The 72089-nt window shown below is 40.5% G+C and overlaps 1 protein-coding gene and 1 long non-coding RNA gene across 2 annotated transcripts; both read right to left on the bottom strand.

Annotated features, from left to right (window-relative positions):
* Positions 1–12717: 12717 nt before the first annotated feature.
* On the bottom strand, positions 12718–30196 carry LOC112216407 (NLR family CARD domain-containing protein 3-like). Its single transcript, XM_042315523.1, is given in 11 exon segments — positions 12718–13583; positions 14023–14069; positions 14259–14432; positions 18999–19172; positions 19447–21238; positions 21683–21911; positions 22041–22125; positions 22368–22484; positions 25255–25344; positions 27463–27579; positions 30171–30196. Coding segments are annotated over 10 exon segments (3330 nt in total). The 5' UTR covers positions 27531–27579; positions 30171–30196; the 3' UTR covers positions 12718–13029.
* A 2297-nt stretch (positions 30197–32493) lies between these two features.
* On the bottom strand, positions 32494–41965 carry LOC121844965. The gene is made up of 3 exons (XR_006082250.1): positions 41382–41965; positions 34511–34578; positions 32494–32551 (listed from the first exon to the last, which is right to left on the bottom strand). It is a non-coding gene; the product is annotated as an uncharacterized LOC121844965 (long non-coding RNA).
* Positions 41966–72089: the final 30124 nt, after the last annotated feature.

Genomic DNA, 72089 nt, shown 5'->3' on the forward strand with positions numbered 1-72089 from the left:
TTCTTCAATGTTTCTGATTAGATCTTTTACTCCTATTTAGTATTAATAAATTGGAGATGTTTGGTCTAGTTGGGTTTTCTTCAATGTTTCTGATTAGATCTTTTACTCCTATTTAGTATTAATAAATTGGAGATCTAGTTAGGTTTTCTTCAAGATTAACTTTTACTCTAGTATTAAAAATTGAGATGTTTGGTCTAGTTAGGTTTTCTTCAATGTTTCTGATTAGATCTTTTACTCCTATTTAGTATTAATAAATTGGAGATGTTTTCTAATGTCTAATTGGGTTTTGTAAGTCTTTTATGTTTCAAATAGGATCTGGAGATGTTTGGTGATTTGTAAGTTTTATTTTTGTTAATCAACTGTTGGTATTATGCTCCATATGTCCTTTTAGTTTTTGGTGCTTAATAAGCACCAGAGGAGGGTTATATGGGAGAATGATGTACATATATGGAGGAACAATATATTGTAACACAAGAGAGAGATACATTTATAGAGTGCATTTGCCATTCTGGTAAAATGCATTGTCTATTGTATAGGACAGGAAGCCAGAGTAAGGCCATGAGAGAAGGTGACACATAGGCGCCAGGACAGCTGGAAACACTAAAACTAGAGGAAACACACAGTCTGCTGATCTGAGATAAAGACACACATACAAAGGAACACATTGAGCTAAATGCAGGGACAAAGCAAGCCTATAAAATAGAGGAATGTATAGTATTTTTAGTATAGCTGAGCATGCTAAAAACAGAGGAGACCATAGTCTGCTGACCCTAGATAACACACATGCAAAGGAACGCATTAAGCTGAGTGAAGGGACAAAGCAAGGATCTTGTCACCATTATAATTTAACGGAAAGCAGATGTGGATGTTATCTGCTGAACAAGCAGGATGCACAAATTGGGATATAATGGTGGCAGATGGACTGAGGGAGGTAACTTCATTTGCATGTAGGATGGACTCATATGTTGTATGTGTATAAATCAGAGCCAGAAACTCTCTGAAAAAGTGTGTGTTCCGCAGACCACTCCGGCTTGCGATACTCTTGTATTTAAAGTCTATTGAATTCACAGGTTCTATGCAAGTGTCATATTTTGAAATGATTAGCCACGGGTCACTATAGCAATGTAGTGTTGTGATGCAGGGTCACTATAGCAACAGAGTTCTCTGCTCTCTCTCTCTCTCTCTGTTCTCTGCTGCCTCTTTGTTCTCTCTGCTTCCTGCTCTGTGCTCTCTACCCTCTCTCTCTGCCCTTTGTTCTCTCTGCTCTGCCCTTTACCCTCTCTCTCTCTTTGTTCTCTCTGCTCTGCTGCTCTCTCTACCCTCTCTCTCTGCCCTTTGTTCTCTCTGCTCTGCTGTTCTCTACCCTACCCTGCCCTCTCTCTGCTCTGCTCTCTCTGCTCTCTGCTCTGCTCTCTCAGCCTGCACTCTGCTTTCTGCTCTCTCAGCTCTCTCTACTATCTGCTCTCTCTCCTTTCTCTGCTCTCTTCTTTCTTCTCTCTTTCTTTTCTCTCTCTCTGCTCCCTCTCTCCCTCTGCTCTCTCTCTCCCACTCTGCTCTCTCTCTGCTCTCTCTCTCTTAACAGTGATGCAGTTTGGACAATCACCACTTGATGTCAGTGTTAAACCAGAAGTGATGAAAACATCACTGCATCGAGAGAGTCTAATATACAGATATACAGCAACATTCAGAAAGTATTCAGACCCCTTGACTTTTTACACATTTTGTCACGTTACAGCCTTATTCTAAAATGTATTAAATGTGTTTTTCCCCTCATCAATCTACACACAATAACCCAGGATTACAAAGCAAAAACTGTTTATTTTATGTGTGAACATGTTTATTAAAAAAAACGTAGATATCACATTTACATAAGTATTCAGACCCTTTTCTCAGTACTTTGTTGAAGCACCTTTGGCACCGATTACAACCTTGAGTCATATTGGGTATGAGGCTACAAGCTTGGCACACCTGTATTTGGGGAGTTTCTCCCATTATTTTCTGCAGATCCTCTCAAGCTCTGTCAGGTTGGATGGGGAGCGTCACTGCACAGCTATTTTCAGGTCTGTCCAGAGATGATCGATTGGATTCAAGTCCAGGCTTAGGATCATTGTCCTGTTGTCCAATCTGTGTATACTATACTGGGAGGGTAGAGAGTCAGAACAGATAGAGGATCTGGAGCCCTGAGGGGGAGAGAGAGGGAGGGTAGAGAGTCGGAACAGAGGGAAAGAGAGAGAGATGAGAGTCAGAACAGAGGGAGAGAGGGAGGGTAGAGAGTCAGAACAGAGGGAGAGAGAGGGAAAAGAGAGAGAGAGGGAGGGAGGGTAGAGAGTCAGAACAGAGGGAGAGAGAGGGAAAGAGAGAGAGAGAGGGAGGGAGGGTAGAGAGTCAGAACAGAGGGAAAGGGAGAGAGTGATGGTAGAGAGTTAGAACAGAGGGAAAGAGAGTGAGAAGGATGGAGACAGAGGATGTGTGGAAGTTGCTTTATATTTGGTAATTGGGGGCCTTTGAGCCCTGATGGGCTGGGTGACATCAGTGAAACTCTGAGAGATATGAGTTGCTGTGGAGGGAGAGCAGAGAGAGAGGGAGGGAGAGAGAGAGAGGGAGTTGGAGGGAGAGAGAGGGAGGGAGAGAGAGAGAGGGAGAGAGGTGGGAGAGGAGAGAGAGGGAGAGAGAGGGGGAGAGAGGTGGAGAGGGAGAGGTGGAGAGGGAGAGAGAGAGGTGGAGAGGGAGAGAGAAATAGAGAGGGGAGAGAGAGGGTGGAGAGGTGGAGAGGAGGGAGAGAGGTGGAGAGGAGGGAGAGAGAGAGGTGGGGTGGGAGAGGGAGAAATATAGAGGGAGGGAGAGAGAGGGAGGGGGAGAGAGGGGTGGAGAGGGGAGAGAGAGGCGTGGAGAGGGAGAGAGAGGCGTGGAGAGGGATTGAGAGAAATAGAGAGGGAGGGAGAGAGAGAAATAGAGAGGGAGAGAAAGAGAGAGGAGGTGGAGAGGGGAGAGAGAGAGGTGGAAAGGGAGAGAGGTGGAGAGAGGTGGAGAGAGAGAAAGGGAGTGATTCTGAACTGCTTCAATGTCTGAAGTTGGTCATGATGTTTCTCTGAAACACAGAACACTAAAGTTGGTCATGATGTTTCTCTGAAACAGTAAAGACTAAAGTTGGTCATGATGTTTCTCTGAAACAGTACAGACTGAATTTGGTCATGATGTTTCTCTAAAACACAGAACACTAAAGTTGGTCATGATGTTTCTCTGAAACACAGAACACTAAAGTTGGTCATGATGTTTCTCTGAAACAGTAAAGACTAAAGTTGGTCATGATGTTTCTCTGAAACACAGAACACTAAAGTTGGTCATGATGTTTCTCTAAAACACAGAACACTAAAGTTGGTCATGATGTTTCTCTGAAACAGTAAAGACTAAAGTTGGTCATGATGTTTCTCTGAAACACAGAACACTAAAGTTGGTCATGATGTTTCTCTAAAACAGTAAAGACTAAAGTTGGTCATGATGTTTCTCTAAAACACAGAACACTAAAGTTGGTCATTAAGCAGAGGTCTAGCAGAGCCAAAGTACAGTTGTGTATTTCAACAAGCTGTTCCTCTGTCACATACCGAATAGCCGATACCATGAATGTCCTTTTCCAAAAAAGACTCAGCTACATAGATGCTGCCACTGGCATGATGAAGATGTTGGACCATATTGCAGATGTTCTCTTTGCACAAAGGATGCTAAACAATGGAGAGCTGGAAAGCATCCAGTCTATAGGAGGTATTCGTGACAAGGCCCGGGCCCTGATAGACACTGCCAGAAGGATGCTAAACAATGGAGAGCTGGAAAGTATCCAGTCTATAGGAGGTACTCGTGACAAGGCCCGGGCCCTGATAGACACTGCCAGAAGGATGCTAAACAATGGAGAGCTGGAAAGCATCCAGCCTATAGGAGGTACTCATGACAAGGCCCGGGCCCTGATAGACACTGCCAGAAGGATGCTAAACAATGGAGAGCTGGAAAGCATCCAGTCTATAGGAGGTATTCGTGACAAGGCCCGGGCCCTGATAGACACTGCCAGAAGTATGTTAAACAATGGAGAGCTGGAAAGCATCCAGTCTATAGGAGGTACTCGTGATAAGGCCCGGGCCCTGATTGACACTGCCAGAAGTAAGGGAGATGTTACCAGTAATAGCTTGATGGCAACATGGGACAATCACCCTGGATCATCCTCAGTAGTTAATGGTAATGTTATGTCACCTAAGGAAATAGTCTCCATCACCCTGGATCATCCTCAGTAGGTGGTAATGTTATGTCACCTAAGGAAATAGTCTCAATCACCCTGGATCATCCTCAGTAGTTAATGGTAATGTTATGTCACCTAAGGAAATAGTCTCCATCACCCTGGATCACCCTCAGTAGGTGATAATGTTATGTCACCTAAGGAAATAGTCTCCATCACCCTGGATCATCCTCAGTAGGTGGTAATGTTACGTCACCTAAGGAAATAGTCTCCATCACCCTGGGTCATCCTCAGTAGGTGGTAATGTTATGTCAGGAAATAGTCTCCATCACCCTGGATCATCCTCAGTAGGTGGTAATGTTATGTCACCTAAGGAAATAGTCTCCATCACCCTGGATCATCCTCAGTAGGTGGTAATGTTATGTCACCTAAGGAAATAGTCTCCATCACCCTGGATCATCCTCAGTAGGTGGTAATGTTATGTCACCTAAGGAAATAGTCTCCATCACCCTGGATCATCCTCAGTAGTTAATGGTAATGTTATGTCACCTAAGGAAATAGTCTCTATCACCCTGGATCATCCTCAGTAGTTAATGGTAATGTTATGTCACCTAAGGAAATAGTCTCCATCACCCTGGATCATCCTCAGTAGTTAATGGTAATGTTATGTCACCTAAGGAAATAGTCTCCATCACCCTGGATCATCCTCAGTAGGTGGTGGTAATGTTATGTCACCTAAGGAAATAGTCTCCATCACCCTGGATCATCCTCAGTAGTTAATGGTAATGTTATGTCACCTAAGGAAATAGTCTCTATCACCCTGGATCATCCTCAGTAGGTGGTGGTAATGTTATGTCACCTAAGGAAATAGTCTCCATCACCCTGGATCATCCTCAGTAGGTGGTAATGTTATGTCACCTAAGGAAATAGTCTCCATCACCCTGGATCACCCTCAGTAGTTAATGGTAATGTTATGTCACCTAAGGAAATAGTCTCCATCACCCTGGATCATCCTCAGTAGGTGGTAATGTTATGTCACCTAAGGAAATAGTCTCCATCACCCTGGATCACCCTCAGTAGTTAATGGTAATGTTATGTCACCTAAGGAAATAGTCTCCATCACCCTGGATCATCCTCAGTAGTTAATGGTAATCCGTGCATCAGTGACAGTAGTAGGATTATGGTGTTATTCCTGGTTGTTTCAGTTACTCAGTGACAGTAGTAGGATTATGGTGTTATTCCTGGTTGTTTCAGTTACTCAGTGGCAGTAGTAGGATTATGGTGTTATTCCTGGTTGTTTCAGTTACTCAGTGGCAGTAGTAGGATTATGGTGTTATTCCTGGTTGTTTCAGTTACTCAGTGGCAGTAGCAGGATTATGGTGTTATTCCTGGTTGTTTCAGTTACTCAGTGACAGTAGTAGGATTATGGTGTTATTCCTGGTTGTTTCAGTTACTCAGTGACAGTAGTAGGATTATGGTGTTATTCCTGGTTGTTTCAGTTACTCAGTGGCAGTAGTAGGATTATTTTGTTATTCCTGGTTGTTTCAGTTACTCAGTGACAGTAGTAGGATTATTTTGTTATTCCTGGTTGTTTCAGTTACTCAGTGACAGTAGTAGGATTATGGTGTTATTCCTGGTTGTTTCAGTTACTCAGTGGCAGTAGTAGGATTATGGTGTTATTCCTGGTTGTTTCAGTTACTCAGTGACAGTAGTAGGATTATGGTGTTATTCCTGGTTGTTTCAGTTACTCAGTGGCAGTAGTAGGATTATGGTGTTATTCCTGGTTGTTTCAGTTACTCAGTGGCAGTAGTAGGATTATGGTGTTATTCCTGGTTGTTTCAGTTACTCAGTGGCAGTAGTAGGATTATGGTGTTATTCCTGGTTGTTTCAGTTACTCAGTGACAGTAGTAGGATTATGGTGTTATTCCTGGTTGTTTCAGTTACTCAGTGGCAGTAGTAGGATTATGGTCTTATTCCTGGTTGTTTCAGTTACTCAGTGACAGTAGTAGGATTATGGTGTTATTCCTGGTTGTTTCAGTTACTCAGTGACAGTAGTAGGATTATGGTGTTATTCCTGGTTGTTTCAGTTACTCAGTGACAGTAGTAGGATTATGGTGTTATTCCTGGTTGTTTCAGTTACTCAGTGACAGTAGTAGGATTATGGTGTTATTCCTGGTTGTTTCAGTTACTCAGTGACAGTAGTAGGATTATGGTGTTATTCCTGGTTGTTTCAGTTACTCAGTGGCAGTAGTAGGATTATGTTGTTATTCCTGGTTGTTTCAGTTACTCAGTGACAGTAGTAGGATTATGGTGTTATTCCTGGTTGTTTCAGTTACTCAGTGGCAGTAGTAGGATTATGGTGTTATTCCTGGTTGTTTCAGTTACTCAGTGACAGTAGTAGGATTATGGTGTTATTCCTGGTTGTTTCAGTTACTCAGTGACAGTAGTAGGATTATGGTGTTATTGCTGCACTTTCCTGATATCTTCATACTGTTTTAATAGACCTGGGACCATTTATTTGTCAGAGTCATCATTATCACTTACCATCATTTAAATGTGTAACCGGTAGACACTGTCCAATGTCCCCATGCAGGTCGCCTTCATTGTATCTGTTCACACCGAAAATGTGCTGGATGAACAACCATGCCATATATAAGGTTACCTTGTTTACACCAGATCGTGTTTGGTTACCACGGCAACAGGGCCAAAGACAATGGGTTACTAACAGCTCCCACCTTAGACTCTCAGAAAGAAAAGCTTGTTATTCTGTAGTTGACATAGCTAATAGAATGACCTATCTGGTGGATGTTTGATCACCATGGAGATAGCAGTGGTTGACATAGCTAATAGAATGACCTATCTGGTGTGGATGTTTGCTCACCATGGAGATAGCAGTAGTTGACATAGCTAATAGAATGACCTATCAGGTGTGGATGTTTGATCACCATGGAGATAGCAGTAGTTGACATAGCTAATAGAATGACCTATCAGGTGTGGATGTTTGCTCACCATGGAGATAGCAGTAGCTGGGTGAATCATTCACACTTGGACAGTCGGAGCTTCATTGACATAACATTGGAACTCCCCAGGCGTTGGATGTTCCCAGCCCCATATACATAACAGCTGTTGGAACCCCCCAGGCGTTGGATGTTCCGAGCCCCATATACATAACAGCTGTTGGAACCGCCCAGGCGTTGGATGTTCTGAGCCCCATATACATAACAGCTGTTGGATGTTCCGAGCCCCATATACATAACAGCTGTTGGAACCGCCCAGGCGTTGGATGTTCTGAGCCCCATATACATAACAGCTGTTGGATGTTCTGAGCCCCATATACATAACAGCTGTTGGATGTTCTGAGCCCCATATACATAACAGCTGTTGGAACCCCCCAGGCGTTGGATGTTCCGAGCCCCATGGAGATTAGGTGGGTGAGTCATCTGTACTTGGAAAGTGTGAGTTTCGTCTGCATAACAGCGGATGGAAGACCCAGCTGCGGCCGGAGGTGTCAGCTCTGTTTGGATTCTATGAGCAATGTTAGATGAACAGTGATTGGACGACTCAGGAGTTATTGGACGATTCAAGGTTATGTGCATAACATCGGAATGGACAATTCAGCAGTGGTTGGATACATCGGAAGCACGTAGAAACAGTAGTGGTTGGACCTATCGGAAGCCCATAGAAACAGCAGTGGTTGGACCTATCGGAAGCCCATAGAAACAGCAGTGGTTGGACCTATCGGAAGCCTGTAGAAACAGTAGTGGTTGGACCTATCGGAAGCCCATAGAAACAGCAGTGGTTGGACCTATCGGAAGCCCATAGAAACAGCAGTGGTTGGACCTATCGGAAGCCCGTACAAACAGTAGTGGTTGGACCTATCGGAAGCACATAGAAACAGTAGTGGTTGGACCTATCGGAAGCCCATAGAAACAGTAGTGGTTGGACCTATCGGAAGCCCATAGAAAGAGCAGTGGTTGGACCTATCGGAAGCCCGTAGAAACGGCAGTGGTTGGACCTATCGGAAGCCCGTAGAAACGGCAGTGGTTGGACCTATCGGAAGCCCGTAGAAACAGCAGTGGTTGGACACATCGGAAGCCCGTAGAAACAGCAGTGGTTGGACCTATCGGAAGCCCGTAGAAACAGCAGTGGTTGGACCTATCGGAAGCCCGTACAAATAGTAGTGGTTGGACCTATCGGAAGCCCGTACAAACAGTAGTGGTTGGACCTATCGGAAGCCCATAGAAACAGTAGTGGTTGGACCTATCGGAAGCCCATAGAAACAGCAGTGGTTGGATATATCGGAAGCCCATAGAAACATTAGTGGTTAGATACACAACCCACAGTGAGACATTGAAACTAGGTCACCTCAGGTTGACACCTAAGCAGTGAAACAAGAAAGATACATATCGTCTACCTGATGACACATTGTGGTGATTACTTCAAACGGCCTTGAAGCTTTTAGGAGGAGCCTCAGCCACTATATAAGATTAGTTACACAGACAGTGCTAATTTCAGTGTAAATTTGCAGCTGAACCATGAAGATGGTCCAGTGGTAATGTAAAGTGCTTTACAAAACAACAAGAATTAGAAACAAAAGATAGAATGTCACATGACGTTTATTCAACATACAATAACAGAGGCGAATGGTACTACCAACATCACAATATGGGCCTAAGAGTTTAGGAATATACACAGTTGAGGGGATCTACACCCTCTCCCTTGCGCAACATACAGCAGAGAAGGTGGCATGAAAGAGCCTCTAATGACAGGCTGTATAACACAGAGGACTGCAACACATATCAACACGACCTTCTGGTTCCACACAATGTACCTGTGTACCCTAGACACCCCCAACCCTTTGACTTAAGGGGTAGGTCTGACAAAAACAGGTTACAACAAGTTAGTCATTACATAGGACTGTCACCGAAGACCAAGGGTTACAATGGACCACCAACTCGGTACAACAAACGGCCACAAAATGTTTGTCATGCTCCTACTACAGCAAAGGTGAAACGCTGTATACCTCCAGAATGGATACTGCAAACCAGCGAAGGACAACCTGCTAAAAAACAATGCAAGACTGGTGAGAGACACTGACATCATGACAATGTCAGCAGCCGGTCCCAGCCCACCGGGGGCAGCAGTTGGTCCCAGCCCACCAGGGGCAGCAGTCGGTCCCAGCCCACCAGGGGCAGCAGTCGGTCCCAGCCCACCAGGGGCAGCAGTCGGTCCCAGCCCACCAGGGGCAGCAGCCGGTCCCAGCCCACCAGGGGCAGCAGTCGGTCCCAGCCCACCAGGGGCAGCAGTTGGTCCCAGCCCACCAGGGGCAGCAGTCGGTCCCAGCCCACCAGGGGCAGCAGTCGGTCCCAGCCCACCAGGGGCAGCAGTCGGTCCCAGCCCACCAGGGGCAGCAGCCGGTCCCACCCCCCAAGGGACAGCATCAGGGCCCAGTCTCCCAGGGACCACAGCCGAGCTCACACCCCCAGCCGCAGCAGAGACATGACCCATAGTTCTGTCAACCGTAGGCGAAGCAAAGAACCCAATACAGGCCTTAATGCTCAAAGGTTGTGTCCCGAAGTCTCCTGTAGCAGCGGCCGCAATGGTGGTCTTGGTAGCAGCGTCACATCAGCAATGATTGGCAGATATGAAAACAGGTTTGTTTCACAAAGCCACAGCATGCCTAGATCACATAGACCGTCCACTGGCACACATCAGAAACCTTTGACTGTGGACATTATTAAGAAGAGATCGGTCGACATGTCCTACAATCAGCCTGGTTCTCAGTCAAGCGTTAAAAGTGGTTGCAGAAAGAGGGCCTGGATGTTCAACGGGAGACGATAGCAGAAGTAGACAATAGCACATCAGCGGTTCTACACCATGTCACGGGTACCAATGAGGAGGCTAACCTACCTAGAGAACCCTGTACAGATGATAGCGGAGATGATAGCGGAGATGAAAGTGATGACTCCAGCAGTGGAATCGGGGATAAAGTTCCTAGAGAACCCTGTACAGATGATAGCGGAGATGATAGCAGAGATGATAGCGGAGATGATGTGGGAGAAATTATATACATGATTTGGTAAACACAAGAGAAAGATACACTTATGGGTTCATTTCCTGTTCTGGTAAAATGCATTGTCTATTGTATATGGCAGGAAGCAGATAAAGGCCGTGGGGGTATGGGACAGCTGGGAAGCACTACGCCTAGACCAGATGGACATGCAGGGATCGGGGGGATGGACAGGAGAGGGGGTCAGCCAGGGGACCGGCTGATGGATTGCAGGCATCAATCACATCACAGGGGAGACACAAGTCTGTTTGATCTTAGATAAAAGGGACACATGGAGTTAATTACAGGGTCGCCACACAGGCCACAGGAAAGAGGGACGTATATTATCTTTAGGTCAAAGCAAGGGTCTTGTCATCATTATAATCTGACGGAAAGCAGATGTGGGCGTTACTGGGCTGAACAAGCAGGATGCACAGATTGGGTTGTAACTTAATTTGCATATGGGAGGGACTTATGTGATATGTGTATAACTCAGAGCGAGTGCTCTGAAAAAGTGTGTGTGTTCCGCGGACCGCTCCGGCTTATGATACTGCTGTATTAAAAGTCTATATTGATTTTCACAAAGTTCTTGGTTGTGTCATATTTGAACCGATTTGCCACTACACAGTCTAACATAGAAACATAACCAGTACTGACTGATGGGAGATAACAACAGAGTCTCTAACATAGAAACATAACCAGTACTGACTGATGGGAGATAACAGTCTAACATAGAAACATAACCAGTACTGACTGATGGGAGATAACAACAGTCTAACATAGAAACATAACCAGTACTGACTGATGGAAGATAACAGTCTAACATAGAAACATAACCAGTACTGACTGATGGGAGATAATAACAGTCTAACATAGAAACATAACCAGTACTGACTGATGGGAGATAACAACAGTCGAACATAGAAACATAACCAGTACTGACTGATGGGAGATAACAGTCTAACATAGAAACATAACCAGTACTGACTGATGGGAGATAACAACAGTCTAACATAGAAACATAACCAGTACTGACTGATGGGAGATAACAACAGTCTAACATAGAAACATAACCAGTACTGACTGATGGGAGATAACAACAGCCTAACATAGAAACATAACCAGTACTGACTGATGGGAGATAACAACAGAGTCTCTAACATAGAAACATAACCAGTACTGACTGATGGGAGATAACAGTCTAACATAGAAACATAACCAGTACTGACTGATGGGAGATAACAACAGTCTAACATAGAAACATAACCAGTACTGACTGATGGGAGATAACAGTCTAACATAGAAACATAACCAGTACTGACTGATGGGAGATAATAACAGTCTAACATAGAAACATAACCAGTACTGACTGATGGGAGATAATAACAGTCTAACATAGAAACATAACCAATACTGACTGATGGGAGATAACAACAGTCTAACATAGAAACATAACCAGTACTGACTGATGGGAGATAACAGTCTAACATAGAAACATAACCAGTACTGACTGATGGGAGATAACAACAGTCTAACATAGAAACATAACCAGTACTGACTGATGGGAGATAACAACAGAGTTCAATATAAAGAGGAATAAATCAGAGAGGGGATGAAGTCCAGGTGTGTCTGATGATGAGGAGCAGGTGTGAGTAATGAAGGTTGCCAGGTGTGTCTGATGATGAGGAGCAGGTGTGAGTAATGAAGGTTGCCAGGTGTGTGTAATGATGAGGAGCAGGTGTGATTAATGAAGGTTGCTAGGTGTGTCTGATGATGAGGAGCAGGTGTGAGTAATGAAGGTTGCCAGGTGTGTGTAATGATGAAGAGCAGGTGTGAGTAATGAAGGTTGCCAGGTGTGTCTGATGATGAGGAGTAGGTGTGTGTAATGAAGGTTGCCAGGTGTGTCTGATGATGAGGAGTAGGTGTGTGTAATGCAGGTTGCCAGGTGTGTCTGATGATGAGGAGCAGGTGTGAGTAATGAAGGTTGCCAGGTATGTGTAATGATGAGGAGCAGATGCGAGTAATGAAGGTTGCCAGGTGTGTGTAATGATGAGGAGCAGGTGTGAGTAATGAAGGATGCCAGGTGTGTGTGATGACGAGGAGTCGGTGTGTGTAATGATGAGGAGCAGCTGTGTGTAATGATGAGGAGCAGGTGTGAGTAATGAAGGTTGCCAGGACCGGCGACGTCGAGCACCAGAGAGGGAGAGTAGAAGTGACATAAAGACTTCCTCTTCAACTAAATACAACCCATTTCTGTACTGAACACAACCCCTGTTACTGTACTGTCACATTCTGATCAATATTAAAACATTTCCACCTCTCCTTCTTCCATCTATTACTGTACTGTCATATTGTGATCAATATTAAAACATTTCCACCTCTCTTCTTCCATCTATTACTGTACTGTCACATTCTGATCAATATTAAAACATTTCCACATCTCTTCTTCCATCTTGTTGATTAACTTTATTAGTCACATCTGTCACATGTACATTTCATTCAGTTGAATTGAGTTTATACACAAACAAGATTGTTGTGCCAAGAATTTGACAAATAAACATTATACAATATTTACAAACACCAAGAAGCCCAATAACAACAAGATCAATGATTTCTAAATGAAAACTGTTTGACTCTAGTTGACAATGTCTGTCAACTTCAATGGTGTTTATTCATGAATATTTACAATCATATGTTTACACACTAGAAAGATATTCTACATTGTTGCTTCAGTGTGTCTTATTGAACATGACCCTGATTAGAGTAAATCATCATGTTGTGTTTGACACAGGGACACTGAGGACTCATCAAACCAAACATAAAACCCTGGATAGAGGGGCTCAGTGAATGTGGAGGTGAATGTGATCAGGTGAGTCAGTGTGACAGAGGAGGCTCTATAGAAGGACAGAGTGCCGGCTGGCCAGTCCAGATACACTCCTACTCTGTGGGAGCTGGAGGAGGGGACGTCAATGGTAGTGGGATTATTATTGTGCCTGGCAGTGTAACTGTTGTCAGAGCAGAACAGACTCCAGGTATTGTCATTGGATCCAAGCCCACAGTCATAACTCCTTCCTCTCCTGTTGATTCCTTTATATGTCACTCCTATATCAGCCCCTCTCCCACTCCACTCTACCTCCCAGTAACAGCGCCCAGTCAGACCCTCTCTACACAGAACCTGCTGCCAGTCCTTAAATCTGTCTGGGTGATCAGGATACGGCTGCTCCTCTCTCCTACATGTCACCTTTCTGTTCTCCTCAGACAGAGAGAGGAGTCTGTTTACTGTGTTTAGGTCCAGTGTGAGATCACAGACATCTGATGGATGAAACCAGACACAATATTAGAAATCATCATCATTCACATTAGAATGTTAACTCACTTTTCACTAATTAATTTAATGTAGATGTTTCTAGGTATCAAAAGGAGAAGTAAAGGTACCTTGAGACTTGTTGAATGATCATATATTATACTGTATGGTAATATAAAACACACTTATTCCCATTAATTACACACACACACACACACACACACACACACACACACACACACACACACACACACACACACACACACACACACACAGACACACATAGTCACAACTCTTTGTTAACTTTGGTGTCCTTGATTTGTGCTTCTGTAGAACTACAGCTGATATTAATATGACCAAGTAAGTAATGATGGTGGTCTTTGACTTTGACTTAACTTGAATTAAGACTTATTCTTAGTCATATTCTTCACAGCAGTCAACACTCACATTTTCTAAGCCCAGGTTTCATTGTGTTCTCTCCACCATGTTCCACACTGTAGCGGTAAGCAGAAGAACAGACAGTCATTGAGGGATACACACACACACACATGCACACAGTCAACACTCTGGACACACACAGTCAGCATATAACTTTGTCCAAGTGGTGGTAAGAATGTTTGTCTTAACTAGCCTGATAAGTCCAACATGTCTGATATGAACATTGACATAAACCCTCTACATACATGAGTTTCTCCAGTCTGCAGTGTGGATCCTCCAGTCCAGCAGAGAGCAGTCTGACTCCTGAGTCTCCTGGGTGATTGTAGCTCAGGTCCAGCTCTCTCAGGTGTGAGGGGTTTGACCTCAGAGCTGAGGCCAGAGAAGCACAGCCTTCCTCTGTGACTAGACAGCCTGACAGCCTGCAAAGAGTCAAATTATATTAAAATCACACTGCTATTCTCTGGAGGTGAAAATAGTGTTAGTATATTTTTTTCAACATATTCAGATATATCAGTGTCCTGAAACCTGCCATATCTATTCGTAAATTAATGAATGTAGAATGATTATAAATTCTCATAATATTACTTGTAGAGAGATACATGTTTAGTGCAAATATTTGAGTAGACTGTAGTATCAGTCAGAAGACAGACAGTGATGTATCAGATGTAGATTGTATAGAGTATACAGTCCACACCATATCTATTTAGACAGTGAGGTATCAGATTTAGATTGTATTGAGTATACAGTCCACACCATATCTATTTAGACAGTGAGGTATCAGATTTAGATTGTATTGAGTATACAGTCCACACCATATCTATTTAGACAGTGATGTATCAGATTTAGATTGTATTGAGTATACAGTCCACACCATATCTATTTAGACAGTGAGGTATCAGATTTAGATTGTATTGAGTATACAGTCCACACCATATCTATTTAGACAGTGAGGTATCAGATTTAGATTGTATTGAGTATACAGTCCACAACATATCTATTTAGACAGTGAGGTATCAGATTTAGATTGTATTGAGTATACAGTCCACACCATATCTATTTAGACAGTGAGGTATCAGATTTAGATTGTATTGAGTATACAGTCCACACCATATCTATTTAGACAGTGATGTATCAGATTTAGATTGTATTGAGTATACAGTCCACACCATATCTATTTAGACAGTGAGGTATCAGATTTAGATTGTATTGAGTATACAGTCCACACCATATCTATTTAGACAGTGAGGTATCAGATTTAGATTGTATAGAGTATACAGTCCACACCATATCTATTTAGACAGTGAGGTATCAGATTTAGATTGTATTGAGTATACAGTCCACACCATATCTATTTAGACAGTGATGTATCAGATTTAGATTGTATTGAGTATACAGTCCACACCATATCTATTTAGACAGTGAGGTATCAGATTTAGATTGTATTGAGTATACAGTCCACACCATATCTATTTAGACAGTGAGGTATCAGATTTAGATTGTATTGAGTATACAGTCCACACCACATCTATTTAGACAGTGAGGTATCAGATTTAGATTGTATTGAGTATACAGTCCACACCATATCTATTTAGACAGTGAGGTATCAGATTCAGATTCAGATTGTATTGAGTATACAGTCCACACCGTATCTATTTAGACAGTGAGGTATCAGATTCAGATTTAGATTGTATTGAGTATATAGTCCACACCGTATCTATTTAGACAGTGAGGTATCAGATTCAGATTTAGATTGTATTGAGTATACAGTCCACACCGTATCTATTTAGACAGTGAGGTATCAGATTCAGATTCAGATTGTATTGAGTATACAGTCCACACCGTATCTATTTAGACAGTGAGGTATCAGATTTAGATTGTATTTAGTATACAGTCCACACCATATCTATTTTGACAGTGAAGCTAACATTTTAAATGTGGCTCTATTCTCCAACATGTTGGATTTGAGATCAAATGTTTCATATGAGGTGACAGTGTATATATATATATCACCATTTAGAACTGAAAGCTAAAACTGTATTAAAGTCAAAAATGTACTATTTGGTTGTAAACTTGTTGGTTGCATATGCAGTTTGTTTTGGTTGTGATTTTGTTATATTTTGCCTAATAGTAACTGAATGGTGGATGATGACTGGAGTAATTTTCTGAGTATATAACATGTTTTCTAACACTACTAAATTAATCCTGATGATGCCATGATTAAGGAACATCATGAATGAATCATGAATAATAATGAGTGATAAAGTTACAGAGGCAACAACAAAACATGCTAACCTCTCACCATTACCAATAACAGAGGCTACAACAAAACATACTAACCTCTCACCATTACCAATAACAGAGGCTACAACAAAACATGCTAACATCTCACCATTACCAATAACAGAGGCTACAACAAAACATGCTAACCTCTCACCATTACCAATAACAGAGGCTACAACAAAACATGCTAACCTCTCACCATTACCAATAACAGAGGCTACAACAAAAACATACTAACCTCTCACCATTACCAGTAACAGAGGCTACAACAAAACATACTAACCTCTCACCATTACCAGTAACAGAGGCTACAACAAAACATACTAACCTCTCACCAGCGCCGTCAGAGATGGCCGCCTCGCTTCGCGTTCCTAGGAAACTATGCAGTTTTTTGTTTTTTTACGTGTTATTTCTTACATTAGTACCCCAGGTCATCTTAGGTTTCATTACATACAGTCGAGAAGAACTACTGAATATAAGATCAGCGTCAACTCACCATCAGTACGACCAAGAATATGTTTTTCTCGACGCGGATCCTGTGTTCTGCCTTACAAACAGGACAACGGAATGGATCCCATGCGGCGACCCAAAAAAACAACTTCGTAAAAGGTCTTCTGGTCAGGCTCCGGAGACGGGCACATCGCGCGCCACTCCCTAGCATACTACTCGCCAATGTCCAGTCTCTTGATAACAAGGTTGATGAAATCCGAGCAAGGGTAGCATTCCAGAGCAACATCAGAGACTGTAACGTTCTTTGCTTCACGGAAACATGGCTCACTGGAGAGACGCTATCGGAGTCGGTGCAGCCAGCTGGTTTCTCCACGCATCGCGCCGACAGAAACAAACATCTTGCTGGTAAGAAGAGGGGCGGGGGCATATGCTTTATGGTTAACGTGACGTGGTGTGGCCAAAACAACATACAGGAACTCAAATCCTTCTGTTCACCTGATTTAGAATTCCTCACAATCAAATGACGACCGCATTATCTACCAAGGGAATTCTCTTCGATTATAATCACAGCCGTATATATTCCCCCCCAAGCAGACACATCGATGGCTCTGAACAAACATTATTTGACTCTTTGCAAACTGGAATCCATATATCTTGAGGCTGCATTCATTGTAGCTGGGGATTTTAACAAGGCTAATCTGAAAACAAGACTCCCTAAATTGTATCAGCATATCGATTGCACAACCAGGCAAGGAAGACAGTACCTAGGGCTGGAAAAACCTTGGATCATTGCCATTCTAACTTCCGCGACGCATATAAGGCCCTGCCCCACTCTCCTTTCGGAAAAGCTGACCACGATTCCATTTTGTTGATCCCTGCCTACAGACAGAAACTAAAACAAGAAGCTCCTGCGCTGAGGTCTGTTCAACGCTGGTCTGACCAATCTGATTCCACACTCTAAGACTGCTTCCATCACGTGGACTGGGATATGTTTCGTATTGCATCAAACAACAACATTGACGAATACGCTGATTCGGTGAGCGAGTTCATTAGAACGTGCGTTGAAGATGTCGTTCCCATAGCAACGATTAAAACATTCCCAAACCAGAAACCGTGGATTGATGGCAGCATTCGCGTGAAACTGAAAGCACGAACCACTGCTTTTAATCAGGGCAAGGTGACCGGAAACATGACCGAATACAAACAGTGTAGCTCTTCCCTCCGCAAGGCAATCAAACAAGCTAAGCGTCAGTATAGAGACAAAGTAGAATCTCAAATCAAGTGCTCAGACACAAGAGGTATGTGGCAGGGTCTACAGTCAATCACGGATTACAAAATGAAAACCAGCCCCGTCACGGACCAGGATGTCTTGCTCCCAGGCAGACTAAATCACTTTTTGCCCGCTTTGAGGACAATACAGTGCCACTGACACGGCCCGCAACCAAAACTTGCAGACTCTCCTTCACTGCAGCCGACATGAGGAAAACATTTAAACGTGTTAACCCTCGCAAGGCTGCAGGCTCATCAGCCGCACCCTCAGAGCATGCGCAGACCAGCAGGCTGGTGTGTTTACGGACATATTCAATCAATCTCTATCCCAGTCTGTTGTTCCCACAAGCTTCAAGAGGGCCACCATTGTTCCTGTTCCCAAGAAAGCTAAGGTAACTGAGCTAAACGACTACCTCCCTTAGCACTCACTTCCGTCATCATGAAGTGCTTTGAGAGTCAAGGACCATATCACCTCCACCCTACCTGACACCCTAGCGACTCCATTTTGCTTACCGCCCAAATAGGTCCACAGACGATGCAATCTCAACCACACTGCACACTGCCCTAACCCATCTGGACAAGAGGAATACCTATGTGAGAATGCTGTAGAATCACAAGCTTGATGAAATCACTGCAGGCATGGAAGATGGGACAAAATACTAAACTTATGACTACTTTAATACAATATAAGTGAATTTGTCCGAATACTTACAACTTTTTCAAATGGGAGAATACAGAAAGTGCTTTCCTTTCTTAACAGTAACACAGCTATGTATGAAAATACCCTCAAATAAAAGGTGACATTCTGTACTATCACCTAACACGAAACATTCTATCTCAAATCCAAAATGCTGGAGCAGAGCACCACATTTAAAACGGTAAGCTTCACTGTCCAAACACATATGGTGTGGACTATGTGTGTCTGGTAAACACATGTGGATCTGGTGAACAGTTATCACTTGTTGACCAACTACAGGAATACTGACCTCAGAGTCTCCAGTTTACAGTGGGGATTCCCCAGTCCAGCAGAGAGCAGTTTCACTCCTGAATCCTTCAGGTCATTGTTACTCAGATCCAGCTCTCTCAGGTGTGAGGGGTTTGACTCCAGAGTTGAGACCAGAGAAGCACAGCCTTCCTCTGTGACTCCACAGCCTGACAGCCTGACAAAGAGATCATCATGACTTCACAAACACACTGTTAATTTTACACCAGTAGTGTAGAAGGACAATGGCAGATGCATTTGGTTTATTCTCCCCAACAACATATATATTCATCTTCAGTCTCCTAGAATTGTATGGTCATATTGATATACTAATGTGAACACCAATGCACTGATTCAGAATGTTATTCAATATAATATTATATACATATTTTTCTCTAAACTGAATATTTCTTCCTGATGATTAGTTCTTATATGTCATTTTATTTACTCACAGAACAGCTCTGGAGGCTTTGACCACTGGCAGCAGCCTCAGAAGACCTTCCTCTGATCTGGAGTATTTCTTCAGGTCAAACACATCCAGCTCCTTTTCTGAAGTCAGCAACACAAAGACCAGAGCTGACCACTGTGCAGGTGACAGTTTGGCTTTAGAGAGACTTCCTGATCTCAGGTAGCTTTGGATCTCCTCCACTAGAGAATGGTCATTCAGTTCATTCAGACAGTGGAACAGATTGATGCTCCTCTCTGGAGAGGGATTCTCCCTGATCTTCTCCTTGATGTACTTGACTGTTTCTTCATGGCTCTGTGAGCTGCTTCTTGTCTTTGTCAGTAGACCTTGTAAGTGCTTCTGATTGGACTCCAGTGAGAGGCCCAGAAGGAAGCGGAGGAAAAGGTCCAGGTTTCCCGTCTCACTTTGTAAGGCTTTATCCACAGCACTCTTGTAGACAGTAACTTCAGGCTTGTCTCAGGCTCGAAAAGAATCTGAACTTGTTTGCAGTTTGTTCATTATATTCTCATTGTTGTTGATGAATGAGAGGAACACATATACAGCAGCCAGAAACTCCTGAATGCTCAGATGAACAAAGCAGTACACCTTGTCCTGGTACAGCCCACATTCCTCTTTAAAGAGCTGTGTGCACAATCCTGAGTACACTGAGGCTTCATTGACATCAATGCCAGACTCTTTCAGGTCTTCTTCATAGAAAATCAGATTGCCCTTCACAAGCTGTTGAAAAGCCAGTTTTCCCAGTGACAGAATGCTCTCTTTATTCCAGTGTGGACCTGTCTCTTCTTTCCCAAGATACTTTTCATTCTTCTGTTTGGTATGAAACACCACAAGGTGTGTGTACATCTCAGTCAGAGTCTTGGGCATCTCTTCTCTCTTATGTTTCAGCATGTGTTCAAGGACTGTTGCAGAAATCCAACAGAAGACTGGAATGTGGCACATGATGTGGAGGCTCCTTGATGTCTTTATGTGTGAGATGATTCTGCTGGCCAGGTCCTCATCACTGAATCTCTTCCTGAAGTACTCCTCCTTCTGTGGGTCATTGAACCCTCGTACCTCTGTCACCTGGTCAACACACCCTGAAGGGATCTTATTGGCTGCTGCAGGTCGGGTAGTTATCCAGAGGAGAGCAGAGGGAAGCAGATTTCCCTTGATGAGATTTGTCAGCAGAACATCCACTGAGGTTGACTCTGTGACGTCACAACAGATCTTGTTCTTCTGGAAGTCTAGGGGCAGTCGGCACTCATCCAGACCATCAAAGATGAACAGAACTTTGTACTTGTTGTAGATGGAGATTCCTGATTGTTTGGTTTCCATTGAGAAGTGATTGAGAAGTTCAATGAAAGTGTGTTTGTTCCCTTTCATCAAATTCAGCTCCCGGAAAGGGAATGAAAATACAAATTGGACATCCTGATTTGCTTTTCCTTCAGCCCAGTCCAGAATGAACTTCTGCACAGAGACTGTTTTTCCAATGCCAGCGACTCCCTTTGTCAGCACAGTTCTGATAGGTTTATCTTGTCCAGTTAAGGGTTTAAAGATGTCGTTACATTTGATTGCAGTCTCTGGTCTTGCTTTTTTCCTGTTTGTTGTCTCAATCTGTCTCAGCTCATGTTCATTATTGACCTCTCCTGTTCCACCCTCTGTGATGTAGAGCTCTGTGTAGATCTTATTGAGAAGTGTTGGGTTTCCTTGTTTAGCGATCCCCTCAAATACACATTGACACTTCTTCTTTAGATTAGATTTGAGTTCACTTTGGCAAATCACAGCAAGCTCATCTGAATCTAGAAATAACACAGAGGATATTAATATTACGTCTGTTTTAATGCCTACAGTATTATAGGACTGTTATAAAGTTTTAAATTATAATAATGTATTACTAAGTTTTAAGTTACAGTAGTTTCTTCTCTTAACTGACTGTATAAATGTGCAAATGTTTTCATAATGCATTAAAGACTGGTGTGACTGATTATATTATTATTATTGGTATTTCTGATGGTATTATTAATGTTGTCTCTTATCCATCTCACATTTCACTCTCTCTCTCCTCTCTCTCTCTCTCTAAATGAATCAACACAACACATCCCTGCTGCTACTTGATGAGGTCACTAGGTGTTGTGTTAAGGCTGCTTCAATATCATTGAGTTACACAGCTACTTTAGCTGTACTTTACCTACAGCTTTTAAATGTTATAAAACATCATTCATCATGAGGCAGACAGATCTTACTTTTCTCCAGTGTGTCAGCAAGCTCCTTCTGGTTCATTTTCCTCAGGATGTGCAGTGTGATCTTCAGAGCCCCCTCTCTGGCACTGCTCTCCTGCTGCTCATCTTCAGCCTCCACCACTTCCTTATCCTGCTTCTGACTCTCAAAGCCTTCTGGGAGTTCTGGACTAAGAATCCTCTTGAACATCTTCAGCTCGTTCTTCACAAATGTCATAATTTTCTCTTCAAGCAACTGAAATAAATAAAGTAAATAAGTTAAGCAAGAGAATAAATGCTTTCTCATGAACACATTAATGAATGATTGACAGATCAACTTTACTTGAGATAAACAAAAACAAATGTACATAACAGGACCACATACACTGAATATGGAGGCCAGGTCTGTTTGATGACTCTGGGAAGACTGACCACTGAGAATCTCTGACTCTGATCTCTCCTGTTGGTTTCTGTGGACAAAACATGAGATTACATCTCCTCATCCAGGGAGTTCACCAGACAGACAGTCGGACGGACGGAGGGAGGAGGGAATGTTGTGTTTGTTTAATTTTGTTTTAGCACCACGAAAATTTCAAAATGATTAGCCTATGGATTATGAAAACAACAACAATAAATGGGAAAATGGGAGAGGAGAAATGACTAGAGACAGTGTTGTTTAACTCACTGACCAGGACCCATGAGTTCTTCTTACCTTTGTTCAGTAGAAAAGTCTCCCTCTCTAAAGGATATAGGTTGATTCATAGACCAGTCACTCTTCATGGACACACAGCTGGGAACAGGGGAGGCTGGTCTCTCCTGCTGGATTGGACTTCAACACAACAGAGACAAACATTACATCTCTCATCTACTCTGAGCTCAGATGGGGAAACAGAAGAAGAGCTTCATTCCAAAACGATATGTAGCCATTTTCAGAAATGTTGGTAAATTAGCTTTTATAATTTAAAGAAATTATGAAAGAGATTGACATGGGGTTGTTCAATGACAGACATGTACTTGTTTAAAACCTATCTGTCATGCCCTGACCATAGAGAGCCATTGTTTCAGGGTGTGAATAGAGGGGGTGATCTAGTATTTCTATGTCTATGTTGTGTTCTAGTTTATTTTTCTATGTTGGTGTTTTGCATGATTCCCAATTAGAGGCAGCTGGTAATCGTTGTCTCTAATTGGGGATCATATTTAAGTAGTGTTTGTTCTCACCTGTGTTTGTGAGACATTGTATTTTGAGTTAGTGCATGTGCTCTGCTGTAGTCCAGGTTCGTTTGTTGTTTTCACTAATTTCTAATAAATAATGTGGAACTCAACATATCGTTGGTCCTTCTCTGAGTACCTCTCAGTGAAAACAGCCGTGACACTATCACTTGATGTTTTCATTTCAGAGAGACAAATATATATTATTTTTTTTCTCCAAATGCTATATCTGCCTCACTCTCAGAGAAATCAGTAGTACTGCTAGGTTTTACACAGTAATAATATATATCTGCCTCACTCTCAGAGAAATCAGTAGTACTGCTAGGTATAACACAGTAATAATATATATCTGCCTCACTCTCAGAGAAATCAGTAGTTCTGCTAGGTTTTACACAGTAATACACTATATCTGCCTCACTCTCAGAGAAATCAGTAGTACTGCTAGGTTTTACACAGTAATACACTATATCTGCCTCACTCTCAGAGAAATCAGTAGTACTGCTAGGTTTTACACAGTAATAATATATATCTGCCTCACTCTCAGAGAAATCAGTAGTACTACTAAGTTTTACACAGTAATAATATATATCTGCCTCACTCTCAGAGAAATCAGTAGTACTGCTAGGTTTTACACAGTAATAAACTATATCTGCCTCACTCTCAGAGAAATCAGTAGTACTACTAGGTTTTACACAGTAATACACTATATCTGCCTCACTCTCAGAGATATCAGTAGTACTGCTAGGTTTAATACAGTAATAATATATATCTGCCTCAATCTCAGAGAAAGCAGTATTCAAATGTCACAAATAACTACATTTTTAATAAAGAACTGTACACTTGTGACATCAATATTTACATTTTTTTAAATAATAATTCAATACAGTAATATGAGATCTGTATATAAAACACATTTTATATTCTAGTCATTTAGCAGATGTTTTTATCCAGGGTCCAGTTTCCCAAAAGCATTTTAATTAAGGCCAAGTTCATCATTAGAATCGTTGCAGGATAATTATTAAATCTCTGAGCTGTTTCAAAAACCATTGTTATTACCATTTCACTTGAAAACGCTCGTAATCTACCACCTGCCTCAGACCACTAGAACAGCTGAGTAATCTAACACCTCAGACCACTAGAACAGCTGAGTAATCTAACACCTGTCTCAGACCACTAGAACAGCTGAGTAATCTAACACCTGTCTCAGACCACTAGAACAGCTGAGTAATCTAACACCTGTCTCAGACCACTAGAACAGCTGAGTAATCTAACACCTGTCTCAGACCACTAGAACAGCTGAGTAATCTAACACCTGTCTCAGACCACTAGAACAGCTGAGTAATCTAACACCTGCCTCAGACCACTAGAACAGCTGAGTAATCTAACACCTGCCTCAGACCACTAGAACAGCTGAGTAATCTACCACCTGTCTCAGACCACTAGAACAGCTGAGTAATCTAACACCTCAGACCACTAGAACAGCTGAGTAATCTAACACCTGTCTCAGACCACTAGAACAGCTGAGTAATCTACCACCTGTCTCAGACCACTAGAACAGCTGAGTAATCTACCACCTCAGACCACTAGAACAGCTGAGTAATCTAACACCTGTCTCAGACCACTAGAACAGCTGAGTAATCTACCACCTGTCTCAGACCACTAGAACAGCTGAGTAATCTAACACCTGTCTCAGACCACTAGAACAGCTGAGTAATCTACCACCTGTCTCAGACCACTAGAACAGCTGAGTAATCTAACACCTGCCTCAGACCACTAGAACAGCTGAGTAATCTAACACCACCTGTAGATCAGCTGAGTAATCTAACACCACTTGTAGATCAGCTGAGTGAGTCGTTAGATGCTTTTTTGCCCTTCCGCATGACTTTATACACAGAAGATCTCTGCTAAACATAGAATAACATAGTTTATCAGTCTCTCTGTGACTGCAGATGAATTCAGAACAAAGTTGCCAATGTCTTTGCAATTGATTCAAACAAGGGACTTTACAAATTTGCTTCAAATGAAAACCGAGATGACTGCATTAAACTATGAACTGTTGGCTTTAGGCCTATTTCAATCATATTGTTCAATATATGGAGTTCTATTTTGCTACTTGTAGGCTACTGTTTGTCTCAATATATTTAATGATGTGTATCCTAACATGAACACGATGATGTGTCAAATCTGGAATTTAGTGTAATTTTTTATTGGGTAAGAATTAGAATAAGCCTCCTCAATACCTGCAGCCATATGTGCTAATATAAGCTGATCTGTGGTCAGTATTGTGACATAATTATAATGTTAAGGAAATATTTGAATGGAGAAAGCTGATCTGAGAGCAGTGGTCCCTTTCTTTCTGTCAGTATTGATACATGATCCGGACGTGATACCTTGTTGTGCTGCTGATCCAGTTTCTACTGGTTTGCCTGATGATATGGGACTCTGCCCTGTTCACCAGACGTGCTACGTTGCCCTTAAACCTTGGAAATAGTAACACAAAATAAAAATAATGAGACTATAACTCTGGAGTACCAGTACTGAGTCAATGTGCAGGGTACCAGGTAGTTGAGGTAATAATGAGGCTATAAGGAGTACCAGTACTGAGTCAATGTGCAGGGTACCAGGTAGTTGAGGTAATAATGAGGCTATAAGGAGTACCAGTACTGAGTCAATGTGCAGGGTACCAGGTAGTTGAGGTAATAATGAGGACTATAAGGAGTACCAGTACTGAGTCAATGTGCAGGGTACCAGGTAGTTGAGGTAATAATGAGACTATAAGGAGTACCAGTACTGAGTCAATGTGCAGGGTACCAGGTAGTTGAGGTAATAATGAGACTATAAGGAGTACCAGTACTGAGTCAATGTGCAGGGTACCAGGTTTTGAGGTAATAATGAGACTATAAGGAGTACCAGTACTGAGTCAATGTGCAGGGTACCAGGTAGTTGAGGTAATAATGAGACTAGAAGGAGAACCAGTACTGAGTCAATGTGCAGGGTACCAGGTAGTTGAGGTAATAATGAGACTATAAGGAGAACCAGTACTGAGTCAATGTGCAGGGTACCAGGTAGTTGAGGTAATAATGAGACTAGAAGGAGAACCAGTACTGAGTCAATGTGCAGGGTACCAGGTAGTTGAGGTAATAATGAGACTATAAGGAGAACCAGTACTGAGTCAATGTGCAGGGTACCAGGTAGTTGAGGTAATAATGAGACTATAAGGAGTACCAGTACTGAGTCAATGTGCAGGGTACCAGGTAGTTGAGGTAATAATGAGGCTATAAGGAGTACCAGTACTGAGTCAATGTGCAGGGTACCAGGTAGTTGAGTTAATAATGAGACTATAAGGAGTACCAGTACTGAGTCAATGTGCAGGGTACCAGGTAGTTGAGGTTAATAATGAGGCTATAAGGAGAACCAGTACTGAGTCAATGTGCAGGGTACCAGGTAGTTGAGGTAATAATGAGGCTATAAGGAGTACCAGTACTGAGTCAATGTGCAGGGTACCAGGTAGTTGAGGTAATAATGGGACTATAAGGAGCACCAGTACTGAGTCAATGTGCAGGGTACCAGGTAGTTGAGGTAATAATGAGACTATAAGGAGTACCAGTACTGAGTCAATGTGCAGGGTACCAGGTAGTTGAGGTAATAATGAGACTATAAGGAGTACCAGTACTGAGTCAATGTGCAGGGTACCAGGTAGTTGAGGTAATAATGAGACTATAAGGAGAACCAGTACTGAGTCAATGTGCAGGGTACCAGGTAGTTGAGGTAATAATGAGACTATAAGGAGAACCAGTACTGAGTCAATGTGCAGGGTACCAGGTAGTTGAGGTAATAATGAGACTATAAGGAGAACCAGTACTGAGTCAATGTGCAGGGTACCAGGTAGTTGAGGTAATAATGAGACTATAAGGAGAACCAGTACTGAGTCAATGTGCAGGGTACCAGGTAGTTGAGGTAATAATGAGACTATAAGGAGAACCAGTACTGAGTCAATGTGCAGGGTACCAGGTAGTTGAGGTAATAATGAGACTATAAGGAGAACCAGTACTGAGTCAATGTGCAGGGTACCAGGTAGTTGAGGTAATAATGAGACTATAAAGAGTACCAGTACTGAGTCAATGTGCAGGGTACCAGGTAGTTGAGGTAATAATGAGACTATAAAGAGTACCAGTACTGAGTCAATGTGCAGGGTACCAGGTAGTTGAGGTAATAATGAGACTATAAGGAGTACCAGTACTGAGTCAATGTGCAGGGTACCAGGTAGTTGAGGTAATAATGATATTTCAATGTAGGTAATATGTACATCTACGTAGGGATAAAATATACAAGGCAATCAGGATAGAGATTACTTCTCCTTATCCAAGGAATGCACACACACACACACACACACACACACACACACATTCCCACACACACACACACACAGGGAGGGAATGTTGTGTTTGTTTAATGTTGTTTTAGGACTGTGAAAATGGACAAAATGATTAGCCTATGGATTATGAAAACAACAACAATAAATGGGAAAATGGGAGAGGAGAAATGACTAGAGACAGTGTTGTTTAACTCACTGACCAGGACCCATGAGTTCTTCTTACCTTTGTTCAGTAGAAAAGTCTCCCTCTCTAAAGTTTATAGGATGAATCATAGACCAGTCACTCTTCATGGACACACAGCTGGGAACAGGGGAGGCTGGTCTCTCCTGCTTGATCGGGCTTCAAAACAACAGAGACAAACATTACATCTCTCATCTACTCTGAGCTCAGATTGGGAAACAAGAAGAAGAGTTTCATTCCAACTCAGATTCCAAAACGCTATGTATCCATTTTCAGAAATGTTGTAAATGAGCTTTAATTGTTTAAAGGAATTAGGAAAGAGATTGGTGTGTTTTATCACTATCTAATCATGGTATTGGGGGTTGTTCAATGACAGAGATGTATTTGTTTATAATCTATCACTTGAAGGTTTCATTTCAGAGAGACAAATAATCATGTTTTTTTTCCAAATGCTATATATCTGCCTCACTCTCAGAGGAATCAGTAGTACTGCTAGGTTTTATACAGCAATAATATATATCTGCCTCACTCTCAGAGGAATCAGTAGTACTGCTAGGTTTTATACAGTAATAATATATATCTGCCTCACTCTCAGAGGAATCAGTAATTTGAATATAAAACAGGTTTTATATTTTAGTATATATATATCTGCCTCACTCTCAGAAATCAGTAGTACTGCTAGGTTACATACAGTAATAATATAATCTGCCTCACTGTCAGAGGAATCAGTCAGTACTGCTAGGTTTACACAGTAATAATATAAATCTGCCTCACTCTCAGAGAAATCAGTAGTACTGCCTAGGTTTTAGACAGCTAGTAATCTACACCTGCCTCAGACACTAGAACAGTGAAATCAGTAGTACTGCTAGGTTTTAGAACAGTGAATAATATACATCTGCCTCAGACCAGTAGAAAGCTCAGTAGTACTAACTAGGTTTCAGACCACAGTAATAGCTATAATCTAACACTCTGTCTCAGACCACTAGAATGAGTAGTAACACTGCCTAGGTTTTAGAACAGTTGAGTAATATACATCTGTCTCAGACCACTAGAACAGCTGAGTAATCTAACACCTGCCTCAGACCACTAGAACATCTGAGTAATCTAACACCTGCCTCAGACTAGGTTTTAGAACAGCTAGTAATCTATACCTGCCTCACCACTCAGAGCTGAGTAATCTACCACTGCCTAGGTTTTACCACTAGTAACAATAGTATATCTAACACCTCACTCTCAACCAGTAGAACTGCTAGGTTTTATACAGTAATAATATATATCTGCCTCAGACCACTGAACATGAGTAATCTAACACCTGCTCAGACCACTAGAACAGCTGAGTAATCTAACACCTGCCTCAGACCACTAGAACAGCTGAGTATCTAACACCTGTCTAGACCACTAGAACAGTGAGTAATAATATCTGCCTCAGACTCTCAGAGGAATCAGTAGTACTGCTAGGTTTTACACCAGTCTCAGACCACTAGAACAGCTGATATCTCTAACCTCACCTCAGAAACCAGTAGTAACAGCTGAGGTTTCAGACCACTAGAACAGCTAGTAATCTAACACCTGTCTCAGACCACTAGAACAGCTGAGTAATCTACCACCTGTTTCAGACCACAGTAAGAACAGCTGAGTAATCTAACACCTCAGAGGAATCAGTAGACCACTAGAACAGCTGAGTAATAATAAGTACCATATCTGTCTCAGAGACCAGTACTGAACAGCTGAGTAATAATAATATCTGCCTTGTAGAATCAGCTGTAGTACTAAGGTTAGGTTTTTTACCTTCCGCATGATATTTATACACAGAAGATTTACTAAACACAGAATAACATAGTTTATCAGGTTTTACACAGATAATTAGATAATATTTTATAGGTTTTAACAGTAATAAATATATCTTCAAAGGAAAACCAGTAATAATCATTAAATATGAACTATGGTTTTAGGCCAGTAATCAATCATATTGTTCATAGGTTTGAGACATATTTTGTAATAATGTATATCTTGTCTGTTTTTCAATATATTTAATGATATGTATCTAACATGGTTTTACAATGATGTGTCAAATCTATAATTTAGTGCTTATTTAGTTGGGTAAGGTTTTACACAGTAATAATATATATCTTATAGGTTTGCAGCCAGTAATAATATAAGCTGATCTTATGGTTTTATACAGTAATAATATATAATCTTATAGGTTTTATTAATAATGGATATATCTTATAGGTTTTGTCAGTATTTAATAATGATATAAGGTTTTACACAGTACTGATATATATCTTGTTGTAGGCTTTTCTACTGGTTTGTAATAATGGACTTATAGGTTTTATACAGTAATAATATATATCTTATAGTACCAGTTTTAACACATAAAAATAATGAGACTATAAGGTTTTACCAGTAATAGTATATATCTGTGCAGTTTTACCAGTAAGTTGAGGTATATCTTATCGGGGAAAAGGTTTTACACAGTAATAATATAATATCTTATAGGTTACATCTCCTCATCCAATATATATCACACACACACACACACACACACACACACTCACACACACACACACACACACACAGGTAGGGAATGTTGTGTTTGTTTAATATTGTTTTAGGACTATGAAAATGGACAAAATGATTAGCCTATGGATTATGAAAGGTTTCAACAATAAATGGGAAAATGGGAGAGGAGAAATGACTAGAGACAGTGTTGTTTAACTCACTGACCAGGACCCATGAGTTCTTCTTACCTTTGTTCAGTAGAAAAGTCTCCCTCTCTAAAAAAATAGGAGTTCCATAGACCAGTCACTCTTCATGGACACACAGCTGGGAACAGGGAGGCTGGTCTTCCTGTTGAAGGACTTCAACACAACAGAGACAAACATTACATCTCATCTACTCTGAGCTCAGATGGGGAAACATAAGAAGAGTTTCATTCCAAAATGCATATATCAATTTTAGAAATGTTTAGTAAATAAGCTTTTATTTGTTTAAATGACATTTTTAAGATTAGTTAGTTTAATCTCCCTGGGTAAATAAACCAATGATCCTAAAAATGGGAAATTGATAATATGTTTTGATCCCTTTGATTTTTATAAACATTTGCTAAATCTTATTGGAAGGACTGAAAATTTAATTTATTATGTTTTACTGTATAATATAAGATGATTCATGTTTTAATATTTCCTGGTTTTATGCTCATGTTTTGAAATTATACTTCATTATTATAACGATTACCAATAATTTAATATTATTAATAATTTAATAAATTACGTTAATGATTTCAATAAACCTAGGAACGTTGGGTTCAGTCACATCAAATTCATCAAAGCAGTATTTTGCTCAGGTACATTCACTGTCAAATTCATCAACAGCATCACCTGCTCTGCCTTCTCTTCTTTCTCTCTAGTAGTCAACTCATCCCTGCTAAAAAGCAACAGTTATTTGTCGTCACTCTGCTTTCTCTCTCTAGTAGTCAACTCATCCCTGCTAAAATGCTGGTGTCGTCAGTCTGCTTTCTCTCTCTAGTAGTCAACACAATCCCTGCTAAAACCCAGTCTTTACAGCTGGGTTCATTCTAATATTCAACTCATTTTTTATTATTAGCTGTAAAACAAACATTCTATGTTTTTTTATCTTAGTTAGATCAACTCATCCCTGTCTAAAGAGCTTGTGTCGTATCTGCTGAGAATAAAGACATTTCAACTCATCCCTGCTAAAATGTAAAGTCACTCTGCCTTCTCTCTCTAGTAGTCAACTCATCCCTGCTAAAAAGCTGGGTCACCACTCTGCTTCTCCTCCAGTAGTCAACTCATCCCTGCTAAAAAGCTGGTATATAATATAATGCTTTAGTAGTTCATATATTAAAAAGTGATAGAAGCCTTTTTCTTCTAGTAGGAACTCATCCTGTTCTAAAAGCTGTATAATAATAAACTGCTTTTCTTCTGATTATTTAATTATCTACATCATGTTATTTCGTCAGTTCTCCTTTGGAGCACAACTCATGTTGTTAAATAAATAATCCTAAATTGGGCATGGATATAAATGGGGCATTTGAAGGCATCTAGGGTGTAATATGTTTGATGAAAATGAACATTGTATGCAACGTTGTAGTCAACATCATTGGCAAGGGACTTGATCGTCACCTACTATGCCTTCTATTTAGAGTTGTTCAATTCATCCCTGAAAAGCTGGTGTGATCACTCTTATTAGTAATAATTCTAGTAGTCAACTCATGAAGCCTTTTTGTTCTAAAAGCTCAAAACATTCCTTTTTCTCTTAGTAATCAACTCATCCCTGCTAAAAAGCTTATTTTTCTTCTGATTATTTAATTCTCTAAATCATGTTAGTCAACTCATTGGAAAACATCTGGGTGTCCTCTGAACCTTTCCTCTCTAGTACCTCCACAGATCCCTGATTGAAAGCCCCTGCAGTCACCTCCACAGACCTCTCGGATTGAGAACCCCTCAGTACCTCCACAGACCCTGGATTGAGAACCCCTGCAGTACCTCCACAGACCTCTATTGTCAACCCTCATCCCTCCACAGACCTGGATTGAGAACCCTGCAGTACCTCCACAGACAACGGATTGAGAAGCTAAAAAGTACATGCCTTCTCCACAGCCCCCCCGGATTGAGAACCAGCAATATCTTTACAGAGTTTTGAGAAACCTTGAGTTTTCAATGCTAAACATTATCAATTACAATGCATACTCTAGTGCATTTCATCTTAAAAATAGCCCGTTTATATACGGGAATATTATACCCATCTAAAAAAGAAAAAATCTGAGAACAGTAATATTGAAGGAAGGTAAGCAACCATTTCTGATTAAAAAACAAATGTGAACATTTTGGAAATAAACTCATAATAATGATATCAAAAAAAATTGTCATCTCACCTCTTAGCTTTGGTGTCATATTCCCCAGAGAGACTCATTTTAGAGGCAGGGCCCCCCTTCTTTCTCGCTCCAGAGAGACTCATTTTAGAGGCAGGGCCCCCCTCCTTTCTCTCCCCAGAGAGACTCATTTTAGAGGCAGGGCCCCCCTCCTCTCTCTCCCCAGAGAGACTCATTTTAGAGGCAGGGCCCCCCTCCTCTCTCTCCCCAGAGAGACTCATTTTAGAGAACTGACCCCTAAACAGAGATCCAACATGTTGGTTGTGGTTAACACAGTAATTATTGAATGTCAATTGTTATCATGTATTAATTATCTCTTATAAACATTTAATAACAGACATATTAAAACAGTCAAGTTATTTAATGCAATCACATGAATATGTAGTTATGACATTTAATCTCCATGGTAACTGTCAATAATAATAACAAGTCACTGTTTGTTAAGGTAGTCATAGACAGTACAGAAACAATAATAATAATAATAATAATAATAATAATAATAAGTCACTGTTTGTTAAGGTAGTTATAGACATTACAGCAACAATAATAATAATAATAAGTCACTGTTAGTTAAGGTAGTTATAGACAGTACAGCAACAATAATAATAATAATAATAATAAGTCACTGTTTGTTAAGGTAGTTATAGACAGAACAGCAACAACAACAATAATAATAATAATAATAATCAAGTTTGTTTGTTAGGTAGTTATAGACAGGTAGTTATAATATAGCAACAATAATAATAATAATAATAATAATAATACTGTTTGTTCACTGTTTGTTAAGGTAGTTATAGACAGTACAGCAACAATAATAATAATAATAATAAGTCACTGTTTGTTAAGGTAGTTATAGACAGTACAGCAACAATAATAATAATAATAATAATAAGTCACTGTTTGTTAAGGTAGTTATAGACAGTACAGCAACAACAATAATAATAATAATAATAATAAGTCACTGTTTGTTAAGGTAGTTATAGACAGTACAGCAACAACAATAATAATAATAATAATAATAATAAGTCACTGTTTGTTAAGGTAGTTATAGACAGTACAGCAATAATAATAATAATAATAATAATAATAATAAGTCACTGTTTGTTAAGGTAGTTATAGACAGTACAGCAACAATAATAATAATAATAATAATAATAAGTCACTGTTTGTTAAGGTAGTTATAGACAGTACAGCAACAACAATAATAATAATAATAATAATAATAATAATAATAATAATAATAATAAGTCACTGTTTGTTAAGGTAGTTATAGACAGTGCAGCAACAATAATAATAATAATAATAAGTCACTGTTTGTTAAGGTAGTTATAGACAGTAAGTCACTGTTTGTTAAGGTAGTTATAGACAGTATAAGAAGGGATAAAATGGAATAATAATAATTAATAGTTTGTAATAATAATAATATAATTATTGTTAACTGTTTGTTATAGACTAGTTACAGAATAGTAGACAGAATAAAATGTAAAGATTGAATAAATAATAATATTGTCACTGTTTGTTAGTAGTAGTTGTTATATTATGTAAAGTAGACTAGGTTATAATGTAAGTAGTGGGTTGTTAGTGATAATGTTATATTATGTAAAGTAGACTAGGTTATAATGTATAGTAGTGGGTTGTTAGTGATAGTATGTTATATTATGTAAAGTAACTAGGTTATAATATATAGTGGGTTGTTAGTGATATAGACTGTTATATTATGTAAAGTAGACTAGGTTATAATGTATATAGTTTGTTAGTGATATGCAGACAAATGTCAGTAAGTCATATACATTAGAGAGGTCTATATAATAATAATAATGACCAGTCTAAACCTGTTCAAGATCAGTTCACATAATGTTATAGTCCTACCAGTAGCAGTACAGAGAATGTATATATAATAATAAGTCATATTTAGATGACCAGCCTAAACCTGACAGATCAGTTCACAGAGACCATCAGGTTTGTCATATGATAAGTGATAGCTCCAACCTACTCTGACTATTGAATGTCTGACATCGACTAACCTTATAATAGTGTGTAGAAAACCAAGACCAACGAGAGTTTGCCCATCTTTATTGTTTGTTCTGAGTTCTAATGTACTGAGAAATAGTGCCATACAGTTTCAACAGCCATTTTATAACTGCGTAGGCTACAAACATACTTTTTAATTTCATATGAGGAAATCACATAACTTACAGTCACTGGTGCAGCCGCCTGTTTTCTTACAGATGAAGTAGCTTTCATAGACAACTCATTCAACCAGCCTAAACAACAGTAAATAAAAGATGTCAAATGGTCAAATAGTTATACATGAAAGACAGGTGTTTTAGTCATATACATTGAGAGTATATATATCCTGATAGAGTCATATACATTAGAGAGTAGGTATATATCCTGATAGAGTCATATACATTAGAGAGGTATATATATCCTGATAGAGTCATATACATTAGAGAGGTATATATATCCTGATAGAGTCATATACATTAGAGAGGTATATATATCCTGATATAGTCATATACATTAGAGAGAGGTATATATATCCTGATAGAGTCATATACATTAGAGAGAGGTATATATATCCTGATAGAGTCATATACATTAGAGAGAGGTATATATATCCTGATAGAGTCATATACATTAGAGAGAGGTATATATATCCTGATAGAGTCATATACATTAGAGAGGTATATATATCCTGATAGTACATTATATATATATCCTGATAGAGTCATATACATTAGAGAGAGGTATATATATCCTGATAGAGTCATATACATTAGAGAGAGGTATATATATCCTGATAGAGTCATATACATTAGAGAGAGGTATATATATCCTGATAGAGTCATATACATTAGAGAGAGTATATATATCCTGATAGAGTCATATACATTAGAGAGAGAGGTATATATATCCTGATAGAGTCAGTCATATACATTCATATACAGAGGTATATATATCCTGATAGAGTCATATACATTAGAGAGAGGTATATATATCCTGATAGAGTCATATACATTAGAGAGAGGTATATATATCCTGATAGAGTCATATACATTAGAGAGAGGTATATATATCCTGATAGAGTCATATACATTAGAGAGGTATATATATCCTGATAGAGTCATATACATTAGAGAGAGGTATATATATCCTGATAGAGTCATATACATTAGAGAGAGGTATATATATCCTGATAGAGTCATATACATTAGAGAGAGGTATATATATCCTGATAGAGTCATATACATTAGAGAGAGGTATATATATCCTGATAGAGTCATATACATTAGAGAGAGGTATATATATCCTGATAGAGTCATATACATTAGAGAGAGGTATATATATCCTGATAGAGTCATATACATTAGAGAGAGGTATATATATCCTGATATATCCTGGTCATATACATTATACATTAGAGTCATATAGAGGTATATATATCCTGATAGAGTCATATACATTAGAGAGAGGTATATATATCCTGATAGAGTCATATACATTAGAGAGAGGTATATATATCCTGATAGAGTCATATACATTAGAGAGAGGTATATATATCCTGATAGAGTCATATATACATTAGAGTCATATAGGTATATATATCCTGATAGAGTCATATACATTAGAGAGAGGTATATATATCCTGATAGAGTCATATACATATACATTAGAGTCATAGAGGTATATATATATCCTGATAGAGTCATATACATTAGAGAGAGGTATATATATCCTGATAGAGTCATATACATTAGAGAGAGGTATATATATCCTGATAGAGTCATATACATTAGAGAGAGGTATATATATCCTGATAGAGTCATATACATTAGAGAGAGGTATATATATCCTGATAGAGTCATATACATTAGAGAGAGGTATATATATCCTGATAGAGTCATATACATTAGAGAGAGGTATATATATCCTGATAGAGTCATATACATTAGAGAGAGGTATATATATCCTGATAGAGTCATATACATTAGAGAGAGGTATATATATCCTGATAGAGTCATATACATTAGAGTCATATCCTACATTAGTCATATACATTAGAGTATATATATCCTGATAGAGTCATATACATTAGAGAGAGGTATATATATCCTGATAGAGTCATATACATTAGAGAGAGGTATATATATCCTGATAGAGTCATATACATTAGAGAGAGGTATATATATCCTGATAGAGTCATATACATTAGAGAGAGGTATATATATCCTGATAGAGTCATATACATTAGAGAGAGGTATATATATAGAGTCATATACATTGATATATAGTAGAGTCATATACATTAGAGAGAGGTATATATATCCTGATAGAGTCATATACATTAGAGAGAGGTATATATATCCTGATAGAGTCATATACATTAGAGAGAGGTATATATATCCTGATAGAGTCATATACATTAGAGAGAGGTATATATATCCTGATAGAGTCATATACATTAGAGAGAGGTATTATATCCTGTCATAGAGAGGTATATATATCCTGATAGAGTCATATACATTAGAGAGAGGTATATATATCCTGATAGAGTCATATACATTAGAGAGAGGTATATATATCCTGATAGAGTCATATACATTAGAGAGAGGTATATATATCCTGATAGAGTCATATACATTAGAGAGAGGTATATATATCCTGATAGAGTCATATACATTAGAGAGAGAGGTATATATCCTGATAGAGTCATATACATTAGAGAGAGGTATATATATCCTGATAGAGTCATATACATTAGAGAGAGGTATATATATCCTGATAGAGTCATATACATTATCCTGAGAGAGGTATATATATCCTGATAGAGTCATATACATTAGAGAGAGGTATATATATCCTGATAGAGTCATATACATTAGAGAGAGGTATATATATCCTGATAGAGTCATATACATTAGAGAGAGGTATATATATCCTGATAGAGTCATATACATTAGAGAGAGGTATATATATCCTGTCATATACATTAGAGTCATATACATTAGTCATATACATTAGTAGGTATATATATCCTGATAGAGTCATATACATTAGAGAGAGGTATATATATCCTGATAGAGTCATATACATTAGAGAGAGGTATATATATCCTGATAGAGTCATATACATTAGAGAGAGGTATATATATCCTGATAGAGTCATATACATTAGAGAGAGGTATATATATCCTGATAGAGTCATATACATTAGAGAGAGGTATATATATCCTGATAGAGTCATATACATTAGAGAGAGGTATATATATCCTGATAGAGTCATATACATTAGAGAGAGGTATATATATCCTGATAGAGTCATATACATTAGAGAGAGGTATATATATCCTGATAGAGTCATATACATTAGAGAGAGGTATATATATCCTGATAGAGTCATATACATTAGTATATATAGAGAGGTATATATATCCTAGAGTCATATACATTAGAGTATATATATCCATCATATACATTAGAGAGAGGTATATATATCCTGATAGAGTCATATACATTAGAGAGAGGTATATATATCCTGATAGAGTCATATACATTAGAGAGAGGTATATATATCCTGATAGTCATATACATTAGAGAGGTATATATATCCTGATAGAGTCATATACATATTAGAGAGGTATATATATCCTGATAGAGTCATATACATTAGAGAGAGGTATATATATCCTGATAGAGTCATATACATTAGAGAGAGGTATATATATCCTGATAGAGTCATATACATTAGAGAGAGGTATATATATCCTGATAGAGTCATATACATTAGAGAGAGGTATATATATCCTGATAGAGTCATATACATTAGAGAGAGGTATATATATCCTGATAGAGTCATATACATTAGAGAGAGGTATATATATCCTGATAGAGTCATATACATTAGAGAGAGGTATATATATCCTGATAGAGTCATATACATTTAGATAGAGTCATATACATTAGGTATATATATCCTGATAGAGTCATATACATTAGAGAGAGGTATATATATCCTGATAGAGTCATATACATTAGAGAGAGGTATATATATCCTGATAGAGTCATATACATTAGAGAGAGGTATATATATCCTGATAGAGTCATATACATTAGAGAGAGGTATATATATCCTGATAGAGTCAATACATTAGAGAGAGGTATATATATCCTGATAGAGTCATATACATTAGAGAGAGGTATATATATCCTGATAGAGTCATATACATTAGAGAGAGGTATATATATCCTGATAGAGTCATATACATTAGAGAGAGGTATATATATCCTGATAGAGTCATATACATTAGAGAGAGGTATATATATCCTGATAGAGTCATATACATTAGGTACATTATCCTGAGAGAGGTATATATATCCTGATAGAGTCATATACATTAGAGAGAGGTATATATATCCTGATAGAGTCATATACATTAGAGAGAGGTATATATATCCTGATAGAGTCATATACATTAGAGAGAGGTATATATATCCTGATAGAGTCATATACATTAGAGAGAGGTATATATATCCTGATAGAGTCATATACATTAGAGAGGTATATATATCCTATATCCTGATAGAGTATATATATCATAGAGTCATTAGAGAGAGGTATATATATCCTGATAGAGTCATATACATTAGAGAGAGGTATATATATTATAGTCATATACATTAGAGAGATCCTGAGGTCATATACATCCTATCCTGATAGAGTCATATACATTAGAGAGAGGTATATATATCCTGATAGAGTCATACACATGAAAGACAGGTGTTTTGCTACAGATGTAGGATCTTAATTTGAGACAGTTTACTGAAGCAGAAAAATTATGTGGATTATAATTAACATTTTAAAGTGGAAAGTGGAAATGACAAACTTCAGAAGCCTTTTAAAACATCAAATACACTGCAAGTTTTAGTTTTCCTGCAACAGGGTGATCAAATTCAGATCCTACATCTGTACAGAGATGATGTCTTTATCTGAAAAAGGAAGTTTGAGTTATTAGCAATGAAGTTGCAACTGTCAGCTGCTGTAAACCTAAGTGATTGGATGTTATAGACCCCAATCTGAACAGTTTCTTCCCCGTGGTTATAGCCTTTAGATCTATGCTCAGTCTACCTAGTTCAATATATTGTTGTACGTAAACTTTGTGCAAACTCCACCGCCTGTATTCTGTCTCTTAATGTTTTCTTTCACTAGCAGCACCATGTCACCATGTTAAATAATGTGTTCAGATGTAGGATCTTTCCAACTCTGAGGACATGTCATTGTGATGTCATTTATTACATTTCAACCTGTTGATAAAGGCAACTAGAAGGCTGAACCCAGAAGACAACTCTAAATCAACACTTACTGATATTATCCTAAAATCCTTTCACTCATATTATTGTGTCTCTTTGTTCAACGAATGTCGGGCAGCCTGTGCTGTTAATATAGTTGAAAACAGCAGGCAGGGAGGTCAACACCCTACGGGCAGCCTGTGCTGTTAATATAGTTGAAAACAGCAGGCAGGGAGGTCAACACCCTACAGGCAGCCTTGCATATATAGGGTTAACCCACATGGTGGGAATTGTTACCTGGCTCACACAAAAGCCATGTCTGACACCAATGTAGCAAACAGCGGGGCAGGGAAGTCGAACCCAGGTTGCATGTGTTAAAGGTGAACAACCTACCACGCATCGCACCATTGGCATCAATTGGGTAACTTGGTTGATTGTGCTCAAGCATTGGACATAGAGGAATTGTGCAGCCTGTGGCTAATATAGTGAGGATCACACACTATAGAGGAACTATGATACAATTACATTATCATATGAAATGCAGGAGGATCACTACACTATAGAGGAACTATGATACAATTACATTATCATATGAAATGTAGAGGATCACTACACTATAGGACTATGATACAATTTAATTATATGATCAGCACACAGAGGAATTACATTATCATCTGAAATGTTAAATGTAGAACTATAATATATGAATGTTGATATATTGAATTTGACTTGACCACGTCCAGTCAGCTCCATGTTGTATGATTAAACTGACACCAACCTGTCTCAGTAGAAGTAGACTGTTAGGAGTGTTTTACTGTCATTCACTATACTAACATTACACCAGACATTTAATTTATCTACTGTTGAGTGTTTTACACATTCACTATACTAACATTACACCATACATTTAATTTATCTACTGTTAGGAGTGTTTTACTTCCTTCACTATACTAACATTACACCATACATAAAACAACATTTAATGTAGGAGTGTTATCTAACATTACACCAGACATTTAATTATCTATACATGTGTTAAACTTCACAGGTACTACATTACACCACACATTTAATTTATCTACTGTTAGAATTGTTAGTGGCTTCACTATAGGCAACATTCAGACATTTAATTTACCTACTGGAATGATTAAACTATACTAACATTACACCATACATTTAATTTATCTACAGTGTTTACTACTACTATCACATTACACCTGATACATTTATTTATTAGGGCACTATACTAACATTACACCAGACATTTAATTTATCTACTGTTAGGAGTGTTATATTCATATACTAACATTACACCATACATTTAATTTACTAACATTGTTTACATTTTAATTTATCTACAGTAGAATCTACTAGGAGTGTTTACTGTCATTCACTATACTAACATTACACCATACATTTAATTTATCTACTGTTAGGTGTTCTATGTCATTCACTATACTAACATTACACCAGACATTCATTTATCTACTGTTAGGAGTGTACATTCACTATACTAACATTACACCATACATTTAATTTATCTACTGTTAGGAGTGTTATACTTCACTATACTAACATTACACCATACACATTTAATTTACTTACATTACACCATACATTTAATTTATCTACTGTTAGGAGTGTTTTTTCACTATACTAACATTACACCATACATTTATTTATCTACTGTTAGGAGTGTTATACTACACTATACTAACATTACACCAGACATTTAATGTCTCTACACACTTTACAATAATCCCTGGCAGGATTCTCACCTTGTAGCCTGAATTCACAACCAGAACATGTCAAGTCATTGAGATATTTTCTGTTCTGTTCTGTATATTCTGATGGATGAGGCCTGAGCTGGAATGTGAAGCTAACTGAAGCTGGCTAACTTTAGAAAACCAGTATATCTAGCTAGTATCATAGTTTACCCCTCAGGCTACGTTCAGGTTTCAGCATCAGGCAGGTATCAACATGCCGAGTCGTAGGCTACAACCTGGGTTGTATTCATTAGTTTACTCCACAGCCAACAGTTTTAAAATGTTGCTGTCACGCCCTGACCGCAGAGAGCCCTTGGTTCTCTATGGTGTTGTAGATCAAGGCATGACTAGGGGGGTGTTCTAGTTTTCCTATTTCTATGTTGGTGTGCTTGGTATGGTTCCCAATTAGAGGCAGCTGATTATCGTTGTCTCTAATTGGGGATCATGCTTCAGTTCTCCATTGTTGTTTTGTGTCTGTGTGTGTTGCACCACGTAGTCACGTTTTGTTGCTTGGTTATTGTTTTGTGAAGTAGTTCCACTTTAAATAAATATGTGGAACTCAACACACGCTGTGCCTCGGTCCCTCCATTACAACGACCGTGACAGTTGCATAAAACACAAACAGTTCACTGTAAACTACACTGTACAATGACCTAAACAGTTCAATAAAAACAATGTGACCTAAACAGTTCTGTTGCTGTAGGTACCTAAACAGTTCCTTCTGTACAATTCTAAACATATACTGAACCCTCTGTGGAAAGGATTCTTCATGGAACCTAAAAGGTACCAAAAGGGTTCTACAAATGTGACCTACAACAAAGAACACTTTTAGATTACTATGACCTAACAGGAGTGTCACCCTGGGGCACACACTTCACACGCATCTAATTTGTATTATGTGACCTAAGTTCACTGTAAACGCTGTACAATTCAAGGTAAAGGACTATAAACTGTACACATGTACACACTGTAAATATTCAACTATATGTAAACACATACAATGTCATCAACTAGTTACTGAAACACTGTACAATATGACATCAACAGTTATGAATACACTAACAATATGACAACTAAACAGTTCACTGTAAACACTGTCAACTATACTGAACACAAACATATCATCACTATGTAACATCTACTGTACAATGTGACCTAAACAGTTACACTCTACAATGACCTAAACAGTTCTGTACAATGATAAACAGTTCACTGAATACACTGTACAATGTGACCTAAACAGTTCACTGTAAACTGTTCTGTACAATGTGACCTAAACAGTTCACTGTATAACACTGTACAATGTGACCTAAACAGTTCAACTGTAAACACTGTACTGTAACCTATCAGTTTCTGTATGAACCTAAACAGTTCACTACAATGTGACCTAAACAGTTACTCATAAACTGTACAATGACTTCTAAACAGTTCACTCAACTAATGAATACAGTTCATAAACTGTACAATCTAAACAGTTCACTATAAATCTAAACAGTTCACAAGTTCACTGACAATGTCTAAACAGTTCACTGTTGCTGTACTCTGTGACCTAATCAGTTCACTGTATGACACTGTACACAGTTCACTGTGACCTAAACTGTTCACTGTTCACTGTACAATATCTCTAAACAGTTCACTGTCTGTTGTTCACTATCAATGTGACCTAAACAGTTCACTGTAAACACTGTACAATGTGACCTAAACAGTTGAAAACAACTACAAACAGTTCTGTACTTGTGACTCAACAGTTCAACATTCACTGTAAACACTGTACAATGTGACCTAAACTGTGTTCACTGTACAACATACACATGTGACCATTCAATACTGTTGTAGATAAACAACACTGTAAACAATATGACCTAAACAGTTCACATAAACCTGTACAATGTGACCTTTACAGTTCACTGTAAACATGTACAATGTGACTAAACAGTTCACTGTCTGTACAATGTGACCTAAACAGTTCACTGTAAACACTGTACAATGTGACCTAAACATTACAGTTCACTGTAAACACTGTACAATACATAACACAATTAAACCCCATGACTGTAAACACTGTACAATGTGACCTAAACAGTTCACACCATGTAAAACACTGTTACAACAATGTACACCTAAACAGTTCACTACTGAATACACATAACCTATCATCAATAATGAAAACGGGTTCTGTTGCAAGGTAGAACCCTTCTGGCTTCCATATAGAACCCTCTGTGGAAAGGATTCTTCATGGAACCAAAAAGGTACCAAAAAGGGTTCTACAAAGGGTTCTCCTTGGGGACAGCCAAAGAACCCTTTTAGATTCTAGATAGTGTAGGAGTGATCACCCTGGGGCACACAGATGGGCACAGAACAAATTCACCCAACATGAAAACATTTCTAATTTATAACACTGTCCACCATATCGATAAACATTTACACAGGAGAGTAGGACTATTATAACATATCATACACCATCAACTATATGAATACACATAACAATATCATCAACTATATGAATACACATAACAATATCATCAACTATATGAATACACATAACAATATCATCAACTATATGAATACACATAACAAATCATCAACTATATGAATCTTCATCAACTTTATCATCGTCGTCTTACCTTTCAATAGAAACACAGTCTGGAATGATCATCAGGTCATTGAATGTTACTTTCATTTGCTCTGCTCATTTACATATCAGGTTCTGCCTGTTCTTCTCTCTCCCTCCCTCTCTCTTTATAGCTCTTACAATGTGTCTTGGTATACATTCTACAACTGTCTGGAACTCTATTCTTCTGTCTCTCTCCATTACTTTCTCTGTGTCGTCTGTTGCTGTCTCTGTGTCTTGTCTGGTGTCTCTCTCCATCAAATCCTATTCTTCTGTTGCTGTCTCTGTGTCTTGTTTGGTGTCTCTCTCCATCAAATCCTATTCTTCTGTTGCTGTCTCTGTGTCTTGTCTGGTGTCTCTCTCCATCATATCATATTCTGTTGCTGTGTCTGTGTCTTGTCTGGTGTCTCTCTCCATCATATCCTATTCTGTTGCTGTCTCTGTGTCTTGTCTGGTGTCTCTCTCCATCATATCCTATTCTGTTGCTGTCTCTGTGTCTTGTCTGGTGTCTCTCTCCATCATATCCTATTCTGTTGCTGTCTCCGTGTCTTGTCTGTCTCTCTCCATCATATCCTATTCTGTTGCTGTGTCTGTGTCTTGTCTGTGTCTCTCTCCATCACCAGAAAATGTTGAGGGTTAGGCCTGCTACAATACAACATTCACAACATGACAACACAACTACATAACACCATTTAGTTTGTGTAGATGCTGTTTGTCTCTGTAGGACAGTAGTTCAGGTGGCATGTTCAGTCTTTGTGACAGTGTTGCTGTTTGTCTGTAGGACAGGTGTTTGTCTTGTAGGCTGTTTGTCTCTGTAGGACAGTTCAGGTGGCTGTTTGTTAGATGCTGTTTGTCTTTGTAGGACAGTCAGGTCAGTAGTGCTGTTTGTCTCTGTAGGACAGCTGTTCAGTGTGGCTGTTTGTCTTTTAGGACAGTAGTTCAGGTGGCTGTTTGTGTAGGCTGTTTGTAGGACAGTAGTTCAGGTGGCTGTTTGTCTTTGTAGGACAGTAGTTCAGGTGGCTGTTTGTCTTTGTAGGACAGTAGTTCAGGTGGCTGTTTGTGTAGAGTTCAGGTGGCTGTTTGTAGATGCTGTTTGTCTTTGTAGGACAGTAGTTCAGGTGGCTGTTTGTGTAGATGCTGTTTGTCTCTGTAGGACAGTAGTTCAGGTGGCTGTTTGTCTGTTTGTAGGACAGTAGTTCAGGTGGTGTTTGTCTTTGGACAGTAGCTGTTTGTCTTTGTAGGACAGTAGTTCAGGTGGCTGTTTGTGTAGTGCTGTTTGTTTGTAGGACAGTAGTTCAGCTGTTTGTGGCTGTTTGTCTCTGTAGGACAGTAGTTCAGGTGGCTGTTTGTCTTTGTAGGACAGTAGTTCAGGTGGCTGTTTGTGTGGCTGTTTGTCTTTGTAGGACAGTAGTTCAGGTGCTGTTTGTCAGTAGACAGTGTTCAGGTAGGCTGTTTGTCTCTGTAGGACAGTAGTTCAGGTGGCTGTTTGTAGATGCTGTTTGTCTTTGTAGGACAGTAGTTCAGGTGGCTGTTGTGTCAGTGCTGTTTGTCTTTGTAGGACAGTAGTTCAGGTGGCTGTTTGTCTTTGTAGGACAGTAGTTCAGGTGGCTGTTTGTGTAGATGCTGTTTGTCTTTGTAGGACAGTAGTTGTCTTTGTAGGACAGTAGTTCAGGTGGCTGTTTGTGTAGATGCTGTTTGTCTTTGTAGGACAGTAGTTCAGGTGGCTGTTTGTCAGTAGTTCAGGTGGCTGTTTGTCTCTGTAGGACAGTAGTTCAGGTGGCTGTTTGTCTTTGTAGGACAGTAGATGCTGTTTGTCTTTGTAGGACAGTAGTTCAGGTGGCTGTTTGTCTTTGTAGGACAGTAGTTCAGGTGGCTGTTTGTCTTTGTAGGACAGTAGTTCAGGTGGCTGTTTGTGTAGATGCTGTTTGTCTTTGTAGGACAGTAGTTCAGGTGGCTGTTTGTGTAGATGCTGTTTGTCTTTGTAGGACAGTAGTTCAGGTGGCTGTTTGTCTTTGTAGGACAGTAGTTCAGGTGGCTGTTTGTGTAGATGCTGTTTGTCTTTGTAGGACAGTAGTTCAGGTGGCTGTTTGTAGGTGCTGTTTGTCTTTGTAGGACAGTAGTTCAGGTGGCTGTTTGTCTTTGTAGGACAGTAGTTCAGGTGGCTGTTTGTGTGTTTGTGTAGTTCAGGTGGCTGTTTGTCTTTGTAGGACAGTAGTTCAGGTGGTGTTTGTAGGACAGAGTTGCTGTTTGTCTTTGTAGGACAGTAGTTCAGGTGGCTGTTTTGTCTGCTGTTTGTTGTTTAGGACAGTAGTTCAGGTGGCTGTTTGTCTTTGTAGGACAGTAGTTCAGGTGGCTGTTTTGTGTTTGTAGGACAGTAGTTCAGGTGGCTGTTTGTCTTTGTAGGACAGTAGTTCAGGTGGCTGTTTGTCTGTTTGTAGGACAGTAGTTCAGGTGCTGTTTGTCTTTGTAGGACAGTAGTTCAGGTGGCTGTTTGTGTGTTTGTCTTTGTAGGACAGTAGTTCAGGTGGCTGTTTGTCTTTGTAGGACAGTAGTTCAGGTGGCTGTTTGTCTTTGTAGGACAGTAGTTCAGGTGGCTGTTTTTGTGTAGGCTGTTTGTCTTTGTAGGACACAGTTCAGTGTTTGGTAGATGCTGTTTGTCTTTGTAGGACAGTAGTTCAGGTGCTGCTGTTTGTCTTTGTAGGACAGTAGTTCAGGTGGCTGTTTGTTTGTTTGTAGGACAGTAGCTGTTTGTCTTTGTAGGACAGTAGTTCAGTAGTGGCTGTTTGTCTTTGTAGGACAGTAGTTCAGGTGGCTGTTTGTCTTTGTAGGACAGTAGCTGTTTGTCTTGTAGGACAGTAGTTCAGGTGGCTGTGTTTTAGGCTGTTTGTTTGTAGGACAGTAGTTGTTTGTGTAGGCTGTTTGTCTCTGTAGGACAGTAGTTCAGGTGGCTGTTTGTGTGGCTGTTTGTTTGTAGGACAGTAGTTCAGGTGGTGTTTGTTAGATGCTGTTTGTTTGTAGGACAGTAGTTCAGGTGGCTGTTTGTCTTTGTAGGACAGTAGTTCAGGTGGCTGTTTGTCTTTGTAGGACAGTAGTTCAGGTGGCTGTTTGTTGTAGGACAGTAGTTCAGGTGATGCTGTTTGTCTTTGTAGGACAGTAGTTCTGTTTGTCTTTGTAGGACAGTAGTTCAGGTGTTTGTGTAGATGCTGTTTGTCTTTGTAGGACAGTAGTTCAGGTGGTTTGTTTTGTCTTTGTAGGACAGTAGTTCAGGTGGCTGTTTGTCTTTGTAGGACAGTAGTTCAGGTGCTGTTTGTCTTTGTAGGACAGTAGTTCAGGTGCTGTTTGTCTTTGTAGGACAGTAGTTCAGGTGGCTGTTTGTCTTTGTAGTTCAGGTGGCTGTTTGTCTGTTTGTAGGACAGTAGTTCAGGTGGCTGTTCAGGTGGCTTTGTAGGACAGTAGTTCAGGTGGCTGTTTGTCTTTGTAGGACAGTAGTTCAGGTGGCTGTTTGCACTTAGTCTGCCTCCTGTCCCTCCCATCGTCATGGTTACACCTTCCTGAAAACAATGACTCCATACTTTGCTGAAACCTGTTCTGCCAGTTCATGTCCTTAAAGACTAGAATGTTCCAATGTGGTTAGCCAAAGAGATGACAAGATAGTGTCACATTTCTGGTTGGTCCATAACTAGTTTCCTGCTTGTAGCAGGCCGTGTTAACAGGAATCCTCTTCTCTAACTAGAAGTCATGTGATTTCATGAGGATGTTGTTCTGCAGTGAGAGTGTAATGCAAGTCAAGGTGTCCTGGGATGAATGTCAACGAGATTTATAAACATCATTGTTAAATTAACTGTTGTAATAAAACAAATCAATGCTGTCATTTTCTTTATGTTGGTTCGCTTTTAAAGTGTTTGATTGTCACAGACATCAGATTAGTTCTGTGAAATGTGTTGTTGTTCAGGGTCAGTCATAGTAATGTGTTGTTTTACAGGGTCAGTCATAGTAGTATGATAGGTGTTGTTTTACAGGGTCAGTCATAGTAGTATGATAGGTGTTGTTTTACAGGGTCAGTCATAGTAGTATGATAGGTGTTGTTTTACAGGGTCAGTCATAGTAGTATGATAGTACAGTCATAGTAGTATGATAGGTCAGTTAGTAGTATGATAGGGTGTTGTTTTTACAGGGTCAGGTAGTACAGGGTCAGTCATAGTGATAGGTGTTGTTTACAGGGTCAGTCATAGTAGTGTGTTGTTTTACAGGGTCAGTCATAGTAGTATGATAGGTGTTGTTTTCAGGGTTTACAGGTTTGTCAGTCATAGTAGTATGATAGGTGTTGTTTACAGGGTCAGTCAGTAGTAGTATGATGTAGGTGTTGTTTTACAGGACAGTCAGTTCAGTAGTAGGTGTTGTTGACAGGGTCAGGTAGTAGTATGGTGACCATGGAGCAAATTAGTGTAAGTGTCTTGCTTAAGGGCACATCGACAGATTTTCACCTTGACGGGTCAGGTTTTCAAACCAGGATACCAGTTACTGACCCAGGTCTAACCACTCAGGTCTGTACCTGACCATACCAGTACTGTTCACTCTAACCACTAGTCTAGTCTGACCATACCAGTTACTGACCCACACTCTAACCACTAGTCTATCTGACCATACCAGTTACTGACCCACCACTCTAACCACTGTCTGTCTGACCAGTACCAGTTACTGACATCTAACTGTCACTCTAACCACTAGTCTAGGTCTGACCATACAGTTACAGTTACTGAGTCTATCTGACCATACCAGTTACTGACACAGTCTATCTGTCTAACCACTAGTCATCTGACCATACCAGTTACTGACCCACCACTCTAACCACTAGTCTATCTGACCATACCAGTTACCTGACCCACCACTCTAACCACTAGTCTATCTGTTACTGACCCACCACTCTAACCACTAGTCTATCTGACCATACCAGTTACTGACCCACCACTCTAACCACTAGTCTATCTGACCATACCAGTTACTGACCCACCACTCTAACCACTAGTCTATCTGACCATACCAGTTACTGACCCACCACTCTAACCACTAGTCTATCTGACCATACCAGTTACTGACCCACCACTCTAACCACTAGTCTATCTGACCATACCAGTTACTGACCCACCACTCTAACCACTAGTCTATCTGACCAACCACTAGTCTATCTCTATCTGACCATACCAGTTACTGACCCACCACTCTAACCACTAGTCTATCTGACCATACCAGTTACTGACCCACCACTCTAACCACTAGTCTATCTGACCATACCAGTTACTGACCCACCACTCTAACCACTAGTCTATCTGACCATACCAGTTACTGACCCACCACTCTAACCACTAGTCTATCTGACCATACCAGTTACTACTAACCACTAGTCTATCTGACCATACCAGTTACTGACCCACCACCTGACCCACCACTAGTCTATCTGACCATACCAGTTACTGACCCACCACTCTAACCACTAGTCTATCTGACCATACCAGTTACTGACCCACACTCTAACCACTAGTCTATCTGACCATCTGATAGGAGTGTTTATCAGACCATGTGGACACCTCCTAGTGGTCTGGTTGTTAGGAGTGTTTACAGACCATGTGGACACCTCCTAGTGGTCTGTTGTTAGGAGTGTTTATCAGACCATGTGGACACCCTAGTGGTCTGGTTGTTCAGTGTCTACCTGACCATAGGTGGTTGTTTATCAGACCATGTGGACACCTCACTAGTGGTCATACCAGTGTTTATCAGACCATGTGGACACCCCTAGTGGTGGGGTTGTTACCAGTGTTTGACATGTGGACCATGTGGACACCACTAGTCTAGGGGTTGACCATAGGAGTGTTTATCAGACCATGTGGACACCTCCTAGTGGTGGGGTTGTTAGGAGTGTTTATCAGACCATGTGGACACCTCTAGTGGTGTGGTGTTAGGAGTGTTTATCAGACCATGTTGTTAGGAGTGTTTATCAGTGGACCATGTGGACACCTAACCTAGTGTCTATCTTTGTTACCAGTGTTTATCAGACCATGTGGACACCTCCTAGTCTGGGGTTGTTGACCCACCACTCTAATCAGACCATGTGGACACCTCCTAGTGGTGGGGTTGTTACCAGTGTTTATCAGACCATGTGGACACCTCCTAGTGGTGGGGTTGTTGAGTGTTTATCAGACCATGTCTACCTGACCATAGTGGTAGGGTTGTTAGGAGTGTTTATCAGACCATGTGGACACCTCCTAGTGGTGGGTTGGTTGTTACCAGTGTTTATCAGACCATGTGGACACCTCCAGTGGTGGGGTTGTTAGGAGTGTTTATCAGACCATGTGGACACCTCCTAGTGGTGGGGTTGTTAGGAGTGTTTATCAGACCATGTGGACACCTCCTAGTGGTGGGGTTGTTAGGAGTGTTTATCAGACCATGTGGACACCTCCTAGTGGTGGGGTTGTTAGGAGTGTTTATCAGACCATGTGGACACCTCCTAGTGGTGGGGTTGTTAGGAGTGTTTATCAGACCATGTGGACACCTCCTAGTGGTGGGGTTGTTAGGAGTGTTTATCAGACCATGTGGACACCTCCTAGTGGTGGGGTTGTTAGGAGTGTTTATCAGACCATGTGGACACCTCCTAGTGGTGGGGTTGTTAGGAGTGTTTATCAGACCATGTGGACACCTCCTAGTGGTGGGGTTGTTAGTGTTTATCAGACCATGTGTTAGTATCAGACCATGTGGACACCTCCTAGTGGTGGGGTTGTTAATAGAACTACCCCTCCTGGATCCGGGAGAATTGTCATCAACTTACACTAATTAGCATAACGCAACGGACAAAAAATCTTACTAGAAAATATTCATATTCATGAAATCACAAGTGAAATATATTGAAACACAGCTTAGCCTTTTGTTAATCACCCTGTCATCTCAGATTTTGAAATGATGCTTTACAGCCAAAGCAAGACAAGCATTTGTGTAAGTTTATCGATAGCCTAGCATAGCATAATGCAAAGCTCATGTTGGTCACGAAAATCGAAAAAGCAATCAAATTAACAAGAAGGTATTTAAATGGTAATAACCAGACTTTTTTCCAACAGATATTATTGGCAAATGTATTCCAGTAAGTTGTGACATAAGGAATGGATACAATCTCCCTTTGAAATAAAGCAGGTATAGATCTGTTGTTCTGAGGGAGCAAGGAGAGAAACAGTTTCCCTATTGGAGAGTCAACTGGATTAAGCGAAAGAAGGTGAAACAGTTTGAGTTCCAGATTGGAGAGCATCAGACTGGAGAACTCTCTAGGAGGGCAGGTCAACAAGGTGAGGTCTGGTTACACCTCTAAATAACATGAGTTCCAGATGGAATAGCATCAGAGACTATGGAGAACTCTCTAGGAGGGCAGGTCAACAAGGTGAGGTCTGGTTACACCTCTAAATAACATGAGTTCCAGATGGAATAGCATCAGAGACTATGGAGAACTCTCTAGGTGTTACAAGGATATTGTAACAAGATAAAAATGCCACATAATTGAGTAACAATCCTTCTGCATTGAGTAACAATCCTTCTGCATTGAAAGTTGACTTACCAGCAGGATATGATTATTAAACCAGTTCTTCAAAAATAAAGACTTGTTTCTATACAAAATATCCTTATTGTTCCAAATGAAATACCTTTTAAATATATTAACGAGCACGCTAAGAATACTGTTGTAGGAATCTTATCGGTGTTATAGTTACAAAGTAACACAAAATTGAAGTCACCAAAACGGGAGAAGATATAATGAGGGATGAAATTCCAAATTGAAGTTGGATTCTTTAAGAAATGTTTTTCCCAATTTATCTTTAAGTATTATCAGTATTATTTATAGTAAAATCAACTAAATGTTCATAACGACAGATGTCCTTTTATAATGTGTGTGATTTTCCCAGATGAAGTTGAAAAGCATCTGGTCAACCTCTTTCCCTATTTTGTGGTCAAGATGTAGGGACTGGGCTGCATACAACTTCTGTATGACTGACGCCTTGAGTGATTTAGTCTAATGCTTTAATATATAACATTCTGCCCTCTGAATTCATATCTAAGGGGCATTTTTCATTAGTGCAAATCTGTTCTGTGAGAATATCTAATAATAATAATAACTGTGTAAATCAGGATGCATTATGAAAGGACAATAAGAGACGGTGGTAATATGTTTCCTTTTAGAGACTATAATACATGACAACCAGGTCATTTTAGTTTCTCTTAGAATCACAACCTCAGTGGAACAACAGTTTGTCATTTCCCACAGGTACAGTTCTCCTGAACAAACAAGTGCAGGACAGAGGAATAGCAATTCTTACCTTGTTCTAAATTCAATCACCTTCTTCATCCTCATCATTCAGTTCATTGAAATACAGTTTTGAAGTTGTGCACAATTATCAGTTTCTGTTTGGTTTATGCAGCCCATTCATTCACTGTCAGCTACATCAGCCCATTCATTCACTGTCAGCTACATCAGCCCATTCATTCACTGTCAGCTACATCAGCCCATTCATTCACTGTCAGCTACATCAGCCCATTCATTCACTGTCAGCTACATCAGCCCATTCATTCACTGTCAGCTACATCAGCCCATTCATTCACTGTCAGCTACATCAGCCCATTCATTCACTGTCAGCTACATCAGCCCATTCATTTACATCAGCCCACTCACATCCCAGCTACATCAGCCCATTCATTCACTGTCAGCTACATCAGCCCATTCATTCACTCAGTCAGCTACATCAGCCCATTCATTCACTGTCAGCTACATCAGCCCATTCATTCACTGTCAGCTACATCAGCCCATTCATTCACTGTCAGCTACATCAGCCCATTCATTCACTGTCAGCTACATCAGCCCATTCATTCACTGTCAGCTACATCAGCCCATTCATTCACTGTCAGCTACATCAGCCCATTCATTCACTGTCAGCTACATCAGCCCATTCATTCACTGTCAGCTACATCAGCCCATTCATTCACTGTCAGCTACATCAGCCCATTCATTCACTGTCAGCTACATCATCAGCCCATTCATTCACTGTCAGCTACATCAGCCCATTCACTGTCAGCTCAGCCCATTCATTCACTGTCAGCTACATCAGCCCATTCATTCACTGTCAGCTACATCAGCCCATTCATTCACTGTCAGCTACATCAGCCCATTCATTCACTGTCAGCCCATTCACTGTCAGCTACATCAGCCCATTCATTCACTGTCAGCTACATCAGCCCATTCATTCACTGTCACATCAGCCCATTCATTCACTGTCAGCTACATCAGCCCATTCATTCACTGTCAGCTACATCAGCCCATTCATTCACTGTCAGCTACATCAGCCCATTCATTCATTCATTCACTGTCAGCTACATCAGCCCATTCATTCACTGTCAGCTACATCAGCCCATTCATGTCACTACATCAGCTACATCAGCCCATTCATTCACTGTCAGCTACATCAGCCCATTCATTCACTGTCAGCTACATTAGACAAATTAGCGCCTTGGAACCCAAGAGCATAGTCAGTGCTCTACCTCCCCTTGTGGTGGTGTGGAGCAATGCAATCAAGTCAGTCATCAGCAGGGTAATGTACTAAACCACAAATTACCTCTAAATCCTGCAGCATCATCTCAAAACAAGTTCATCTGAACTAGAAGTAGATAGATCTGTAAGTAGATCTGTCAAGTAGATCTGTATCAGTAGATCTATAAGTAGATCTGTAAGTAGATCTGTAAGTAGATCTGTAAGTAGATCTGTAAGTAGATCTGTAAGTAGATCTGTAAGTAGATCTGTAAGTAGATCTGTAAGTAGATCTGTAAGTAGATCTGTAAGTAGATCTGTAGGTAGATCTGTAAGTAGATCTGTAAGTAGATCTGTAAGTAGATCTGTAAGTAGATCTGTAAGTAGATCTGTAAGTAGATCTGTAAGTAGATCTGTAAGTAGATCTGTAAGTAGATCTGTAAGTAGATCTGTAAGTAGATCTGTAAGTAGATCTGTAAGTAGATCTGTAAGTAGATCTGTAAGTAGATCTGTAAGTAGATCTGTAAGTAGATCTGTAAGTAGATCTGTAAGTAGATCTGTAAGTAGATCTGTAAGTAGATCTGTAAGTAGATCTGTAAGTAGATCTGTAAGTAGATCTGTAAGTAGATCTGTAAGTAGAAGTAGATCTGGAAGTAGATCTGGAAGTAGATCTGGAAGTAGATCTGTAAGTAGATCTGGAAGTAGATCTGGAAGTAGATCTGGAAGTAGATCTGTAAATAACTTCATCTTTAGAAAGCAACACTCAACCTTTCCAGGATAAATCCCTCTGCAACCATTGGTTCAACTTCTTTTCATTTATTTTCTTCAATAATAAGTACACACATTGAATGAGCATATTTTCTGTTGATCCTTAGACATGGTAATCCCAAGGTATGTTACATTTTCCTTAAGTGGAATAATGCAGATAGAGGGCATCACACAGTCTGTAACATATGTCTATTCCTCATGTAGCCAGATTGGGTCTCCTCTATAATCTATCACACAGTCTGTAACATATGTCTATCACACAGTCTGTAACATATGTCTATCACACAGTCTGTAACATATGTCTATCACACAGTCTGTAACATATGTCTATCACACAGTCTGTAACATATGTCTATCACACAGTCTGTAACCTGTAACATGTCTATAACATATGTCTATCACACAGTCTGTAAGTCATATGTCTATCACACAGTCTGTAACATCTGTCTATCACACAGTCTGTAACATATGTAAATCTATCACACAGTCTGTAACATATGTCTATCACACAGTCTGTAACATATGTCTATCACACAGTCTGTAACAGTCTATGTAATCATCACACAGTCTGTAACATATGTCTATCACACAGTCTGTAACATATGTCTATCACACAGTCTGTAACATATGTCTATCACACAGTCTGTAACATATGTCTATCACACAGTCTGTAACATATGTCTATCACACAGTCTGTAACATATGTCTATCACACAGTCTGTAACATATGTCTATCACACAGTCTGTAACATATGTCTATCACACAGTCTGTAACATATGTCTATCACACAGTCTGTAACATATGTCTATCACACAGTCTGTAACATATGTCTATCTCACTGGGAGAAGAACATTGGGTCTGTCTATAATCTATCACAGTCTGTAACATATGTCTATCACACAGTCTGTAACATATGTCTATCACACAGTCTGTAACATATGTCTATTCCTCACTGAAGAGCATTATCTCCTCTACAATCTATCACACAGTCAGACTGTAACACATTGTTTCACATGTAATCAGACCTGAAGACAGATTGGGTCTCAGTCTATTTAATCTATCACACAGTCTGTAACATATGTAACTATGTCCTCAGACCTGGAGTCAAGACAGAGCATTATTTCCTGTAATCAGACCTGGAGTCAACTGGGATTGCTTTCATTTCTTTTTACAAAATCAGACCTGGAGTCATTTGTAGCATTATTTACAAGCAGATCAGACTGGAGTAAAGACTGGGAGAAGCAAGTCTTTCTTAGGCTTATGGATGAATGTAATCAGACCTGGAGTCAGACTGGGAGGGAGAGCATTATTTACAATGTAATCAGACCTGGAGTCAGACTGGGAGGGAGAGCATTATTTACAATGTAATCAGACCTGGAGTCAGACTGGGACTGGGAGAGCATTATTTACAATGTAATCAGACCTGGAGTCAGACTGGGAGGGAGAGCATTATTTACAATGTAATCAGACCTGGAGTCAGACTGGGAGGGAGAGCATTATTTACAATGTAATCAGACCTGGAGTCAGACTGGGAGGGAGAGCATTATTTACAATGTAATCAGACCTGGAGTCAGACTGGGAGGGAGAGCATTATTTACAATGTAATCAGAGATGTAATCCTGGAGTCAGACTGGGAGGGAGAGCATTATTTACAATGTAATCAGACCTGGAGTCAGACTGGGAGGGAGAGCATTATTTACAATGTAATCAGACCTGGAGTCAGACTGGGAGGGAGAGCATTATTTACAATGTAATCAGACCTGGAGTCAGACTGGGAGGGAGAGCATTATTTACAATGTAATCAGACCTGGAGTCAGACTGGGAGGGAGAGCATTATTTACAATGTAATCAGACCTGGAGTCAGACTGGGAGGGAGAGCATTATTTACAATGTAATCAGACCTGGAGTCAGACTGGGAGGGAGACATTATTTACAATGTAATCAGACCTGGAGTCAGACTGGGAGGGAGAGCATTATTTACAATGTAATCAGACCTGGAGTCAGACTGGGAGGGAGAGCATTATTTACAATGTAATCAGACCTGGAGTCAGACTGGGAGGGAGAGCATTATTTACAATGTAATCAGACCTGGAGTCAGTAACTGGGAGGGAGAGCATTATTTACAATGTAATCAGACCTGGAGTCAGACTGGGAGGGAGAGCATTATTTACAATGTAATCAGACCTGGAGTCAGACTGGGAGGGAGAGCATTATTTACAATGTAATCAGACCTGGAGTCAGACTGGGAGGGAGAGCATTATTTACAATGTAATCAGACCTGGAGTCAGACTGGGAGGGAGAGCATTATTTACAATGTAATCAGACCTGGAGTCAGACTGGGAGGGAGAGCATTATTTACAATGTAATCAGACCTGGAGTCAGACTGGGAGGGAGAGCATTATTTACAATGTAATCAGACCTGGAGTCAGACTGGGAGGGAGAGCATTATTTACAATGTAATCAGACCTGGAGTCAGACTGGGAGGGAGAGCATTATTTACAATGTAATCAGACCTGGAGTCAGACTGGGAGGGAGAGCATTATTTACAATGCTTTCAGAAAAGACCAACAGAAAAGGGACTAACTGTTCTGTAAACAGTTGTGTAAAACTCAGCAGATACACCATCAGTCCCAGGAGACTTATTATTTTTAAGTTGTTCAATAGAATAAATGATGTGTTCAACTATAACAGGGTCATGACACTGTTCCCTGTCAGCCTCACCAACTGATTTCACATCCCCCAGACAATCAAAACAAAGAGTTGAGGACACCTCACAATACTGTAGAAGATGAGGACACCTCACAATACTGTAGAAGATGAGGACACCTCACAATACTGTAGAAGATGAGGACACCTCACAATACTGTAGAAGATGAGGACACCTCACAATACTGTAGAAGATGAGGACACCTCACAATACTGTAGAAGATGAGGACACCTCACAATACTGTAGAAGATGAGGACACCTCACAATACTGTAGAAGATGAGGACACCTCACAATACTGTAGAAGATGAGGACACCTCACAATACTGTAGAAGATGAGGACACCTCACAATACTGTAGAAGATGAGGACACCTCACAATACTGTAGAAGATGAGGACACCTCACAATACTGTAGAAGATGCAACTAAAGATGGAGATTAATGTGGGATCATCTGTGATGAGACCAGTCATATTTAATTGCTGAATTGTATTATTTTTATCCTCTGAAAGACTTTCAACAGGCTTTTGAACAAGACAGGTGATCTTTGTAATTACACTTTCTTCTTCAGTTCTCCTGGTCTTGGCAACAAACTCTCATGTTTTCTTGCATATTTTCCAACCTTAAAAAGCTCCCAGTTATTACTGTGCGTCCTAGGAAACTATGCAGTTTTTTGTTTTTTACGTGTTATTTCTTACACTAGTACCCCAGGTCATCTTAGGTTTCTTTACATACAGCCGACAAGAACTACTGAATATAAGATCAGCGTCAACTCACCATCAGTACGACCAAGAATATGTTTTTCGCGATGCGGATCCTGAGTTCTGCCTTACAACCAGTGTAACCGAGTGGATCACATGCAGCGACCAAAAAAAAAAAACGACTCAGAAAAAGAGGGAAACGAAGCGGTCTTCTGGTCAGACTCCGGAGACGGGCACATCGTGCACCACTCCCCAGCATTCTTCTTGCCAATGTCCAGTCTCTTGACAACAAGGTTGATGAAATCCGAGCAAGGGTAGCATTCCAGAGGGACATCAGAGACTGTAACGTTCTCTGCTTCACGGAAACATGGCTCACCGGAGAGACGCAATCCGAAGCGGTGCAGCCAGCGGGTTTCTCCACACATCGCGCGGACAGAAACGAACATCTTTCTGGTAAGAAGACGGGCGGGGGCGTATGCCTTATGGCCAACGTGACATGGTGTGATGAAGGAAACATACAGGAACTCAAATCCTTCTGTTCACCTGATTTAGAATTCCTCACAATCAAATGTAGACCGCATTATCTACCAAGAGAATTCTCTTCGATTATAATCACAGCCGTATATATCCCCCCCAAGCAGACACATCGATGGCTCTGAACGAACTTTATTTAACTCTCTGCAAACTGGAAACGATTTATCCGGAGGCTGCATTCATTGTAGCTGGGGATTTTAACAAGGCTAATCTGAAAACAAGACTCCCTAAATTTTATCAGCATATTGATTGCGCAACCAGGGGTGGAAAGACCCTGGATCATTGTTACTCTAACTTCCGCGACGCATATAAGGCCCTGCCCCGCCCCCTTTCGGAAAAGCTGACCACGACTCCATTTTGTTGATCCCTGCCTACAGACAGAAACTAAAACAAGAAGCTCCCACGCTGAGGTCTGTCCAACGCTGGTCCGACCAAGCTGACTCCACACTCCAAGACTGCTTCCATCACGTGGACTGGGAGATGTTTCGTATTGCGTCAGACAACAACATTGACGAATACGCTGATACGGTGTGCGAGTTCATTAGAACGTGCGTTGAAGATGTCGTTCCCATAGCAATGATTAAAACATTCCCTAACCAGAAACCGTGGATTGATGGCAGCATTCATGTGAAACTGAAGGCACGAACCACTGCTTTTAATCAGGGCAAGGTGTCTGGTAACATGACTGAATACAAACAGTGCAGCTATTCCCTCCGCAAGGCTATCAAACAAGCTAAGCGCCAGTACAGAGACAAAGTAGAATCTCAATTCAACGGCTCAGACACAAGAGGTATGTGGCAGGGTCTACAGTCAATCACGGACTACAGGAAGAAACCCAGCCCAGTCACGGACCAGGATGTCTTGCTCCCAGGCAGACTAAATAACTTTTTGCCCGCTTTGAGGACAATACAGTGCCACTGACACGGCCTGCAACGGAATCATGCGGTCTCTCCTTCACTGCAGCCGAAGTGAGTAAGACATTTAAACGTGTTAACCCTCGCAAGGCTGCAGGCCCAGACGGCATCCCCAGCCGCGCCCTCAGAGCATGCGCAGACCAGCTGGCCGGTGTGTTTACGGACATATTCAACCAATCCCTATACCAGTCTGCTGTTCCCACATGCTTCAAGAGGGCCACCATTGTTCCTGTTCCCAAGAAAGCTAAGGTAACTGAGCTAAACGACTACCGCCCGTAGCACTCACATCCGTCATCATGAAGTGCTTTGAGAGACTAGTCAAGGACCATATCACCTCCACCCTACCTGACACCCTTGACCCACTCCAATTTGCTTACCGCCCAAATAGGTCCACAGACGATGCAATCTCAACCACACTGCACACTGCCCTAACCCATCTGGACAAGAGGAATACCTATGTGAGAATGCTGTTCATCGACTACAGCTCGGCATTCAACACCATAGTACCCTCCAAGCTCGTCATCAAGCTCGAGACCCTGGGTCTCGACCCCGCCCTGTGCAACTGGGTACTGGACTTCCTGACGGGCCGCCCCCAGGTGGTGAGGGTAGGCAACAACATCTCCTCCCCGCTGATCCTCAACACTGGGGCCCCACAAGGGTGCGTTCTGAGCCCCCTCCTGTACTCCCTGTTCACCCACGACTGCGTGGCCATGCACGCCTCCAACTCAATCATCAAGTTTGCGGACGACACAACAGTGGTAGGCTTGATTACCAACAACGACGAGACGGCCTACAGGGAGGAGGTGAGGGCCCTCGGAGTGTGGTGTCAGGAAAATAACCTCACACTCAACGTCAACAAAACTAAGGAGATGATTGTGGACTTCAGGAAACAGCAGAGGGAACACCCCCCCATCCACATCGATGGAACAGTAGTGGAGAGGGTAGCAAGTTTTAAGTTCCTCGGCATACACATCACAGACAAACTGAATTGGTCCACTCACACAGACAGCATCGTGAGGAAGGCGCAGCAGCGCCTCTTCAAACTCAGGAGGCTGAAGAAATTCGGCTTGTCACCAAAAGCACTCACAAACTTCTACAGATGCACAATCGAGAGCATCCTGGCGGGCTGTATCACCGCCTGGTATGGCAACTGCACCGCCCTCAACCGTAAGGCTCTCCAGAGGGTAGTGAGGTCTGCACAACGCATCACCGGGGGCAAACTACCTGCCCTCCAGGACACCTACACCACCCGATGCTACAGGAAGGCCATAAAGATCATCAAGGACATCAACCACCCGAGCCACTGCCTGTTCACCCCGCTGTCATCCAGAAGGCGAGGTCAGTACAGGTGCATCAAAGCTGGGACCGAGAGACTGAAAAACAGCTTCTATCTCAAGGCCATCAGACTGTTAAACAGCCACCACTAACATTGAGTGGCTACTGCCAACACACTGTCAATGACACTGACTCTACTCCAGCCACTTTAATCATGGGAATTGATGGGAAATTATGTAAATATATCACTAGCCACTTTAAACAATGCTACCTTATATAATGTTACTTACCCTACATTGTTCATCTCATATGCATACGTTGATACTGTACTCTATATCATCGACTGCATCCTTATGTAATACATGTATCACTAGCCACTTTAACTATGCCACTTGGTTTACATACTTATCTCATATGTATATACTGTACTCGATATCATCTACTCTATCTTGCCTATGCTGCTCTGTACCATCACTCATTCATATATCCTTATGTACATATTCTTTATCCCCTTACACTGTGTATAAGACAGTAGTTTTTTTTTTGGAATTGTTAGTTAGATTACTTGCTCGTTATTACTGCATTGTCGGAACTAGAAGCACAAGCATTTCGCTACACTCGCATTAACATCTGCTAACCATGTGTATGTGACAAATAAAATTTGATTTGATTTGATTTGATTTAGACATATCAGACTCAGAACCACTCAAGGACACCACACAGGAAGAGGTGAAAAACGAATGGTACAAATGGGCTAAGTATACGGCAAACAAACACAGAATGGACAATTGTATTTTGTGTAGAAAATCACCTTTGTCGGATCTCATAATAGTCCCTGAACCAGCATCATTTAAAAACTGTGCAAATTGGAAAAATGATCATTGTACCAAGAGAAAGTATTCTATTCCCTTGTGTGACGTAGAATGTAGGATTGCCCAAGGGAGCACTAGAGGCAGAACCATATTAAATGAGACTGGGTTGGGAGACAAGGATTGTGCTGCCTATAACATTAGAACTGAATTAAATGGACCTCAATTAGACAGAAGTACTGTGGTTAAAGGAAAATATGAATGTTTTTACAGCCATAACACCGAAGGTATTGATGTAGGAAACACCACTGTAGAATGTGATACTATTTGGGTAATAGAGACTGCAGGGGTTCGTAGAAATAAAGATAAAGGGTTGATAGCGAATAGAAAAGGGGTGTGTGGTACAATAACTCAGGTTGCGCCATCTCTTATTATGCTAAAAAATCAGGACAGAGGTGTTGCGGATAGTTTCTGGATGTGTGGGAAAAACAAACTGTTGAATGTACTGCCAGATGGATGGACTGGTCTTTGTGCCTTAGTTAGGGCAATTCAACAGGTTACCATTATTAAGTCACCCCATGGTGACTATGTTAACTCTAGAGTTAAGAGGGCGTATGAGAAAGACCCTGAGGTATACCTTGATGCAATTGGACCGCCTAGAGGGGTACCTCGGGAGTTCAAGACAAGAGATGAAGTTAAATCTGGATTTGAATCTATATTTTTGTGGATAACACCAAATAAGAACTTAGAGTGGATTAATTACATATACTATAACCAACAGAGATTCATTAACTATACTGACTCGGCTCTAACGGCGTTGGGGGAACAGGTACAGGCTACCAGTAAAATGTCTTGGCAAAATAGACAGGCTCTCAATTGGCTTTTGGCAGAGAAGGGTTTGTGTTATTTGTTATGTGTTATGTTCAGGGATGATTGTTGCACCTTTATTCCCAATAACACTGCGCCTAATGGATCTTTTGCAATCGCTATGGCTAAACTTAAAGGTTTACGAGCAGAGGTTAAGGCAAATGCTGGGGTTGACTCTCATGTTTGGGAATGGTTGGACTTAGCATTGGGGAAATGGGGAGCTATGTTTGCTAGGATGGCCATTATGCTGGGAGGGGGGTTATTGGCTCTGGGTATTGTATTTTGTTGTGTTTTACCCTTGGTGAAATCACTTGTGATCCAGACAACGGTTAAACAGATGGTTGTAAGTAGAGCTGACCCTCCAGTGATAGTTAATCCTGTGCCGGGTAGCCCAGGCCACTATACTGATGAAAATGGACAGTTATTAGAGATGTTTGGTCTAGTTAAGGTTTTCATTGATGTTTTTAATTTGATCTTTTACTCCTATTTAGTATTACTAATTTGGAGGTGTTTGGTCCAGTTGGTTTATATGCTTTATTGTGTTTTTGTATTCTATTGTCCATCATGGGTATTCTCACTTACCGTTATAGTATCATATTTGTATTATTGTGGGGCTAATTAGCACCAGAGGAGGGATTTGTGGGAGGAAATGAGACACACAGGCGCCTAGGGGAATTGGATACACTAAAGTAAGAGGAGACACATAGTCGGCTGACATTAGATAAAGAGTATACATACAAAAGAACCATAAGCTAAATACAGTGCCAAAGAATAGGCTGTTAGAATAAAGGGAACATATATTATTTTTAGGACAAAGCAAGGGTCCTGCCACCATTATAATCTAACTGAAAGTAGATATGGGCATTATTGGGCGTGGACAAGCAAGAAGCCTGAACTAAAGAGATAATGGTGGCAGATGGATAGGGGAAATATGTTCATTTGCATATGGGTTGTACCCATATGCTATATGTGTATAAATACGGGAGCCGGAGCGCTGGAAAGGTGTGTGTTCCGCGGACCATCCCGGCTTGCTATACTCTTGTATTAAAAGCCTAATTGATTTCACAAGTTCTGGTATGCGTTATATTTGATCCGATTTTCCATGACACTAGACAGCCTGTCAGCCTGCAAAGAGTCAAATCATATTAAAATCACATTGCTATTCTTTGGTGGTGAAAATAGTGGCAGTACAATTTTTCAAAATGTTCAGATACATCAGCTTCCTGAATCCGGCCATATATATACACATATATGAGTGTATCATTATTAGAAATGACAAATGATCAAAGTATTGCCTGCAGATAGAAACATGTATCGTACAAATATTTGAGTTGACTGACCAGACCAGTTTAAAAAGCAGCATCAGTCAAATGACAGACAGTGAGGTATCAGATTTAGATTGTATTGAGTATACAGTCCACACCATATCTATTTAGACAGTGAGGTATCAGATTTAGATTGTATTGAGTATACAGTCCACACCATATCTATTTAGACAGTGAGGTATCAGATTTAGATTGTATTGAGTATACAGTCCACACCATATCTATTTAGACAGTGAGGTATCAGATTTAGATTGTATTGAGTATACAGTCCACACCATATCTATTTTGACAGTGAGGTATCAGATTTAGATTGTATTGAGTATACAGTCCACACCATATCTATTTTGACAGTGAAGCTGACATTTTAAATGTGTCTCTATACTCCAACATTTTGGATTTCAGATCAAATGTTTCATATGAGGTGACAGTATATAATGTCACCTTTTATTTGAGGGTATTTTAACACATATCTGTTTCACCATTTAGAAATGAAAGCACTTTATGTATCTAGTCCCCCCATTCATTTGAAGAAGTCGTAAATATTCTGATCAATTTACTTATAGTGTATTAAAGTAGTCAAAAGTGTAGTATTTGGTTCCAAACTCATTGGTTGCATTTGCAGTTTGTTTTGGCTGTGTTTTGGGTTGTGTTTAGTAACTGAACTGTGGATGATGACTGGAGTAACTTTCTGTCTAAGGGAGTAGATAACATGTTTCTAAACAATAATAAATGAATCCTGATTATGCCTTGATTAATACAAATCATAAATAAATAATTAACAGAACCAATATGAACAGATCTGAATCAGGAAACTAAGAGTTGGTTTGAACAGATCTGAATCAGGACACTAAGAGTTGGTTTGAACAGATCTGAATGACACTAAGAGTTGGTTTGAACAGATCTGAATCAGGACACTAAGAGTTGGTTTGAACAGATCTGAATCAGGAAACTAAGAGTTGGTTTGAACAGATCTGAATCAGGACACTAAGAGTTGGTTTGAACAGATCTGAATCAGGACACTAAGAGTTGGTTTGAACAGATCTGAATCAGGACACTAAGAGTTGGTTTAAACAGATCTGAATCTGTTTAAAGATAGAACTGCCAAAGGGGGTGGAGTTGCAATCTACTGTAGAGATAGTCTGCAGAGTTCTGTCCTACTATCCAGGTCTGTACCCAAACAATTCGAGCTTCTACTTTTACAAATCCACCTTTCTCTCACGGTCGCCGCTTGCTATAGACCACCCTCTGCCCCCAGCTGTGCCCTGGACACCATATGTGAACTGATTGCCCCCCATCTATCTTCAGAGCTAGTGCTTCTAGGTGACCTAAACTGGGACATGCTTAACACCCCTGCCATCCTACAATCTAAACTTGATGCCCTCAATCTCTCACAAATTGTCAATGAACCCACCAGGTACAACCTCATATCCTGCATCACAACACTATGTTGCTATAGTGACCCTGCATCACAACATTATGTTGCTATAGTGATCCTGCATCACAACACTATGTGGCTATAGTGACCCTGCATCACAACATTATGTTGCTATAGTGATCCTGCATCACAACACTATGTTGCTATAGTGACCCTGCATCACAACATTGTTGCTATAGTGACCCTGCATCACAACACTTTGTTGCTATAGTTACCCTGCATCACAACATTGTTGCTGTAGTGACCCTGCATCACAACACTATGTTGCTATAGTAACCCTGCATTACAACACTCTGTTGCTATAATGACCCTGCATCACAACAATCTGTTGCTATAGTAACCCTGCATCACAACACTCTGTTGCTATAGTGGCCCTGCATTGCAACACTCTGTTGCTATAGTAACCCTGCATTACAACACTCTGTTGCTATAGTAACCCTGCATCACAACACTATGTTGCTATAGTGACCCTGCATCACAACACTGTTGCTATAGTGACCCTGCATCACAACACTCTGTTGCTATAGTAACCCTGCATTACAACACTCTGTTGCTATAGTAACCCTGCATCACAACACTATGTTGCTATAGTGACCCTGCATCACAACACTATGTTGCTATAGTGACCCTGCATTACAACACTCTGTTGCTATAGTAACCCTGCATTACAACACTCTGTTGTACTAATTGTACAATCTGTTTAATTCTATTCCACATATTTAATTGTTTTGTATTTCATTTCATATTTGTTTCATGTTTCAACCAGTCGCAGGTTAACATCAACCTGACAGAGGAAACATAAAATCAATAAACAAACTGTTTTCACAATTAACAGGCCTTTTCTTGTTTCTGTAACGACGTTCGTCTGTAGAAGGAGAAGCGCACCAAAATGCAGCGTGGTGGTTACTCATGTTCTTTAATAGATGAAATAACTTAAATCTATAAAACAACAAACGGAACGTGAAAACCTATACAGCCTATCTGGTGACAACAAACACAGAGACATGAACAATCACCCACAAACACACAGTGAAACCCGGGCTACCTAAATATGGTTCCCAATCAGAGACAACGATAATCACCTGACTCTGATTGAGAACCGCCTCAGGCAGCCATAGACTACGCTAGACACCCCACAAAACCCCAAGACAAAAACGCACCACAAAAACCCATGTCACACCCTGGCCTGACCAAATAAATGAAGTCAAACATAATATACTACGACCGACAGTTTCAAGTATGTTTTATTTTGAAAAGTATGAAAAGTACAACAAATGATCACATTGGTATTTTAACGTTGTTATTGGAAGAGGTCCTCACAACTATAGGAAGACGCACATGTGTGTGTGTCCAGTGTGTGTCCTGTGTGAGTATGTGTTTGTCCAGTGTGTGTGTGTGTGTGTGTGTGTGCCCACTGTGTTTGTGTGTGTGTGTTTGTTTGTCTAGTGTGTGTGTGTGTGTGTGTTTGTTTGTCCAGTGTGTGTGTGAGTCCAGTGTGTGTTCGAGTCCAGTGTGTTTGTTTGTCCAGTGTGAGTGTGTGTGTGTGTGTGTCCAGTGTGTGTGTGTGTTTCCAGCGTGTGTGTATGTCCAGTGTGTGTGTGTGTGTCCAGTGTGTGTGTGTGTCCAGTGTGTGTGTCCAGCGTGTGTGTGTGTCCAGCGTGTGTGTGTGTCCAGCGTGTGTGTGTGTCCAGCGTGTGTGTGTGTCCAGCGTGTGTGTGTGTCCAGCGTGTGTGTGTGTCTCCAGCGTGTGTGTGTGTCTCCAGCGTGTGTGTGTGTCTCCAGCGTGTGTGTGTGTCTCCAGCGTGTGTGTGTGTCTCCAGCGTGTGTGTGTGTCTCCAGCGTGTGTGTGTCTCCAGCGTGTGTGTGTGTCTCCAGCGTGTGTGTGTGTCTCCAGCGTGTGTGTGTGTCTCCAGCGTGTGTGTGTGTCTCCAGCGTGTGTGTGTGTCTCCAGCGTGTGTGTGTGTGTCCAGCGTGTGTGTGTGTCCAGCGTGTGTGTGTGTCCAGCGTGCATCACTGACAGAGAGAATGTGTGTCTGTGTGTGTGTGTGTGTGTGTGTGACCTGTGTGTGTCAAGTTATTATTTCAGGGACACTGAGGAGTCATAACAAACCCTAATCCCTGGATAGAGGGGCTCCATGAATGTGGAGGTGAATGTGACCAGGTGGGCCAGTGTGTCAGAGACTCTATAGAAGGACAAAGTGCCGGCTGGCCAGTCCAGATACACTCCTACTCTGTTGGGGCTGGAGGAGGGGACGTCTATGGTAGTGAGATTATTATTGTGACAGGCTCTGTAACGGTTGTCAGAGCAGAACAGACTCCAGGACTTGTCATTGTGTCCAAGCCAACAGTCATCACCCCCTCCTCTCCTGTTGATTCCTTTATATGTCATTCCTATAACAGCCCCTCCCCCACTCCTCTCTACCTCCCAGTAACAGCGCCCAGTCAGACCCTCTCTACACAGCACCTGTCCCCAGACCTCAAATCTCTCTGGGTGATCAGGATACGGCTGTTCCTCTGTCCTCCATGTCACCTTTCTGTTCTCCTCAGACAGAGAGAGGCGTCTGTTTACTGTGTTTAGGTCCAGTGTGAGATCACAGACATCTGTTGGATGAAACCAGACACAATATTAGAAATCATCATTCACATTAGAATGTTAACTCACTTTTCACTAATTAATTTAATGTAGATGTTTCTAGGTATCAAAAGGAGAAGTTAAGGTAACTTGACACTTGTTGAATATGTTATACTGTATGGTAATATAAAACACACTTATTCCCATTAATTACACACACACACATTTATGTAATACGAACACATTAATTACACACACACACACAACTGCATGCATGAACCCAAACAAACACTTTTAAAGTAACACACACACCTTTATACAAACACACATTTCTTATGAACACGCCACACACACACACACACACACACACACACACACACACACACACACACACACACACACACACACACACACACACACACACACACACACACACACACACACACACACACACACACACACACTGTCAAAGCAACTCTTTGTAAAATTTGGTGTCCCTGATTTCTGCTTCAGTAGAACTACAGCTGATATTTAATATGACCAAGTAAGTAATGATGGTGGTCTTTGACTTAACTTGAATTAAGACTTATTCTTAGTCATATTCTTCACAGCAGTCAACACTCACATTTTCTAAGTACAGGTTTCATTCTGTTCTCTCCACCATGTTCCACACTGTAGCGGTAAGCAGAAGAACAGACAGTCATTGAGGGATACACCTGAACCCACACACACACACACACACACACACACACACACACACGTATATAGCATATATCAAGCAAATGTTTGTGTGTGTGTGTGTCCAGTGCGTGTATGTGTTTGTCCTGTGTGTGTGTGTGTGTGTGTGTGTACTGTGTGTGTGTGTGTGTATGTGTGTGAGTCCAGTTTGTCTGTGTGTGTCCAGTGTGTGATTGTGTCCAGTGTGTGTGTGTCCAGTGTGTGTGTGTCCAGTGTGTGTGTGTCCAGTGTGTGTGTGTCCAGTGTGTGTGTGTCCAGTGTGTGAGTGTCCAGTGTGTGAGTCCAGTGTGTGTTTGTGTCCAGAGTGTGCTTGTGTCCAGAGTGTGCGTGTCCAGAGTGTGCGTGTCCAGAGTGTGCGTGTCCAGAGTGTGCGTGTCCAGAGTGTGCGTGTCCAGAGTGTTTGTCATTGAGAGATTTACACACACACTGCACACACACTGAACTCACACACACACACACACTGAACACTGAACTCACATATACACACAGGACACACACACCAGACACACACGCACACACTGGAGACACACTTACTAGACAGACTGGACACACACTTAACTATCCTGATAAGTCAAACATGTCTGATATGAACATTGACATAAACCCTCTACATACTTGAGTTTCTCCAGTCTGCACTGTGGATCCTCCAGTCCAGCAGAGAGCAGTCTGACTCCTGAGTCTCCTGGGTGATTGTAGCTCAGGTCCAGCTCTCTCAGGTGTGAGGGGTTTGACCTCAGAGCTGAGACAAGAGAAGCACAGCCTTCCTCTGTGACCAGACAGCCTGACAGCCTGCAAAGAGTCAAATCATATTAAAATCATATTAAAACCACACTGCTATTCTTTGGAGGTGAAAATAGTGGCAGTACATTATTTCTAAATGTTTAGTTACATCAGTGTCCTGAAACCTGCCATATCTATTCATAAATTAATGTATCATCATTATAAATGACAAATGATCAAAGTATTGCCTGCAGATGTCCTGACCTTAGTTAACTTTGTTTTCTTTATTATTTTAGTTAGGTCAGGGTGTGACGAGGGCTTGTTTAGGGCTTGTTTAGTTTATATACATCTATGTACATCTATGGGGTTTGTTAGGTATTTTTCTTCCTGTAAATAAAGAAGAATGTTACAACGACTGTGACATCAGATAGAAACATCTATAGAATGTTCCAACGACTGTGACATCAGATATTAACATCTATAGAATGTTACAACAACTGTGACATCAGATAGAAACATCTATAGAATGTTCCAACGACTGTGACATCAGATATTAACATCTATAGAATGTTACAACAACTGTGACATCAGATAGAAAATCTATAGAATGTTCTATAGAATGTTGACTGTGACATCAGATAGAAACATCTATAGAATGTTACAACGACTGTGACATCAGATCTATAGAATGAAACATCAGATATTAACATCTATAGAATGTTACAACGACTGTGACATCAGATAGAAACATCTATAGAATGTTTGTGACATCAGATATTAACATCTATAGAATGTTACAACGACTGTGACATCAGATAGAAACATCTATAGAATGTTACAACGACTGTGACACAGATAGAAACATCTATAGAATGTTACAACGACTGTGACATCTAGAATGACATCAGATAGAAACATCTATAGAATGTTGACTGTGACATCAGATAGAAACATCTATAGAATGAATAATCAGAAACAGGTGTGGTAGCATAGGTAAGATGTTTTATATTCATCATATTTTTATAAGTTACTTCTCATCAGAATGTTATTTTTGTATAATACTGTGGCGGGGTGGCAGTATCTGTTCTATGTCAAGACTAAGTTGTTTGGGCCGGAGAGGGCCGGAGGGGAGAGGTCAAGGTGTCATCATGTGTAAACATATCTTTTGCTCCACTGTGTCTGTGTGCCGGTTACTCCCTACTTTTCCCATCGGGGAGAGGAGGATGGCAGTGTCTGGAATCATTCTTTGTTCCCTCTTTTGTTGACCTATAGCCTCACTCTCCTCTCCCCTCTCCGATCCTTTGTCCAGGATTGGTTGTATTTAGAATTGGTTGTATCTAAATGACAATTTGATATATATCATAGGGTGGGGGTAATGTCTTGGTACCATTTTGTACCAAGGATGAAATAAGAGCTTTGTTTAGGAGACCAAACTGAACGATAATTTATAGCCAACTCTGTCTTACTAGGGGATATTCCTCTCTGAAGTAAAGTCTTTCTTTGTGTAAGTTCCTAAGACCTGTGGTTTGTCATGTCGTCTAGGGGGGGGTGGATCTTTGCTATTAAAGGATCTCAGTTGCAATGTAGAGGGGGCTCTCAGAGAATTCATTGATAGACACTGAATTGATCTGAGAGTCACAGGGTTGTGATAGAGCTCATATAATTAAAGATGGACTTTGATAACTAACTCTGACTTGTGTTGTGGTTTGCTCTCATGATTTGGTAAATAGAGGAAATTTCCACGACAAATGTCATCACGTTACAACGACTGTGACATCAGATAGAAACATCTATAGAATGTCGTCACGTTACAATGACTGTGACAGCAGATAGAAACATCTATAGAATGTTCCAACGACTGTGACAGCAGATAGAAACATCTATAGAATGTTTACAACGACTGTGACATCAGATATTAACATCTATAGAATGTTACAACGACTGTGACAGCAGATAGAAACATCTATAGTACAAATATTTGAGTAGACTGACCAGACCAGTTTAAAAAGCAGTATCAGTCAAAAGACAGACAGTGAGGAATCAGATATAGATTGTATTGAGTATAAGGTCCACACCATATCTATTTTGACAGTGAAGCTAACATTTTAAATGTGGCTCTGTACTCCAACATTTTGGATTTCAGGTCAAATGTTTCATATGAGGTGACAGTATATCATGTCGCCATTTATTTGAGGGTATTTTAATACATATCTGGTTCAACGTTGAGGAAAATTAAAGCACTTTATGTATCTAGTCCTCCAGTGTGTGTTTGTCCAGTGTGTGTTTGTGTTTGTGTGACTACTCCTGGCTAGCGTTTCCATCCACTTAGCTTGAAGCTAGCCCGGCCAGAGCTCCTGTGCTACCACCGAAGCATACTCCTAGGCTACAATATCCGGACTCACGACCGGTGTATCGATGTCACCGCATGAAGAGGCATAAACAGACTTAACCCCATCGCAACGTCCCCCAATGGCTAACTTTCTAACTTTCTAGCCCTTGCTATCTGCTTGCTTGCTAATTCAGCCTGCTAACTGCTAGCTTGTTTAGCCCGGCCTGCTAACTGCTAGCTTGTTTAGCCCCGGTCTGCTAACTGCTAGCTTGTTTAGCCCCGGTCTGCTAAATGCTAGCTTGTTTAGCCCCGGTCTGCTAACTGCTAGCTTGTTTAGCCCCGGTCTGCTAACTGCTAGCTTGTTTAGCCCCGGTCTGCTAACTGCTAGCTTGTTTAGCCCTGGCCTACTAACTGTTAGCTTGTTTAGCCCCGGTCCGCTAACTGCTACCTTGTTTAGGCCCGGTCTGCTAACTGCTAGCTTGTTTAGCCCCGGCCTACTAACTGTTAGCTTGTTAGCACAGGCCTGCTGACTGCTACCTTGTTTAGCCCCTGCCTACTAACTGCTAGCTTGTTTAGCCCCGGTCTGCTAACTGCTAGCTTGTTTAGCCCCGGCCTACTAACTGTCCACTTGTTTACCCCGGTCCGCTAACTGCTACCTTGTTTAGCCCCGGTCGGCTAACTGCTAGCTTGTTTAGCCCCGGCCTACTAACTTTTAGCTTGTTAGCACAGGCCTGCTAACTTCTACCTTGTTTAGCCCCGGCCTACTAACTGTTAGCTTGTTAGCACAGGCTTGCTAACTGTGAATTGCCGCGTCCCCAGCTAGCCCAACCACTCACTGGACCCATATTTACTTTCAATCTCTTTTCG

The sequence above is a fragment of the Oncorhynchus tshawytscha genome, unplaced genomic scaffold (genome assembly GCF_018296145.1).
Source record: "Oncorhynchus tshawytscha isolate Ot180627B unplaced genomic scaffold, Otsh_v2.0 Un_contig_142_pilon_pilon, whole genome shotgun sequence".
Lineage (NCBI taxonomy): Eukaryota > Metazoa > Chordata > Actinopteri > Salmoniformes > Salmonidae > Oncorhynchus > Oncorhynchus tshawytscha.